This window comes from Protopterus annectens, chromosome 9.part0, assembly GCF_019279795.1.
Source record: "Protopterus annectens isolate FY-2018-M chromosome 9.part0, PAN1.0, whole genome shotgun sequence".
NCBI lineage: Eukaryota > Metazoa > Chordata > Ceratodontiformes > Protopteridae > Protopterus > Protopterus annectens.
In genome coordinates, this window is record NC_056743.1 from 629,024,395 (window position 1) to 629,096,483 (window position 72,089).

Below are 72,089 nucleotides of genomic sequence, written 5' to 3' on the forward strand. Positions count from 1 at the left end.
CGGGATGCAAGGTATAATCCGAATGACAGTGTCCAAACCGTGGCAGTGTTGAGTCCACACACTTTTGAGATACCATTGTAGCTTCCTCATATGCAGTTTGGCATTGGGAAGTACTAGAATGCAAGATGCCATGAACCCCAAGGCTTGAAGGACTGTCCTTGCAGTCAGCCTGGACATTACTGATAACTGCTGGAAGTATAGATGAAGAGTTCTTTGTTTGTCCGGGGTCAGAAATGCCATCTGAGAAGCTGTATTCAGTCTCACACCCAGAAAGCACATGTCCTGAGAGGGCACTAGACTGGACTTTATTTCGTTCACAGAATACCCTAGGCACCTTAAAACTGCCATTACATACTGGAGATGTTGTAGTAACTTGTCTTTGTTTTGAGCAAGAATCAGGCAATCGTCCAGATAAGGATAAATTTGTATTCCTCTCTGTCTGAAAAAAACAATTACAGGAGCCAGAACTTTTGTGAATACTCTGGGTGCAGTAGATAAACCAAAGGGCAATGCAGAGAACTGATAATGAGAAGTACCAGCCCGAAATCTCAGGAATCTCCTGCAGCTGGGCCTGATAGGGATGTGAAGATAGGCCTCTTTGAGATCCAGGGTTACCGTCCAGTGATCTTCGCCCAGCATAGGCAGAAGTTGTTGTAATGTTAACATCTTGAACTTTGGAATGTCTAGGTAGGTATTGAGAATGGACAAATCCAGAATTGGCCTCCAAGTGTTCCCTTTCTTTGGCACTAGAAATAGACGGGAATAAAAACCTAGGCCTACTTCTGACGGAGGGACCACCTGAATTGCCCCCATCTGTAAAAGTAAAGAAATTTGCTCCTGAGCCTCCATCCTTTGCTGAGGAGGCACATCCGGCATGCCTTTGAAAGGAGGAAAAGTGTGAAAATAAAACTTGTACCTGTGATTTATTATATCCAACACCCATTTGTCCTGGGTGACCAAATGCCAGTTTTGTTTGAAAAGTCCCAACTTTCCTCCTAGAGGAGCTGCCAGTAGAGAAGGGTCTGGCAGCAGAAGATACAGGTCATTGGGTCTGTTTACGAAAAGGCTGACCCCTGCCCTCACCAGAAGACTGTGCAGGAGAACTCCAAGTCCTAGGTCTGAAAGAACCCTGAGCGTGAGCTCTGCCTCTACCACGCCTAGACCTGCCCTAAGACTGATAATCCGAAGAAGGAAAAGACCATCCTCTAGCAGGCCAATTCCTACTAAACTTAGGGGGCTGCAACTGCATAAAATCTTTGACCGTCTGCATAGACTTAGCCTTATCTTCCATCTTTTTCAAAACCGATTCCACAGAAGGACCAAAAAGTACTACAGATTGAAGAGGAGCATCCAAAATCCGAGCCTTAACATGCTCTGACAAATTTTGATCCTTAAGCCAGGCATGTCTACGAATAACTGAACCTGTAGCAGCCACCCTGGATGCAGCCTGAAGAGCATCGAAACCACACTGCAAAGAATGCTTGCCAACTTGATCTGATGCATGAACCAACTCCTGGAGCTCCTTACACTCTATACCCTCAGATAAAGCATCCACCTTAGATTTCAATTGACCTAACAAAAAATTCTGATACTTCAGCATATGAAATTGGCAATTCAAAGCCCTCATAGCTAACGTAGAGGAGGTGTACACTTTTTTCCCCCATCTATCTAAAGCTCTAGAATCTTTATCCAAAGGAACTGGATTCTTAGCCACAGAAGCCCTAATACCCTTCGGACCTTGAGTAATAGTTTCCGGATCAGCTCTAGGACTCTTGTACAAATACTTATGTGCTTCTGGAACTCTATAATATCTGTCTGGCTTAACAGGGGCAGGAGGTAAAGAATCAGGATTAAGGGAAGATTCAGAAAAAACATCCTGAACAACTTCTAAGACAGGAGGAATAGCCAAGGGCCTATGCTGTGGCAGAAACAAAAATTCCCTGAGCCGTTTCGGAGAATCCGAAAAATCCTGATCTTCCCACTTGAAATGCTCCCTCATGGAATGTAAAGTCTCAGAAAAAGAAAAATCCTCTGGAGGAGAAGCAGAAGGACAGGAGTCCTCTGCATCCGAATCTAAATAAGAAGGGAATTCCTGAAATTCTTCAGCTGAGGAATCAGAGTAGTCTGAGGAATGATCCATCCCCTCTAAATCTGCCTCCACCCTAGGCCTCTTCTCTGGGGGGGGCATAGAACCCCTGATCAAAGTAATCAAGTCCTCAGCCATTTTTAACATATGCTTTTTAGGAACAGGGGCTGGAGAGCTAGAACTATGACCAGGGCCAACATGACAAGGTTTGGCCTTAGCATGGGCTTTAGCCACTGAAGTAGAAGACCTAATAACCTTCTGTAAAGATGGAACTACAGACACCTGAGAAGCACCTTCAGCCGGGCCTAACTCCTGAAAGGCCAACTCCTGTAAAAGTAAAGGTTCCCCATGGGATTCAGCCGAACCCTCGGCAGGATCCACAGATTCAACCGGAGGCTCCGTAGAACCGGCGTTACAGCGGACGACTCATCCGGTTTAGACTTCAAAGATCTATCTTTACGCTTTTTAGCGGTAGCGTCGGAGGATCCAACTGCATGTTATAGTTACACCTTTTACTGAAAACAAGCCTGGCACAGTCTAATCTCCGTTTAATGGTGCGCTTGTTAAATCTAGCACAAAAGCGACACCCGACCATATCGTGCTCAGGCCCTAAGCAAGGAATACAGAAAGAATGAAAATCCTTATGAGGTATCTGTTTCCCACAAGAAATGCAATTATTAACTTTTTCTGACATCCGGATAACTGAGGCAAGAAAAGACAAAGATTTCCCCAACGGGGTACTTAGCCCAACTTGGTCTTCGGTCTGAAACTCGATAAATGAAAATTTCAGAACGCCGAATGGCACTTGCAAACGCTGCTTCTGCTTCGGACCACGCGGCAAGAAAGACTGAGGATATGGCGTCGGTCATGCACTTATGTACTACGACGTACTGACGTCAGCTCTAGGCGACAATGACCGACGCCAGCCCAGCTCTTTGGTATTCGGGCTGATCGAGGACAGCGGACTACCCACAGGTTATGACTGCAGCAATGTGAAACGAAGAACATCCATTCCTCCAGCACGTCCCACCCATCGCTGTGGCGAGGTCTATATCTCCAGAGCGTGTGGCTCCCTGGGATCTGTTTTTTTTTTTAGGTGGAGCATGTCCACCAACTCTGGGCCGGACACGGCCATGCATATCAGGCAGAGACCACCTCCGAGCAAGCGGCACGCAACCGAGTCGGCCCGCATAGGGCATCTGCCCGAGGCCAGTAATCCTCCCGGCGAGGCACCCCTGCGGCCCCCCCAGCCACCGCAAGTGTCTTGCAAGGCACATCCCAAATGGGGCACTGCATTCCATGATGGGTCTAATGAGTGATGAGTAGAGAGGCACAATTACCTCCCTTGTTCTAGATGTGAACCCCTTTGTGACCAGGTGGGCCACATAGAAAGATCCTCCAACCACTCCGGCAATATGACTATCAAAGGAGAGACCACCATCCACTTGGGTCCCCAGATCTCCCATTACATTTTCTGTATCCAGGGGACCACCACCCATGTGGCAGTTCACGGACACTTTTTTTTTTCCAAAGGGGATGACCATGCAACCCCTGGCATTTAGCCCGTGGCCACGATCTCGACACCAGGCATTCGTCCCAGCAAGACCCATCTGAAGGGCGTCTGTATCAGCCGGAGAATCAATCATGGTCCCTAGTCTGCAGTCGTCTGTGAACCTGGTCAGCCACAGTCCTCCCATGCCTGCCCACACCCCCGAGAAGTACATACCGAACAGGAGGGGTCCCAGGACCGAGCACCGGGGGACGCCACCTGCAACTGGCCTAGAGTCGGACGTAGAGCCCGCAACTCTCACAATGCGGGTCCTATCCATGAGCCAGTCCGCAATCCATCTCATGACGTAGGGGCCCACGCTCAAGCCAGCAAGCCCGTCCACAACACCAGAATGGGGAACGGTGCCGAAATCCCCCGCGAAGTCCAGGCAGGCTGCGTGGACCCCCCCCCATCCAATGCCTTGGCAACCGTCTCAAAGAAGTCCACCAGGTTTAAGAGGCATGATCTGCTCCCAACAAAACCAAACTGGGCAGGGTCCAAGGTCTGGAGGCCCCCAACGTCTCCGCCAACGAGCTTCACGATGATGCGCTCCACAGCCCCGCAGACCAGGCCAGTCAGGCCCACAGGGCGACAGCTCCCGGGGTCCGCCGCGGCTCCACCCCCGTGGAGCGGGACAACTGTTGCCATGCGCCACTCCACGGGCACGCAGCCCGTAGAGAGGCCAAGCCTGAACAGCATGTCCAGGCGAGGGGCCAGTTAACCCTGGAGCTCCTGCAAGACACTGCCTGGGACCATGTCCGGTCCCACCAAAGCTGTGCTCCTGGCCTTGAATAGGGCTGTTCCAACCTGTGCATCAGTGACTGACGGGGCCCCACATTCCTCTGGTATGCTCATGGGCCCTTAAGGGGGTGAGAGGGGGGTGAAGTTTGCACTAAACCAGTCCGCCAGAATGTCTGCAATATCAATCGGCTCAGTGCATCCTGTGCCACTCCGCACCAACTCAGAGCAGATCCGAGATTCTCCACCTAGGTTCTTGACATAGCCAAAGAATGCCCTGTGGCCATCCCTGGAGTCATTGGCAATTTCTCCTTCGAAACTAGCCCTGGACAACTCAATGAGGGATTGCAGCTTCTTGCCGACACTGATCATGGATGTCCTTCCCTCCTGGGAATCCACTCCCTTCTGTACCAACTTCCTCCCTCCGCTGCACAGCCCGTCCACGGCAGGGGTCCACCAGACTGGCCTCCCCCTCCCGGAGGAGTGAGTCTTGGCTTTACCTGGGATAGCACGATCCATGCATTCCTGCAGATGCTCATAGAGTGCCTTTGTAAAGGTTTCAGCAGCTTGGACAGCATCGTCCTTTAGCATGGGGGCTGTGAACCTTTCCACCTCGGTCTTAAGTAACGTGAAGTTTGCTTGTGAAAAGTTTTTCATGGTGGTTTCCTTGATTGGGGGGGGAGGGGGAATTGTGGATATCCAGAGTGATTAGTCTATGGTCTGATCCAACCAGAGAGGGGTTGACCTCCGCCGTGGAACACTGCTCGCCCACGCCAGCGATGACCAGGTCCAACACGCTGTTCCCTCTGGTGAGGGTGCCGACCAGTTGATCCAGGGCATCCAAATCCACAAATTCTAGGAAGCACTGGGCAAGGGAGCCAGCACCCGAGCAGCTCTCCCAGTCCATGCCTGGGCAATTGAAATCACCTAGTACCAAGGTGTTTGGCAGGGCCTTCATATTTCCCAGCTTCTCCAGAAACGCAGAACGGGGGGTCCCGGGCCACAGTGGGTGATCCGCAACAAGCCAAAACCTGGACTGCAGTTTTGCCCATTTTCAGTTGCACATGGACGATCTCTGATGCACTGCGCTGCGCCACCAACCTGGAGGTGTGGGCATCCCCGACGAACATGGATACACCCTCGCACCTCGGTCCTGGCTCTGTGGCCGAAAGGCATGGCATGAGCTACAGCCTAGCAGTGCTGAGGCGCTCCCAGGAGCCCCAAACCAGGCCTCCACCACCGCACAGATGTCGATGTTCTCTACACTGAGAAGCGCCCCGAGTGCGTGCACCCTGAGGTCTAGACTTCTGGCGTTGAGCAGCACCACCCTCAGCCTTCGGCCACCCATGCCACTTATGGTGGTGGGCCTGTCTCCTGAGCCCCACCCAAAAAAGCACCATGGGGGCAGCAAGAGCCCTGGCCAGCACCTGAAAGTCCAAGGGTGACAGGTGCAAGCAATCTCCAGTGAAGCAACGCAGCCCATCGAGCATGTCATCCCAGGTGGACAGACACCGGACCCCCCCCCCCCGAATGACACCAGAAACCCAACCAATCGTTGAAACCGATCACTCTTTCTCCATACTGTGGTACCACCCCCGGTGAGGATAGGATGCTACTCAGTGTCAGGGCCACACCGGCCCGGGCCACACGACCAGAGAGCCCCTACATGTCTTTCCCCATGCAGTCCAGGGAGGCACATCCCAGGTCACCCACACCAACATGGACAACGACAGAGCTGCACCTGCACTTGTTCTGGAGTGACCCGAGTGCCCGTGTCACGCGTCGGATCCCGGCACCCGACAGGCAGCCAACTGCAACCCTCTCCTTGCCCAGCCTAGCTAGTGGGACAACAGTATGCCTGACCATAGAGTCGCTCATTACTAGTGTGTTAGGTATGTTATTTTGCGTTAAGGGCTGTGATTGCATGGCACACTGATTATGTGAAGCATGTGTCCCATGGCCAGCGATGGGGTGCGGAGGCCGCCCGGATGTCCGCCCAGGAGGTCTCCGTTGCCCTTGCAGACCTCCACCTAGAGCCTCCGAGTATGTTTTCATGTGTGTTATTTGCCGGTGCTGGTCCACAGATGTTCAAATGTTCACTGCTGCTGTAGCCTCAGCTATATGGTTTATATCCTGCCAATGACATAACAGCCGGACAACTTCAAAAGTTTTAGAGCACCTTCCATGTGCCAAAACTGTCAAGCAGCTTGAGCGTAAGCAGAGACAGGAAGTCAGAGCACTTAGAGGACTATGCTAGGAAGAACAAAAAATAAATGTCCACACCTTGACATAAAAAAACACACCAAAAACAAGGGGGGTGGAGGGAGGGAGTGGCCACTGCAGCAGAGATCATTTGAATATCTGCTCTACTGTTCTATGTTCATCATATTGATCACTGCTGCAGCAGCCTTAGCTATTTAGTTAGATTACCATAGCAAACCACATTTTGGGAGGTGGAAGGAGAAGTGTCCAGGAACCCCTCGAGAACTGTCCTAGTTAAGTCTGATATGGACCTAGACAATGAATCAATCTTATAGTGCTTTGTAAAAGTATGTACAGGGGACTAAGTAGCAGCTTCTAGAATATTTCTAGAATCCAACCCTTTCTAAAAAGCCACAGATGAAGCCAAGCCCTGGTAGAGTGGGTCTTGACCCTGCCTAGAACAGATTTATTATGGTCAGTATAACAAAAGGTAACAAGTCTTAGATGCCATTTGGAAATAGTCAGTTTTGACACAGGTTGTTCCTCCTTACTTTTGTAAGAAGTAAAAGAAATTCATCTGAAGATCTTAATACTTGACCACTTCTGTCAAGACAGTACCAGAGTTGTTTGTGGACATCCAAGGTATGGAGTATACTCTCTCCCTTGTCTTTAGATTCAATAAAGAACATGTGGAGGTGGATAGTTTGGCTTAAAGTAAACTTGGCTACCACTTTTAGGCATAAAAGGATTAGTCCTCAAAGAAACCCTGTTCCTATGGAAAATGAGATAGGGTTGACTCACTATAAAAGCGTGCTACTCAGAAACTCTTTTTGCAAAGACCACAAAATGTCTTCCATGTTAAGAACCTTAAGTCAGCCAGATTAGCTGGTTCATATGGAGCAAGTGTTAGCTTCTCTAACACAAAATTAAGATTCCAAAGAGGGATCACCAGTCTACTTGGAGGCCTCTCATGCAAAATCCCTTTCAAGAACATTTTGACATGAGACTGCCTTGAAAGAGGAGGATCCATGGACAGACATGCTGAAATGGCCAATAAATTAACCCTGATAGAGGAATAAGAAAGTCCATAGTAACTCACACAAATATTGTAAAACCAGAGAAAACCTAGCCCTGAATAAGTGCTGGTTATGTTGTTGGTACCAACTAGAAAAACCTTTCCATTAGCTAACATATGGTTTTCTAGTAGCAGGCTTTCTTGCCTCTGTTAGTACCTGCTGCACATCCTCAGTAAACAGGTACCTAAAAGGACTTAAGATTCTATCATCCAGGCAGTTAACTGAAGATGATTGACATCAGAGTGCATCAAACCACACCTGATCTTGTGTGAATAGATACAGTCTGTAAGGAAGCTTGTGATAATTGCTACCTGGCAATTTCTGAAAGAAGGGAGGACCACAGTTACTTAAGTCAAAAGGGGTTCACTACAATGATTAGGGGGTTTCCTTCTGAATCTTCAGAAGTACGCTGAATATTAGCGGAAAGGGTGAAAAAGCATACAGGAACACTCCTATCCAAAGCAAAGAAAATACATCTGTCTTCCAGGCCTTCTTGTGTAGAGTCCTGAAACAAAATTTTGCCTCCTGATAGTTCAAAGAGGAGGCAAACAGGTCTACTTGAGGAACTCCCCACAGGTGGATCAAATCATGGATGACCCATGATCTCATTTTCTTTTGTGAGGGGACTGCCCTGGTCCTGCTCAGCTTGTCTACCACAAAATTTTGCTCTGACAGAATGTAGGATGCCTGTAGAATGAAACTATGCCGTGAAGCTATACCCCAAGCTACCATGGCTAGTCTGCAAAGGGGATAAGCCTTGGTTACCCCCTGCTTGTTGATGAAACCACTTAAAGAGGTCCTGGGGACCAAAGATGTTTAGGAAGTTGAGTGACTTGATCAGGGAAGAATCTCCTAGGTATTTATGTGCTTGCATCTGTCCTTGGTGTCCCACACCCCCTGCACTTTTATCCCTCCTGAAATTGCTCTCCAAGCAAAGTCCAAAGTGTTTGTAGTGACTGACTGCTTTATAGCACAGAGGGAGAAGGAGAAGGGGAGACCTGGATTCAAGTATATATGTTGTCCCCACCAAAAAATCTTTTTTCTGACAAAAACTAGCACTGGGATTTAAAAAGATAATGGGCGTTGATGCTGGGACCAAAGCAATTTCAGATACCACTGTATCTTTCTCATGTGGAGTCTTACTAGAGGTATCATGAGAATCTGAGTAAAAACCAAAACTGAAAACCAAAATCCAAAAGGGAAGTAGAAACGAACCAAGCATAGACCAAAAATTGCACGGACTGTTTATTGTAGTAAGCGCTTTCGGTCAAGGTAATCCCCCAACCTTCATCAGACATACACAAAATGACAACCAAAATGCCTTCTTTAAATATATGCCTTGATTAGACTATACATTCTTGTTGATTGAATAATTGGTTGATTGTGCTTAAACCATCAAACTATGTATATGCTGTGTGACATGAATACATACAAGAAGGCTACAGTTTTTCCCAACATAAACAACATTATGAATATAAATATTATACATATAAATAAATATTTGTATGAGATACATATAAAATATGATTTGGCTATAGATTATTATAAAAATGTTGATTCACAATAAAATCACATGATATTTAATTTAAAATGTTGAATTGGTTGAAAATAATGGTTATTTATCAACCCTAAACAATAATATTGTGTTTTACTACAATATTAATATTCATTTGTAATAACATTTGAGCGCAATTTAACAGTTATCAACTTATTGTCAATGAGAAATAATAAAACAGTAAATTGCAGCATGTCTCATCATAAACAATGCAACAAATTAAGACCAAATAAAACCAAAACAAAATTGACACTCGCCAATAAACGTCATGGCTATAACAATATTATTACATTAATTCTGTTATAATATGTTTATTTATTAATTATTACTATGCATAGCCAGCTACACTAGCATCATCTCATTAATGCCTTTAATTTTAGTATGCTTTTTATTTTGTTGTGAATCAACATTTTTATAATAATCTATAGCCAAATCATATTTTATATGTATCTCATACAAATATTTATTTATATGTATAATATTTATATTCATAATGTTGTTTATGTTGGGAAAAACTGTAGCCTTCTTGTATGTATTCATGTCACACAGCATATACATAGTTTGATGGTTTAAGCACAATCAACCAATTATTCAATCAACAAGAATGTATAGTCTAATCAAGGCATATATTTAAAGAAGGCATTTTGTGTATGTCTGATGAAGGTTGGGGATTACCAAAGCAATTTCAGATACCACTGTATCTTTCTCATGTGGAGTCTTACTAGAGGTATCATGAGAATCACAAATGCCATGAGATCCAAAATTCTGAGGTATTCCTCAAAGTGACCATAGTCTGAATGGAAAACCTTAGAAGCAGATCTGAATAAATATCTATCTTTTCTTATGGAATAAAAGCTCTTTGAACTGAGGTGTCTAGTTGACATTCCGGGAACACAATCTTGTGTGAGGGAGTCAAGAAAGACTTTTGAATGTTCTCTTGGAATCGCAGCTTCTGTAAGAGCTCTCTCATCCTAGACAGAAATTTGTGATACTTTGAAAAAGACTCAGCACAGATAAGCAAGTCATTTAAATACAGAAAATGTGGACACCCTGTAGCCACAATTAGATATAACTGGAGCTAGACAGTTTGTAAACACTCTTGGTTCACTGGATAGTCCAAAGGATAAGGCAGAGAACTGATGATGTGATCCAGACACACAAACCCTTAAGAAAAGTCTGACATCTGGATGAACAGTGATGTGAAGAAGAGGTGGAAAACATAAAGTGATCGAGGAAAGAGGAATGACTCCCTGGAAAGGATAAATTTCCTCCCACTGTCATCTGTAACATTGATGAATGATTTGCAGAACCTATTCATCTGACACAATCAGTTACAAAGAGAAAAAAGGAGATTCAATCTATCTGGATGAAGAAATGGGCCATGGTGGGAGGGGATAACAAAATCTCTTAAATAGTCATTTGAACCCACCAGACTATTCTTGGTTTTGGGAAGTACGAAACTTGTCTTTGGAACCTCCTTCCCATTTGTTCTAAAATGACTGCTTTTCTGTATTTCTTGGGCCTGTTTAATCAGTTTTTGCCAAAATTGAACGAGAAGATAGAAAATCCCTTGGAGAATTTGAAAAAGGAGGGCTAAAAAAATCTCAGAGATTCCTTGGATCAACTTGTCCCTTTCATTTTTGATCCCCTCTACAGTAGAGAGGCCAAATACTAAATATCTATCCAAGGGAGAATTTAAAAACTTATTTTTAACATCATCTAAGAGGTTCCGAGAATGCAACCATGCAAACATCCTCAATATAGTACCAGTGGGCATAGTCCTGGAAGAAGTATCAGCAGGGTCATACACACACAGAAAACAACGAGTAGTGACCTGTGCAACAGAAAAAAACATCCTCATTTAAAGCAGATGGTTCCTCATAAGAAGAAACTACAGATAAAACTCATCCTTTCACAATTTGTCAGAAGAAACTCTAATGTATGAGCCTGACAATTCAAAAATTTGAAAATCAGAGTTGCAGAAGTATACACCCTTCCCCCATACATACATACCAATAATGTTCCCATCCTTATCAGAAAGAGTAGGATTGGAATTAGCTAAGTGCTTAGTAACAGTGGGACTGACTAAAGCTATAGCTGCTGGGTCAGGTTTGGGAATAGTGTATAAAATTTAAAAGACTGAGGCACTTTATATTCCCTGTCTGCCTTTTAGGGTCATCTGGCTATCAGGAAAACTGCAGGCAGTAATGCACACATCTTCTAAAGTCGACAGAATACGAGGAATGGGTGTGGATTCTGGAAAATCCACCTGTAATAACTATTTTCTGAGGAACTGGGAAACCTTAGTGATCTACTGAAAACACTAGCACATTCTAGCAATAGTCTCAAAGAAAGATAAACCTGACAGAACCAGAGGAATGGGTGTGGGTTCTGGAAAATCTATCTGTAACAACTAATAGTATTTTCTGAGGGACTGGGAAACCTTAGTGTTCTACTGAAAATAGTGGCACATTCTAGCAATAGTCTTAGAGAAAGAGAAACCCTATCACAGAGAATCTGACAAGACACTGAGCTCTCCTCAGAGTATGAATCAGAAATCCGAGGGGAGAAAAAATATTATATATCCCTCCATCTTCCTGTTCAGATACAGAATCTTGAATCTCTTCAGGAAAAGAGGAGTCCCTCCTTCCATTACCAGTAACTACTTTACAAGATGGAGGTATAGCCTGAATTAAACCATAAGCCGGACCCATAAAACTACTCCTATCTAAAGTAGTTTGAGGAGGAGTAGATACATGCTCGGGTTTCTGGTTTTTTTTTTTGTTACAGGAAAATGAGGCAAACTGTGTTAGGTCAGCTCAAGCTACTTGACAGTTTCGGTGCATGGAAGGTGCCCTCAAGCTTTGGAAGCTTTCCATCTGTTATATCCTTGGCAGGATATAAACCATATAGCTAATGCTACTGCAGCAGTGCTCAAAGCTGAGGATTGGTCCCCCTGTTGTAGAAGGAAGTAGTAGTCCACAAAAATCACAAAAACTGATAGGCCAAATAAGAGCCATGAAGATGACAGAGTAGACTATTGAGGATAACAAAAAAATTATGTATTGTTACTATTATGCAAGAAGCCCAGAATTTCCATACAGAAGATATATAAAAAGATTAAGAGAGAAATTATAGAAAGGAAAAATACTTGCAGAAAAAACTGTCAGAAGCTTCAAATAAAAGTTTGTGTTCATTAATACAACATATCTATGAAAAACATATAGATCGAGAAGCCTTGGTCCATTTGGAAAAAGAAGCGACTAAGGAAGTGAGAAAATATAAAGAACAAAATCTAGAGATTTTTGAAAGGTATTGTCGCCTCACAGCAAGAGGTTCTCCCGTTCGATTCTCGGCTGGAGCGCCTTCTGTGTGGAGCCTGCATGTCCTCCCCGTGGTCGAGTGATGTTAAAGACATGCAGGTACGTGTGAGCGTGAATGGGTGTGATTTCTTTGAAGGTTGGGTGTCGGGCTGGCAACTTGGCACCGTAAAATCTACTGCCAATCATTAGCGGACCGGAGTTCCGCTGAGGCGACCCCTAACCGGGAAAAGCCGAAAGAGTGGATGGATGGGTGGATGGATGGATGGATGGATGGATGGATGGATGGATGGATGGATGAAAAAGAAATACTGACATGGGAAAGAAAGAGAGATCTGATATGATGCAATATCTTTGCGAAGGAAAAAGCCAAATTAATCAAGACAAAAAAGCAGCCCCCAAGATATTCAAAGAGAAATACAGGCAAAGGCATCCAGATATGGCAAATTTCACAATACAAAAAATAAGAGCACAGAGCAGAATATTAGTAAAACAGAAGTTAAAAAAATAGAAACTGAATATATGGAATAACTGCAAAGTAAAAGATTTAGTGTAGAAAGTCTAACACGTTATATCACAGCATGATGGAACAATGAGTCCAGTCCCCCAAATAAGGAGAAACAGGAGGAGTAGAAGACATCTGAAGAAGAACTATGGACATGGGAAAGAAAAAGAGACTTAATATGGCACAAAATTTATGTAAAGGAGAAAGCAAAACTAATCAATACAAAAAGAGCAGCACTGAAGATATTTGAAGAGAAACACAGGCAAAGGAATCCAGGTATGGAAATTTTTACAATACAAAAACTAAGAAAACAGAGAGGAAAAGAAGAAAAGAGGATTGCTAATGGAGAAGTTAAAGAAATAGAAACTGAGGATATGGATTACTTATGAAATTAATCTAACCCTGATAACATCACAGCAACATTGTGTAATGGATCCCCAAATTAAGGAGATACCAGTGAAGCGGGAAAAAGAAGTTATGTACTTACCATAACATTCCATGTGTTCATAGGTTCAAAAGTAGGTACTAGGCTATTGGCCCTAGGACCTATATAAGCCTAGCCAAAAAGTACCCTGGCTTTCGCCACCCAAGAAAATTATTTTCCTGTGCCCCTGTCGAGCAGAGCCACAGAGGTGATCCCCGGGGAGAATTTCCTATTTCCCATCCAATCATCACTCTTGAAGAGTGCTAATGAGGAGCTTTGTTTGATATAGATAGGTAGTTTGTTGCAGAGTATGGGACAAGAATCTATCCCTCCAGCATGTTCTGTTTATTGTGGTGACAATGTTTATGTCCCAAGAGTGTGTAGCTTGGAGGGACTGGGATTTCTTTAAGTGGAGCATGTCCGACAGCTCTGGGTTTGACATAGCTTTGTATGTTAGGCAGAGATCACCACTGAGTAGGCGATATGCGATGGAGTAAAGCTGGAGTTTTTTGAGACAGTCTGCGTAGGGCATCTGTTTGAGGCTAGTAATCCTCTTTGTGAAGTACTTCTGTGGCCTTTCCAGTTGTTGTAGATGTCTTGTGAGGTACATACCAAAAGGGGCGTTGTACTCTATAATGGGTCTAATGAGTGACGAGTAGAAGGAAACAATGACCTCTTTTTTCCTGGATGAGAAACCTTTTGTGATGAGGTGTGCCACGTAGAAGGATTTCCTGACTACTGTGGCAATGTGATTATCAAAGGAGAGATTACTGTCCACCTGTATCCCATGATTTCTTATCACACTTTCAGTGTTAAGTAGACTACCACCTCTGTGGTAGCTCATGGGTACAGAGTTTTTATCAAAGGGGATGACAATGCACGTTTGGCATTGAGCTTGAGGCCATGGCTTTGACACCAGGTATTGTCTCCATGAGGCCCTTTTGCAGGATGTCCATATCGTTAGGAGTTTCGATTATGGCTCTTAGTTTGCAGTCATCTGCGAACTTCATTAGCCAAAGACATTCTATGTTAGCCTGTACTTCAGAAATGTAGTTACCAAACAGGAGAGGACCTAGGACTGAACCCTGTGGTACTCCACTTGTCGCTGGTCTGAAGTCGGATTTGGAGTCTGCTACTTTTACAGTTTGGGTTCTGTCAGTGAGCCAGTTGGCAACCCATCTTGTGATATAGGGATTTATACCTAGTTTAGTGAATTTATCTATAATTCCAGAGTGGGGGATGGTGTCAAAAGCCTTATCAAGATAGGCTGTGTGAACCACCTTACCCTCATCTATGGCTTTGGTGACTGCTTCAAAGAAGTCTTTCAGGTTTAGGAGACATGATCTGCCTTTTACAAACCCGAACTGGGTGGGGTCCAGAGTTTGGAGATTACCAATGTCTTTGGGTACTTTTCCGTTATCGGGGCAACATCGATAACATTAGAAGATACATGTCAGCAAAGTTGACATTGCATTTGAAAGAAAAAAACAGATTTAATGAGGAACAGACAGAAAATTTGGGCAGTTGAGAGGTATGTGCTGAAGTGCAGTACACACGGTTAAAAGAAAGGAAAATAATGAAACAGGTAATGAGTACAAGTGAAAATATTTTTCAGTGCATTCAGAATGTGTTTATTGGGCAAGTCCGACTTGCGCAGAAAAGTGACAGCTTCTCAGTGGAGACTCGGGGAGAAAAGGCACATAAATAGTTAATTAGAAATGTATAAGTGCTTATGGGAGTACCTGCCTAAGGACAGCAGACCCAAATGAAGCTCTGTCCCTAGAGGCCTTGTCTACCTTGTAGTGAGATATAAATGTATGTGGCTTTGACCAGGTGGCAGCTGCACAAACAGAATCAACAGGTAATCTGGTCAAAAAGGCTACAGAAGTAGAAACCATTCTGGTAGAATGAGCTTTGACTTTGTCATGTAATGCAATGCCTGCTTCATGGTAAATAAAGGATATACAATCAGAAAGCCATTTAGACAAGGTAGATTTGGATACCGGTGTACCTTTTCTAGAATTCGAGAAGGAGACAAACAGTTGATCAGCCCCTCTGTGTTCTTTTGTCCTGTCCAAATAGAAATGAAGTTGTCTATGGACATCAAGTTTGTGAAGCATGCATTCCAATTGATTTAAGTGATTGGGAAAGAAATCAGGTAGGTTAATCATTTGATTAAGTGTGAATTCAGAACAAATTTTTGTTAAGAATGACGGATTCATTCTGAGGGAAACCCTATCTTTGTGAAATATCAAGTACAGTTGCTTAATAGAAAGGGCTTGTAGCTCCGAAATTCTGCGTGCTGATGTAATGGCTACCAAGAAAATGGTCTTCCAAGAAAGATATTTCAGCTCACAAGAAGAGGCAGGTTCAAAGGGCAGGAGAATAATCTTGGACAGGACTAGGTTCAAATTCCATGGAGCAGTAGGAGAGCTGATTGGTGGTTTTAAGTGCATCGTACCCCTCAAAAAAGCCTTAGCCAACTTTTTAGACAATACCATTTTCAGATTCGCCTATATGAAAATTAGAAATAGCAGCCAGTTGCACTCATATGGTTGCTGCTGCATCTCCTTCATTGAACAGTTTTGTCAGAAATTCCAAGATATCCGAAATGGAAGTTAGAAAAGGATCAATGTTATTTTGCTGGGCCAGATGGAAAATCTTTTCCACTTACAGAGATAAAGTTTCCTGGTTGAAGATCTATGTGAAGACAAGAGAATATGTTGAGCCTCTTCTGATAAATTTTGGAACCTGTTTTTTCTGGGAAATGGATCAGCCAAGCTGTCAGTTTGATGGACTGGAGAGAAGGGTGAAGAGCTCCTGATGAGTGGGTCAACAGATCCCGCACTGGGTCCAGGATCCAAGGCTCCTCCAGTAGATGAGGCTTCAGAAAGGGGAACCAAATTTGACAAGGCCAACATGGGGCTATTAAGATAAGTGTTCTGCTCAGAAAACCGTCTTTCTGTAAAACATTGGGAATCAGGGGAAAAGGAGGGAAAGCATAAAGGAGTCCTGGAGGCCAATCGTGAACGAGTGCATCCCTCAGGGGTTGTCCCTGTTGAGGGATCAGGGCAAAGTAGTTGCTGCACTTGGTGTTTGTGGGGGTTGCAAAAAGAGGTCACAACAAGGCTGGACCCATCTGTGGAAAATCATTTATGCTACTTCGTTCTTGAGACACCACTCATGAGGCAACAAAATTGCTCTGCTGAGTCTGTCCGCTATCACGTTGGATTTCCCCGGGATGTGTGTTGCTATCAGAAAGTGCTGGGCGGACTCTGCCCATTTCCATAACCTTAGAGCCTCTCAATATAGGGGATAAGATCTGATTCCGCCTTGTTTGTTTATATACAAGACTACAGACATGTTGTCTGACTGGATAGCATTAGTGCCTAGAGGAAGAGAGTCTTGAAAGGACTGCAATGCTAACAGAACCACTCTCATCTCTAGGATGTTTATGTGCAAATGAGCCTCGTGAACCTGCCATGTACCTTGGGCTGTCCATCCCTGATAATGCCCCCCACCTGATCAAGGAGGCTTCCGTGGTCACTGTTGCCAATGGAGCCGGGAGGACAAATGGGCGTCCCATAATCACCGTCTCGGATGTTAGCCACCACCAAAGATCGTCCTTGCAAGAGTTAGTTATCAGAACTGGGTGATTCACTGGTAAGTCCTGAAATGTCCACTTAGTGTGAATAGTAGCCACTGAAGAATGTGCATGTGAGATCTCGCAAGGGGTATTGCAATAATTGCTGCTGCCATAGTGCCGAGCAACTTGCAAATCTGTGATGCTGGTGCTTTGTGTTTTGAAAAGAGATCCACAATTTGTTGCCGTAGGGTAAGCACTCTTTCTGGAGGGAGCTTTAGGGACATGCTGACCATGTCTAAGTCTGTTCTTATAAACACTGTATGCTGCGATGGCAATAAAGTAGACTTTTCTGAATTTATCGTAATGCCCAGTTGGAAACATAGATCCAAGGCAGTGTCCCTTGCCAAATAAGTTGATGCCTGGTGGGAGCAGTGAGGAGCCAGTCATCCAAATATGGAAACACCCGGATTCCTAAATGTCTCAAGTGAGTCATGACCACTGCCATGCATTTGGTGAACACTCTGGGGGCTGTAGTGAGACCAAAGGGCAGGGCCCAAAAATGGAAGTGACTGGCTCCCAGCCTGAAGCGCAGATGATCCCTGGATGGACTGGCCATTTTGATATGGTAGTATGTATCCTGGAGATCTATAGAGCACATCCAATTGTCTCTCCCTAGGAACGGGAGTATGGACTGAAGCGTGACCATCTGGAACTTCGTCTTTACCACATATTTGTTGAGTCTGCTGAGGACCAAAATAGGTCTCCAGTCCCCTGTCTTCTTTGGCACCAAAAAGAATCCTGAGTAAGTTCCGGATCCTAGCTGGTCTGCTGGGACTGGATGGATGACTCTTTTTTGTAATAGTTTTTGGACCTCTATAGATGCCACATCCCATAGACTGGGTGGAATGTCTGGGATTCCTTTTGTTGGCCTGGGCTGTGAAAGAAAGTGGATGAAATATCCTCCGGATATAACGTTTTGTACAGATCAATCTTCTGAGATTTTTAGCCAGGTGCCTAGGTACAAAGATAAACGTCCCTCGACTGCCACCAGAGCAGGACAGTCAGGCCTCCTTTCAGGAGCGCTGATAGGGCTTCCCAAGGAACTGATCCCTGTCACTCTGGTTCTGCGGACCCCCTCTGCTGTGTGGGCATCGTCTTCCACCATTGCCCCCTCCTCTGCTCCTGGAGGAGGCTTCACCTTGTGAGTTCAGAAAGGCTCCTTGGGTCTTACGGAACCACATTTTCCCTCCCCATTGACCTTTAGGATAAGGTCTAGTAGGGGTAGAGAAATGGACTCCTATGGCAGACAGAGTCTTTCCATCTTGTTCACATCTAATGAAGGTCTCTTTAACTTTTGCTCCAAACAAGGAAGAACCATCAGAAGGGGCATTCACAAATGACGACTTAAAAGATTCCGCAAAAAAACATAAGCGCATCCAGGAATGTCTCCGCAGAGCAATTCCTGTACCCCCTGCCCTACTCATTCCATTAGCTGCATAACATAGGAGGTGCATGGAAGAGTTTATGACAGAATTGGGGGTAGCAAGCTGTGACGTCACTTTGTCCACCACTGAATCAGCTAATGCACCCTGGAGAGTATCTCCAAGCTCTTTCAGGAGATCTCTCTGAAGCCTTGTGAAGTGGGTTAGGTAGTTCAATGACCAAAGGGCAAAGGTCGTAGAACTGAACATGCGCTTACCATATCTGTCCATGATCCTAGATTCTCTATTAGGAGGATGGACAGATGTAGAGGTCTCCGACATCTCTTTCTTTGTGGCTGCCGCTACCAACATGGCATCAACAGGTATGGGTTTGGATAAGAAGGACAAGGATTATCTTGAGGAGCTGAAATGTATTTGTTGGGCCTCCTAGGGACAGGCTCCATAGAATCCGGTGACTCCCACCCCCTTCGAGACAAAAGATCCATCAACTCATCGAAGGGCGGAGACACCCAAGAGGTGGACGGCCGAGACCCGAAAGATTCAGGAGCACAGATTCATCCTCAGTGGGGTTCAGGGTCTGCCAGTCACCCTTCTGCTTAAGGATCTCAAGGATATCCCCAAAAGAGATATCCTCAGAGGGGGACTTTGGGGACCTTTCCGATTCCTCCAATCAGTGTCATATGTGATGGATTCCTGGGGGTAATCTAAATGTTTCCTCTTACATACCTCTTCCAAGGGGCCTACTCAGTGGGAACTTCTGGTAAGGCCACAGAAGAGCAGGGTTCCTTCAAAGGAGCACCCTGAGGCTCCGGGTCCCTACGCCTATGGTGGATCTGTAGTAAAGGAGAATATTCCGGCGCTTTCTGGGTTGTGGCAGTCCGGGGGGGACAAAACCCTCCTCATGGCATCGAAGGTACCACGGCTCCAATGCAAGGAAGCACCCGGGTCCAAAGACACCTCCCGCACCAGAACCGCCGGCTCCGAGCCAGAGGTAGGAGCCAAACTCATCCGCGCTGAAACCCCAAGGGGGAAGAGTTGGGATATATTGGCTTGACTCCCCCCCCCCCCCCCTGGAACCGACAGGAGAGTGTTGGCTCCCAGATTCCACCACAAGAGCAGAGGAAATCAGGGCTGTCGGTACTAACAGGTCCGAAGTGAGTGTCAGCACCGACGGTTCCACAAATGACTGAATAGCCTCCTCCAGCTCCGATTTCTCAATTCAAGTCAGAGAAAGAGCAGAAACTACAGGAGAGGATTTTGTCGGTTCCAAAGCTGCTTGAGTCAAAGCAGACATAATTTTAGCTAGGATCCTGTAAAAGTCTCAGTACCACATGATGCACGTCCGAATCAGACAGTCTGGAAGCCCGAGAAGAAACTACCGACAGAGCCAGTGAACCCAAAATCGGGGATCTCAAGGTAGGAGATACCGGTTCCAAGACTGGGGACCGGCTCCTACCAACTACCTGTACAGTTGATTCTGATGTCAATGGAGCTGAGACAGGAGCTTTCTTGGATACTTTCGGAACCGAAGAGCCCTTCGGATCCAAACTTGTTGAAGAAGCTGGAGAAGAAGGTTTTGATTTTCCTGGAGCAGAATCCAAGTCTGATTGAAAAGCAGAAAATCAAGCCACGCCCCACTAATTTCCATTTTCTTTCAGCCAAAACCCTAGTGCTGAATCCATGGTAAATGGAGCAAACTTCCTGGAGATGGACCTCTCCCAAGCAATATACACAGATGGAGTGGCCATCAGTTATAGACATCTTCTGGTTGCATTTAGGGCATCTCTTAAACCCTGATTTAGCCTTCTCAGACATAATGATAATAATACAGTACAACTTCAGTAATGAAAAACAACAATCTACTGTTAGCAAAAAGAAACCAAGCCTAACAGGCTGGGAGTACAAAAATGCAGAGCTTAACTGTAGCAGCAATCACAGAATAAGCCTAACAGGCTAAAGATAACTAAATGAAAACAGCCTAAAATGGCTAAGAGCCTAACCGGCTAACAAAAACTGTAGCAACTGCAAAAAGCCTAACTCGGCTTGAAGGACAGGGCAATATAAGCCAAAGTGGCTGAAAAAAACACCTAAATCAAAAAGGGCCAACGCCAAACAATGAGAACAGAATGTTTTATAAAATAAAATGAAGGGAATACGAAATGGATAATATACCCCAAACACAAGCTTATATAAATTCTGAACAATTGGAATGTTAAATTTTTGGAAATTTTATCACAAAAAGAACTTATTTTCTCAAATGTCCTGAGCTGTAGAGAAACGCATGATCAATTGCAGCGGCAAACTAGATCTGGAGAAAGTAGTGGTGCATTGTGGGACAGGGCTTCGGCCTCGAGCTGTTACAGACCTCGAGCTTTGCAAATCATTCGACTCAGAGACGAAGATCTGCTCCAAACCCATCAGTAAGAATGAAGGCGAGATTGAACAACTTCACATCAGCCCTTTCGGTACTTTTCCGTAAATACACCACATCAATCGAGTCACATTAAATGAACAAACCTTTCTCTCTTCTATAAATCGAGTGCAAAGTCAAAAAATAATCAGAGGTAAATACACTATATCAGGAACACTTCCAAAATACTGGCAGGATTCCTTTGAAAAACTGACGGCATGAAAGGAGTTGCATTAATATGTATTTTCTGTGAAAAATTGTAAAATATACGCGTTAGCAGAAATAATACGAACTTTTATGTAATATGGAGATGTGATAAACTGATACTAGTATAGGATAAAGTGCAGGAAATTATCAGTTGGGCCCAAAGGCATAGTACATACTTCTCATTGCAAATGTTGCCCAGATAACGGAAAAGTACCTGTCTTTGTTTATAAGTTCCATGATGATATGTTCCATGGCCTTGCAGACCAAGCTTGTTAGGCTAATGGGGCGGTAGTTCCCAGGGTCCATGCTGGGTCCCCCTTTGTGGAGTGGGATAACTGTCACTGTGTGCCATTCAGTGGGCATAAAGCCTGAGGTGAGGCTATGATTGAACATGGTGCTTAGGTGGGGTGCCAGTTTATTCTGTAGTTCGTGTAGAATGCAGCCTGGGATGTTGTTAGGTCCCATGGATGCTGTGTTCTTGGCTTTGGAGAGTGTGGTTTTTACCTGTGCAGCTGTGATTACAGGAACTTTGCATTCTTCCAGTATAGAGATGAGCCCTTTAGGGGGTGAGAGGGGGGTACAGTTAGCACTGAACCTATCTGCCAGGATGTTGGCAATATCAGTTGGTTCTGTATATTTAGTGCCATTGTGCTGTAACTCAGAGCAGATCTGAGTGTTGCCATTGAGATTCTTGACATAACTATAGAATGCTTTGTGGTTGTCTTTAGAATCAGTGGCAATTTTGTTTTCGTAACTAGCTTTGGAGAATTTTATGAGGGATCTCAGCTTCTTACTGAGGCTGACCAGGGAGTTCCTCCAATCATGGGATTCTACTCTTTTTTTTAACAGTTTCTTTCTTCTGTTGTATTGTTTGTTTATGGTAGGGGACCACCAGATTGGCTTCCTTTTCTTGGAGGATAGCATCTTGTTTCTGTTAGGGATAGCACAATCCATGCACTCATGTAAGTGCTTATAAAGTGCATTTGTGTAGGATTCAGCAGTTGTACCTCTACTGTCCATCTGCATGCATGTCGTGAAGTTTGCCACTTCTGTCTTCAGAAGCGTAAAGTTGGCTTTGGAGAAATTTTTTATGGTGGTTTCCCTAATAGGGGGTGGGGGCGGGATGTGGATGTCTAAGGTGATTAGCTTGTGGTCGGATCTGACCAATGAGGAATTGACCTCTGGAGTGGAACACCGGTCGCCAATGTTGGTAATGACCAGGTCTAGGATACTGCTGCCCCTGGTGGGGGTGTGTGGATAAGTTGATCCAAGGCGTTGGAATTTATGAATTCCAGAAAACGTTGAGCAAAAGAGTTGGTACATGAGTAGTTTTCCCAGTTAATGGTGGGGTAGTTGAAATCACCCATTATTAGGGTGTTGGGTTGTACCCTAATATTTTCCAGTGTATCAAGAAATGAGGAGTGAGAATCCTGGGGCATGGTGGGGGATCTGTAGCAAGTTACAATTTGGATTGTGGTCTTGCCCAGAGTTAGTTGCACTTGAATAATCTCGGCTGCATTATGCTGAGCAACTAGCCTGGAGTTGTGGATATCCTTAATGAATATGTACACGCCTCTGCCTTTAGTGTTTCAGTCCAGGTTAGGTGGCTGAAAGGTGAGGTATGAATTATAGCCTGGTAATGCAGGGGTGCTCTCTGGAGCCTTGAACCAGGTCTCTGTCACTGCACAGATGTCAATGTTCTTCATTTTAAGGAGTGCCTCGAGTGAATGCATTTTGAGGTTTAGACTTCTAGCATTGAGTAGCATTACCCTCAGATTTTGCTTGTTTGTACCTTTTAAGGTAGCGAATTTGTCATTTGAACCTTGCCTAAAAAAGGCACTATGGGGGTGACAAGAGCCTTAGCCAGTATCCAGAATCCCAAGGGCGACAGGTGCAGTCCATTTCTGGCAAAGCATCGTGGTCTGTCGATCATGCCATCCCAGGCAGACAGATACTGGATCCCCTTAGAATGATACCAGAAGCTTAGCCAATTGTTGAAGTCCATCATTTTGTCCTTGTACTGTGGTATCATTCTAAGTGATGGCAGGATGCTACTCAGGGCTAGGGTCATACCTGCCTGGGCTACAAGATCGGAGAGCTCCTCCATGTCTCTTGTCGTCCATGTCTGCCTTTATTCTCACATATGGGCCAGATCCAATCCATCGTATTCATCTCGGCCTTATACAAAAAATTGTGGCCTTCAACTAAGCTCTCAGGCACCCTTCCCTTCCCAGAATGCACCTCTCCATTACCTCAGACCTTGTTTGCCAAAAAGAACCATAAACAGTATATATGAACAAAACTAATGGTAAGAACTATGTTACTGAAACCCATGTTCTGAAGCCAATGAGTCCATGAAGAAAGGAATTTTTATTACCCGTTCTCCTAGAAGACTAGGATGGGGGTTGGTGGAAGGGTTGTGAGAATAAAAGTGGAGATGGACAACACACATGGAACATTATAGTAAGCACATAACTTCTTTATGTGATGTTGCCAATCTCAACTTTATTCTTACGTATGAGTCAGTGTCCCTAGCAACTTGAATCCTGGGTGGCTCATGGGAGAATATTCCTCAGTACCAAAGATCCAAAGGAAGCTCTACTCCTGGAGACCAAATCTAGTTTGTAATGAGTAATAAGTGTATGGGGGGTTGACCACGTTGCTGCTGCACAAATATTGTCCATAGATATTCTAGCTAGAAACGCTGAAGAAGTAGCAACAGCTCTAGTAGAATGGGCTCTCATAGGTTCATGTAGTTGTTTATTCTAGGAAGTATAAATAAAGATAATTCAGTCAGAAAGCCATTTAGATAAGGTAACCTTAGATACCGGTAAACCTTTCCTTGTCCCTGAAAATGAAATAAATAATTGTTTTGACTTTCTAAAATCTTTAGTTCTGTGCAAATAGAAATTCAATTGTCTGTGAACATCCAATAAATGTAGCATATACTCTCCTTTATTTTGGAAATTTGGGAAAAACACTGGTAGTTCGATTGATTGGTTTAGGTTATTGTCAGACACTACTTTTTGAAGAAAAGAAGGATTAGTGCGAAGAGAAACTCTATCCTTATGAAACACCAAATAAGGACGATTAGCAGATAAGGCCTGCAATTCGGATACTCTCCTTGCTGAAGTAATAGCCACCAGAAAAATTTTTTTTTTTGACAAAAAGTTTAGATCACAATTGGCTGAAGGCTCAAAAGGGGAATGAATGATATGAGATAGTACAAAATTTAGGGTCCCTATTAATTATTCAAACTTTTCAAAGTTTTAATGTCATATGGTTGACACCATATGATCGAACTTTGAAAAGTTTGAAGGTTAAAAGCAATGGCTCCGTATGGTGCAGAATGGGAAAATTTCCCTTTTCTGCACTGAAGTGCAATCTCGGAGTTGGTATATTTAAGTAGGGGTGTGTGGGGTGCAGGGGGCTTGCCCCCCTGCTCAGAGCTTTCAGGTAAGTTTTTTTTTTTTAATTTTTTATTATATTTTTGAAGTTTCAAACTTTGCTCATATGTTGTCGAACATATGAGATTTGAAGTTTTGAAACTTTGAATATATAATATAGACCCCAAAATTTAGATCCCAAGGAGGAGATGGACTTTTATAAGAAGGTCTTAACATCAAGGGTCCTTTTAAAAAGGTCTTACAAAGCTTGTGTGATATAATTGGAGAGCCATTTTCCCCTAGATGTAAATTGGAAACAGTGGCCAACTGAACCATTACAGTTGGTGCTGCAACACCTTCATTAAACAGCTTCACCAAAAATCCAAACAAAATGAAGGGGAGCAGTAAAAGGATTAGCATTATTCTCTGTAGCCCCCACAATAAACCTTTTCCATTTGTTTCTATAAAGTTTACGTGTGGAAATTTTATGAGAGGAAAGTAAAATATGTCTAGCTGGGGATGAAAGTAGAGGATGCCTGGCCATCACTGGAATTGGAGCAGTCATGCTGTCAGTTTGAGATTCTGTAAATTGAGATGAACTATTTTCTGCGAATGTGAGAGAGGATCTTGAACTGGGTCTAGTATCCATGATTCTTGCAGAAGATGAAGCCAAAGGAAAGAGAACCAATCAGCCAGGGCCAGTAAAGGGCAATGAGGATGATTTTTCTCTTTAACATGCTTGCTTTCTGCATCAATTTGGGAAACAGGGGTATTGGAGGATAAGCCTAAAGTAGTCCCGGGGCCAATCATGAACAAGTGCATCTGCTGGGGCCTCCCCCTGAGGGGGGATTAGGGCAAAGTAGCTGCTGCATTTGTTGTTTATTGGAGAAGCAAACAGGTCGCAGCAAGGCTGGCCCCATTTTTGGAAATTTTTTTCCGCAATTTCTTGTTTGAGACACCACTCATTAGGCATCAAAATTGCTTTGCTCAGCTTGTCTGCTATGACGCTGGGTTTCCCTAGAATGTGCATTGCTATCAGAAAGTGGTTGGAAATTATCACCCACTGCCAAACTCAGACAGATTCCTGACAAAGGGAGTAAGATCTGGTTCCACCTTATTTGCTGATATACCAGACCACTGACATGTTGTCTGACTGGACTGTTATTATTCCCAGAAGGAGAGAGTCTTGAAAGGCTTGCAATCCTAGGAGCACTGCTCTCATCTCTAGAACATTTATATGCAGATGGGCCTCATATGGAGACCAAGTGCCCTGAACTGTCATTCCCAGATAATGCCCCCCACACCCTATCTAGGAGCATCTGTGGTCACCATAGCTTGGTGCCAACTGGGTACAAATGAACAACATAGACTGACTTGACTGGAAGGGATCCACCACTGAAGATCCTTCTTGCATGGATCTGTAATCAAGATCTTGTGAGACATTGGACGTTCTAGAAAAGACCACTGGGTCAACAATAACCATTGTAGTATTCGCATGTGTAGGTTGGGCTAGTGGCACTAATACTACTGAAGCCACCATTGTTCCCAAGACCTGTAGTACTAATTTTGCAGATGTTCTTTTCTTGTGGATCAGTACTTTCACCTGTTTGCAGAATGACATTATTCTGTCAGAGGGAAGATTTGCTATCATTTTTCTTGTCTAGATGAACTCCTATGAAAACCAAATTTTGACAAGGTTCTAGAGCTGATTTTTCATAATTTATGGTGATTCCTAGATGTGAGCAAAGGTGTATGGTAGTTTCTCCTGCCTTTATGAGTTGATGCCTGGTCATGGCGGTTAGGAACCAGTCGTCTAAGTATGGAAACACACAGAATCCTAGATGCCTCAAGTGAGCCGCAACCACTGCCATGCATTTAGTGAACACTCTGGAGGCTGTATTGAGACCAAAGGGCAAGGCTCAAAATTGATAATGACTAGCTCCCAGCCTGAAGTGCAGATGTTTTCTGGACTGTCTGTCCATTTTTATGTGGTAGTATGCATCCTGAAGATCTATTGAGCACATTCATTGTCTTTTCTCAGAAAGGGAAAAATAGACAGTAAAGTGACCATTCAAAACTTTTAGTTATGTACTTACCATAACTTTAGATGTTTGGGATCCATCTCGCCTACATTCTGTACTGATGGCCTCGGCTCCAACTCGGCACGCTATACTATAGCACGAAGTCTCTTATTGGCTGAGCTATCCTACATCCCAGGATGCACCACCACTGCTTCCTCAGATCTTGTTTGTCCGCACACATGCACACATACATAGACTGTTGATATAACATTGCCAGGTGTTTCAAGATGAAACGGCTGAACTCGAACCGTCTGGTTTCTTCTGATCTCCAAGGCAGGGGGAAGGAGGGTGGGTTATTAGGAATGTAGGCGAGATGGATCCCAAATATCTAAAGTTATGGTAAGTACATAACTAAAAGATGTTATGTGATCCTATCTCGCCTACATTCTGTACTGATGGGACAGCGTCCCTAGCACCTGATTCCTGGGTGGCTCACTGGAAAACACTCCTGAGAACTGTGGAACCGAAGGAAGCTCACCCCCGAGATGCCACGTCCAATTTGTAATGAGAAATGAAGGTGTGAGGAGAAGACCACGTAGCCGCAGCACAAATCTCACTAATAGCAAGCTTAGAATGAAAAGCTGCCGAAGTAGCCATAGCCCTGGTAGAATGAGCTTTCACAGTAGATGTAAGCTCCTTATTAGAAATGAAGTAAGTATGACTGATACAGTCTCTGATCCACTTGGCAATAGTGACTTTCGTGACGGCTTTGCCCAATTTATTGTCCGAAAAGGACACAAACAACTGATCTGTTTTCCGTGTTTGGTGCGTCCTATCCAAATAGAAGCGCAATTGCCTATGAACATCTAAGGTGTGAAAGATGTATTCTGCTCTATCTGAGTACTTTGGGAAGAAAACTGGAAGTTCCAATGACTGTTGCAGACAAAAACTAGAACAAACCTTAGGAACAAAGGATGGATTCGGTCTGAGGGATACTCTATCCTTGTGAAAAAACAGGTATGGTGGTTTGACACATAAGGCTTGAAGTTCCGAAACTCTTCTGGCTGATGTAATTGCAACTAAGAAAGCAGTCTTCCAAGAAAGAAATTTCAAGTCACAAGTTGCTGCTGGTTCGAAGGGGAAAGAGGTCAAAGCACCTAACACAACATCAAGGTCCCACGGTGGAGCGGGATGAGATATCGGGGGCCGAAGCAGCCCAGCACCTTTCATGAAGGCTTTACACAACTTGTTGCTCATCAAAGGTGGTTCTATGCTCTCATGAAAATTGGAAATAGCTGCCAATTGAACCTTAATGGTAGAGACCGAAGAACCTTGATTGAACAGAGAAGCTAAAAACTTCAGAACTTCTGATACCGGGACAGTTATGGGATCTAATCCCCGGAGTTGGGCCCAAATAGCAAATCTCTTCCATTTGCTGTTATACATTTTCTTAGTAGAAGTTTTGTGGGCCGAGGACAAGATATGTATGACTTCCGAATCCAAAGCCTGGTTCCTGACTAAGGTCGGAAGAGGAGGAGCCAAGCTGTTGACCTCAACGAGTGGAGGGACTGATGATGCTGTCCCGACTGATGGGTCAAGAGGTCCGGAATTTGGTCCAAGAACCATGGACCGTCCAGTGCATATTTCCGAAGAAAGGGAAACCAGACTTGACGAGGCCAGTATGGGGCAACTAAAATCATCTTGCTCTCCAAGCAAATCGCCTTCTGGATCACCTTGAGAAGAAGGGGAACCGGTGGAAAGGCATATAGCAGGCCGGTGGGCCAAGCTTGGACTAGGGCGTCCTTGGAAATCTCCCCCGGAACTGGGGTGAGAGAGAAGAACTGTTGGCATTTCGTAATGAGGGGGGTTGCGAATAGGTCGCAACAAGGAGTTCCCCATCTTCTGAAAATCTGAGTTGCCACTCTGTCGTTCAGAGACCACTCGTGAGGGGAGAGAACAGTTCTGTTCAGTCTGTCGGCTATCACATTGGATCTCCCTGGAATGTGTGTTGCTACCAGTGAACATTTGGTTGCAATCGCCCAATCCCATACCTTCATGGCCTCTCTGCAAAGGGGGTAGGATCTGGTCCCTCCCTGTGCTTGTTCAGGTACCAGACTACTGACATGTTGTTGGACTGAATGGCAATCATGCCCTGGAGGAGGTAACTGTGTAGTGCTTGCAGTGATAGAAGCACCGCCCTCATTTCCAGTATGTTGATGTGGAGGAGACTCTCGTCTGAGTGCCACTTGCCTTGGACTGACCTGCCCAGGTAATGTCCCCCCCACCCCATCTGGGAGGCGTCCGTAGTCAATGTGGCCACTGGAGGTGGTGTAACGAAGGGTCGCCCCTGATCCAGATTGGAGGAAAGAAGCCACCAATGAAGGTCCTGTTTGCACGTCTCTGTGATCAGAATGAGGTGACTGAGAGGGAGATCCTGATAAGACCACTGGACTGACAGGAGCCACTGGAAAATCCTCATATGTAACCTTGCCAAGGGGACTAGGAGAACGGTGGCCGACATGGAACCTAACAGTTGTAGGACCATCCTGGCTGGGGCTCGGTGTTTGAGGAGCAAGGCTCGAACTTGAGACTGTAATGTTTCTATCCTCTCTGTAGGAAGATAGACCCGCATTTGCTTTGAGTCTATCTCTACTCCGATAAACCATATGCGCTGAGATGGCAGCAACACAGACTTTGCCCAATTGAAGGTGATTCCTAGGGAGTTGCCTAGAGATATAGTGGCTGCTAGGTTTTGTAAGAGTAGACGCCTGGAGATGGCAGTTAGGAGCCAGTCGTCTAGGTATGGAAACACCTGGAATCCTAGACTTCTCAGGTGAGCAGTCACCACCGCCAAACATTTGGTGAACACCCTGGGGGCTGTGGTGAGACCAAAGGGCAGTGCACGGAACTGGAAATGACTGCCTCCCAGGCTGAAGCGCAAGTGTCTCCTGGACGCCTGATCTATCAGGATGTGATAATAGGCATCCTTGAGATCTATGGAGCACATCCAAACACCTTTCTCCAGCAGCGGGAGAATGGATTGTAAGATGACCATCCGGAACTTGGACTTCTTGACAGATCGGTTTAGTTTGCTGAGATCCAAAATGGGCCTCAAGTCCCCGGTCTTTTTTGGCACCAAAAAGAATCTTGAGTAAGTCCCTAATCCGGTCTGGCCTTCGGGGACCGGTTGGATGACTCCTTTTTAAAGCAGCTTTGAGATTTCGATGGCTGCGAGATCCCGTTGACTGGGTGGTGGGTCCGGGATTTTCCGGGATGGTGGGGGGGGCTGAGAAAAGGGGATGGTGTAACCTCCGGCGATGATTCGGAGCACCCATCGGTCCTGAGTGATACTCTCCCAGGCCTTTAGGTGCTTCGAAAAACGACCCCCGACTGGCTCCGGAGCTGCACAGTCGGGCAATCCTTCAGGGATGCTGGAAGGTTGAAGAGCCACGAAAGGACTTGCGGTCTCCAGTGTTGCGGGGGCCTCCGCCACCTCTGAGACGGCGTCTTCCTGAAAAATTTCCACCTCCTCTGCCTCTAGAAGGGGGATCGCCCTGCTGTGAGGAGTAAGCCTTTTGAGATTTACGGAACCACATTTTCCCCCCTCTTCTAGCCTTGGGATAAGGCCTGAAGGGAGTGGAAAACCGTGCTCCTACGGCAGTCAAGGTCTTACCCTCTTGTTCACAGCGGGTCAAGGTGTCCTTTACCTTGGGTCCAAACAGAGAGGACCCATCGAAGGGAGCATCGGCAAAGGAAGACTTGAAGGCTTCCCCAAGTGACACAGGCGGAGCCAGGCTTGTCTCCGTAGAGCAACACCTGTTCCCGCCGCTCTACTCGCCCCCTCGGCTGCATACGAAATGAGCCTCATGGACGAGTTCGATAATGATGATAAGGTAGCCAGCTATGAGCTAACCGTCTGGACCAACTGCTCAGGTAGGTTACCAGAGAGGGTATCTGAAAGTTCCTTGACCAGATCCCTCTGAAGTCTGGTGAAGTGCGTCAGATAATTCAGAGACTTTAAAGTAAAGGCTGCTGAAGTAAGGGTGCACTTCCCGTACCGATCTATGCTCCTGGACTCTTTATTAGGAGGATGGATGGACGTAGACGCCTCTGCCACATCTTGTTGGGAAGCAGATGCCACCACCAGGGCATCTACAGCCACACCTTTGGAGAGAAAATCCTTTTCGGGGGGGGGCTGAAAGAAATTTATTGGGGCGAGCTGGCACCGGTTCCACAGAATCCGGGTGCTCCCACGCCCTTTGAGAGATCAAATCCAGAAGCTCATCGAAGGGCGGAGACACCCAGGAGGCGGAGGGCTGAGCCCCGAAGGCCTTGAGGAATACCAACTCCTCAGCAGAAGGGGGTTTGGACTGCCAGTCGCCTCGTTGCTTCAGGATTTCTAAGATGTCCGCAAAGGAGACATCATCCGAGGACGAATTGGGGGACCCCTCCGCATCATCGAGGTCAGTGTCCGAGGTGAGAGACTCGTCAGGGGAGTCGATGTGCTTCCTCTTGCACTGTCTCTTCCTTGGGGGTTCCTCCGAAGACGCTTCGGAAGGACCTCCAGGAAAGGGGGAACCCCCAACGGGGGTGACCTCAGGCCCCAGGGCTCCGCTGTCTTGAGACAGGGGGACAACAAAGGAACCAGTCTCCATGCCAAGGGAAGGTGCCGGAGAGACGGTGGAGGTAGCCATGGAAGATTTGGCCAAAGCACTCCTCATGGCCCTGAAGGCCGGACCCCCAGATTCCTGGGAAGGTCCGACCCCCGAGGCCACAACAGTAGACGGCACTCCCGCAGCCGACGCACCGAGAGGGAGGCTCGGAACCGAAAACATCGGTCCCGAACCGTCACCCCCGGGGCTGACCGAGGAGGTCCGTGTACCAAACTCCGACCCGAAGGGTGGGGTTGGAGTAAGGGTCGGAGCCGACCCGAAAACCTCCACCGGCTCCACCAGCACCGACTCCAATGGTGCCGAGGCTGTTGGAGGAGGAACCAAGACAACAGGGTGGGCAATCGGCTCCGGAGCTGACTGGGCTGGAGCCGAAACCAACTTTTGGAAGACTGGAGACTGAAACAGCCTTTGAAGTACCCTGTCTATGTCCGAATCTGACATTCTCGAAGACCGAGAAGAGATCGAACGAGTTCGAGTCGACTTCTCCACCAGTTCCGAAGGACTGGGGGACCGGCTCCGAATCGTCTCGATAAATATCGGTGCCGAGGGAGACTCCACAACCATAGCAATTTCCCTCGGAGCCGAAGTGGACTTCAGCGCCGAAGGGGAAGAGTCTGAGCGGGCAACTCTCATCGGCTCCAAGGTCAGTGGAGCCGATGAAGGTGACCCGCCTCTCGAAGCTCTAGCCGTCGGCTACGAAGTCAGAGGAGTCGAGGCTGGAGGCATCGAGGCAGACCGTTCCGCCCTCGGCTCCAAAGTCCGTGGAGCCGATGGAGAAGCCTGCCGAGATTTCTTTGTGGCCAGTTCCGACGGGCTGGTCGGAGCCGACGATTTCTTTTTCTTCGAAGGTGAAGAGGAAGAAGATAAAGCCTCCTCAAAAGTAGGTTTAATAAGCCCTTTTAAAATCAATTTGTTTTTCCTCTCTTGGAGGACCCGGGAGGAAAAAGCGTGACAAATGCTGCATGACTCCTGAAGATGTATAGGGCCTAAACAATACACACATAGAGAGTGATCGTCCATTATGGACATTTTGTAGCTGCATTTAGAGCACTTCTTGAACCCAGATGGTCTGTGCTCTTTCGACATATTGAATCCCAAACACTACAACCAAAAAAGGAAACTTTCTCAAAAAAACTGTCAAAGAAAGAAGCAAATAAGGACAAGATCCCTTTAATAGAAAACGGGATTACTTGCCCAACTATAACACTCAACAAGACTCACACTAAAAATATAACTCACGCGCGAGGGCAAGGCCCCTCTAACTAAAACGGGATCCTTTCCCTCAAATAAAAGACAAATTTACCACAAAACTTTGTCAAAAATCAGTCACACAACAACGATAGCTGTTAAAACAGCTTTTGGGTATGTTAATCAAAAATTTCTGACAGAAATCTGTTGAAGAAATAGACACTTAGCTCAGCCAAGTCCAAGACCACTTCTTTGCTGTAAAGCGGCAAACGAGATCTGGGGAAGCAGTGGTGGTGCATCCTGGGATGTAGGATAGCTCAGCCAATAAGAGACTTCGTGCTATAGTATAGCGTGCCGAGTCGGAGCCGAGGATCGGCTCCGAACCCATCAGTGCAGAATGTAGGCGAGATAGGATCACATAACATCTTGCTCTTTTTGATCGACTTGTTTAGGTTGCTGAAATCCAGAATGGATCTCCACATATAGTGCATGTATTATTTAACGGCATTTTCTTACCACACTCCTCACACCTTTAAGGGTTTAACAGGTTTTTGAGACATTTTCCACAGTTAACCACCAGCAATAAAAGTAAAAACAACTCAAAACTAGCAACACTAATCAATATAAGGAAGTCGCTAAAATGTTAGCAAACAACAACCACAAAAACCTAACATCTAAACTGTAGAAAAGAAATATATATAAGAAAAATAGAACTTTTTTTAGAGGAAAAAAGTCCTATTGAAAAAATGGACGTAAGATTTAAAAGGGGATGAGATGATGTTCTTTCTACTTACTGATAAAAATTCAGTAAAGTAGTAGGATAGGAGCCAAAGGTATTTCAAAATATGAATAATAATAAAAAAAATGGTAAACTTAGCCTGGAGCTCTGTGAATGACCACATCTTTTGCAGAGTGGCAAATGAGATCTGAGGTAATGGAGAGGTATATTCTGGGAAGGGTAGGGTGCCTGAGAGCTTGGTTGAAGGCCATGAGCTTTTGCACAAGGCCGAGATGGATCTGGTGGATCAGATCTGACCCTTAAGTGAGAATAAAGGTGAGACTGACATCACCACATCATCTGATCAATTGCCATATGAAGATACTTTGCAGCCTTCTGCAGGAAACCTGCACAAAAGTTCAGCTGGAGTTGCACAGCAAGGGAAGAATAGGAAACTGTGGCAACTCTGATGCAGTCAATGTTGTGGAGTGATAGGCCAGTGAGTTCCAATATGAAAGGACAACAGATACCTCAGGATGAAACTGAAGAGAATGTGGCACAGGAAGATGCTCTGGTACTTTCTGTGGAATGCACACAGGAAATGGAGAACACAGAATGTGTCTTCAGTTTATTAGAAAATTATCCAAGAGAAGAGTTTTTGACTGAATAAAGATGGACAGCCATATTAAGATCAGTGAAAGAAACAGAATACAGAAAGTCAATAAAACCCAAAACGTTAAAAATTTGATAAAACAAATGAACACAGCAATTAGGACTGTTCACAGAGATTCATAGGTTCACAGAAGGGTACAAGGCTAATGGCCCTAGGGCCTTTACAAGCCTAGCCACATAAAAACCCATACATCCCATGTGATGATGTGAGGTATTGCCAGCTATGCCAAAAGAAGTAGGGCAGTGAATGTGTAACATATGCTAGCAAAGCTAGCTGGAAAATTTTAAAGAATTATACGTCGTTTGTATATCAAACTGATTTGTACAGATGTTTGTGTTGAAAAATGTATTTGTAAAGCTGGTTGTGTTAAAAAATGTACCAACAATGTGCCCTGCTGGACAGAAAAATAAATATACATGTATTATTTAACTGTTTAAATGTATATGTTTTAACAGAGGATACTGGAAGAGAAGAAGTTAATCTCAAACTTTGAAAACAGTTTGAAATTAAATTACCTGGCTTAGGCCATAAAGTGTGTATCTTACAATTCTCAATGCATCCAGAGACAAAATGTCTGTACTAGGAAGCTTCCTGCACTGTCACTGAGGTGGACTAACTGCTGCTCTGCAAGGGTTTAGGTTTGAAATTATTTTATGACTTCCAGGACTTGCAGCAGATCTTAGCAAGGCTCTGTGTGTGTGTATTATTGACACATATGTGTGAAATCCTGACAGCTTCTAGCCAAGGGAGGGAAGGATGGGAAGCAGAAATCAGATGACCAGATGTACATGATGTCAGTCTGCAATCCATCACTAAAAATAATATTTAATACTAGGTGAGACTGATGTCACAGACCACTATGTTCTTGGAACCTGACAAGGAAGGAACCCTCATCTACTTCATCTTGCCTTACTCTAGTAAGTGACTAGGGAATAGTAATTCTTTAGATCAGTCAGGAAAAAATAGTGAGGTTAGTCAAGTACTGTTTTTCTGTACCTGTGTTAATCTATTTATTGGTGTTATTTTAATATTTCCTGTGATTGAAACTCTTGTGTTTAACATAAACAGATATTTAATATTTTCATGTTGTTTTATTATTTACTATTAAATATATTTAAAAGTTTATTTGTGTGGCTGGTCCTTTAGAGAATATTTTAACCTCTGAGAGTACTTATATCTATTGGTGACACTGTGGCAACTCCTGAAAGCCTGGCTGTTTGGTCAACATTACCATTTGTATTAATATTAATTTCACTCAGTATAACTGGGTACCCTTGTAAGAGCCTTAAAGTGGCTGGCTTTGGAGTGTCTGGTGGCAGTAACTACCTTATAGTCTGGGCAGTAGGGGACATAGCTAGTAAATCTGTGCATACTTTCCTGTGTGTGTGTGTGTGTGTGTGTGTGTGTGTGTGTGTGTGTGTGTGTGTGTGTGTGTGTGTGTGTGTGTCTGTGTGTGCCAGCTGCTTGGTGCAGGGGCACAAAGCACTGGTTTCACAGAGAAGGTGCTGTAGGACTTGGCTTGGGCACTCGGTTGAGGACACAGTCCTACAGCTGTGCCAGTGGGGAGTCTCACTGGGGATCTGGAGACAGATAGAGAGGACCCAGTCCCCAGACTGACTGTGTTCCCTGTTTGCTCTTAAGGGAAATTGTGCTTGATACAGAGACCTGCATCTGGAAATACTGGTTGTATCCATTTTTGTTCCAAGTAAACTTCCCTCTCCAGTGCCAGTGGTGAGGATTCAGGCTCCTTGATTACTGGCCCAGAGTGAGGATGTCACACCCTAACTGACCACAGTTAGATGGTCAATGTTAGCAAAGCAATTCTATGATCAGCATCAACTACCCATGTCCACGAGGGACATAGGTGCCATCCCCAGGGTGAATTTACGGTCACCCATCCAATTGTCAAGGTTGCTCTTATATAGGGTCATTGAATAGCTGTACTTCATGTAAAGTGGGAGCTTATTTCAGAGGAGTGGCAATTTGTGGGAGGTATATCTGTCTCTCCAACATGTTTTAATGGCACAGGCTAGGTTGAGATCCCTGGAGTGAGTAACTTTTGTCCCAATTGATTTCCTAATGTGCAGCATTTCCATTAGGGCAGAGTCAGAGACTGCTTTGTAGGCCAGGCATGGGTCACCTCTCAGCAGCCTGTATGATAAAGAGTACAGTGACAGGGGTTTCAGTCTTTTCATGTAAGTCATGTTTTGGACGGCCTGGATTCTTTTGGTTAGAACTTCTGCGATCTCTCCAGTTACTTAAGGTGTCTGGTGAGATACATACAGAAGGGAGCACTGTACTTAATTAGTGGTCTGATAAGGGGTGAGTACAGCAGAGTTATAACCTCCTTAGTCTTGGATGCAATGCCCTTAATTATGAGATGCGCAATGTAGAAGGCTTTCCTTATCACTATGAATACATGGTAATCAAAGTTTAGATTGCTATATATTCATGCGATATAACATAAATAAATAGAATACATTACTCTGCAGCTAAATTAATAACAGATAAAGTCTTACCACAAAAACACAGGGCAGTAAGGGAAAGGAAGGGGAGAGATCAAATGTCATCATGAAATATCAAATAGAGAAAATTATAAAACAATTAAGAGAAGAAATGTTACTATTAGAAATGTATAGAAGAGGAAACAGATTGACAAAAATACCCAGAAAGATAGACATGGTAAAAGCAATGCACAGTATCAGAACTGATCAGGATCTGTCGTGTACTATTGCAAATAATAAACTACAAATATCAGCACAGGCAGAAAAATGTAGAAGATATGCAGATAAATACATAGGAAAAGTACAAAATGAGCTAGTTATGGATGACCCCAAAAAATTTCTACAGAACTGGGAAACAAGGCAAAAGGAATTGAAACACTACCAAAAAAAGGAGAAATATGAAATTTCTTCTATGAAGAAGAAATTTGGATGGCGGAATGGTGCAGTGATTTGTTCTGTCACTTCACAGCAAGAGGTTCTCCGGTTCAGTTCTCGGCTGGGGTGCCATCTGTGCAGAGTCTGCATGCCCTCCCTGCATTCTTATGGGTTTCTTCCGGGTGCTCTGGTTTCCTCCCATGTTACAAAGACATGCTTCTGGAGCCTTTCTCCCTGTGCCTCTGCTGAAAATTGGATGGTTCCAGGTCAGCTTACCCAATAAACAAATGTTAAATAAAATAGATACTTTTGGAGAAATATCTATGAAGATCCTGTGGAACATAACAAAGATGCTGAATGGATAGAAGAAGTAAAATAAAGAATAACAAGGTCAAATGTATAGGATATGTATAGGATGGGTTGGGAGGGTGGCCTAATGGTTAAGGTATTTGCCTTACAAACACAGGGTGCAGGGTTTGAGTCTCACAAAGGATAATTAGCTAGGCTTAAAATGGCTCACAAATGCAGTTAGCCTAGTACTAATCTATGAACCTATAATCTATATGAAATGGGATGAAGTAATGGCCAGAGATATTGAAATAAATTTTTGAAAAGTTAATTGGAAATCCCCAGGCCCTGATGCAGTACCTAACTGCTGACTAAAAGTATTAACATCTTTGACTGAAGATTTAGCCACAAGTAAGAACTATTTATATGCGCACACCGAACAAACACTAACCTGGTTAACAACAGGAAAAACAATGTTCCTACTTAACAGCTAACCTGCAAGCTATCCTAAAAAACTATAGACCTATAACTTGCCTTCCGACGATGTATAAACTATGCAATGGAATTGATGCCAACAAAGTTTATAGTCATTTAGAAGAAAACTCAATCATGGCAATATAGAAAAAAGGTAACAAAAGAAAGGCATATGGAACAAACAATCATTTGTAATAATGGAGAACTGTAAAAAGGGGAAGAATCTAAATATGGCATGGCTAGACTACAAAAAAAGCATTTGACAGCATTCCACATTCATGGATAAAAGACAGCGTAAAAATGTATGTTACACCCTACACTGATCGATTACATTACAGCAGCCATGAAACAGTCGTAAACTACTTTGCAGTTAATTCATGATAAAGGCAAATTATTATTCCAGGGATAAAAATTCAAAGAGGGATATTCCAGGGTGATTCTTTGTCACTGCTGTTCTTTTGTCTTGCCCTTAACTCATTACGCTGTCTACATAACAGATTAGGTCATGGCTACAATTTGGCTTCCAGAAAACAACAAAGTTTAAAGACTTCTCAACTTCTTTTTGTGGAAGATTTAAAACTGTATAGCTCATCAGGTGAGGAACTGATACAATTGCAAGTGGTTAAAACTTTTTCAAACAATATAAGAATGTCATTTGGTCTTGATAAATGTGCAAAAGCAACCTTTAAAGCAGGAAAACTGCAGCACCAAGAAAACATCAACTTTGGACAGGAATGTGATATAAAACAACTTGAGCAAGAGGGAGTGTATAAATATTTGGATTTGGGAAATGATGAAGGATCAACAATAAAACATGAACAAATGTGAATAAAACTTGGTAAGGAATATTTTAGAAGACTAAAATTAATACTGAAAACAGTGCTGACTTTTAGGAACAAAGTCCAGGCTATAAACCAATTTGCTCTTCCTGTCTTAACTTACAGTTTTGGAGTGACTGACTGGCCCCAAAAGGTGTTGAATCATTTGAAGAGGAAAACAAGGAGGCTGCTTCATGCTTATCAAATGATTTATAAAAATCAGTGTATACCAAGACTATATATTCCCCGTTCTGAAAATCAGAATTGATTATATGTACAGATAGAATAATTGTGGAAAAATCTTGCCATAACCATAGATGTCCTTCTCTTCCATGTTGCAGTATTCTAGGTGTGGAATTTCCTGCCCTCAGGCGACTTGTACGTTGGCTCCTATACAAAAACTTCAGCTTGGCTGTTGCAGCGTGCGTGGGATGTTAGACGTAAAGCCATAAACCAGGGGCCTTAAATGTGACGTCTGCACGCACAATCCTCAGAACGTGAAGGCCAGCAGGTTCTGAAGAAGGCCCAGCAGGAGGAATGCCAGTGGGGACAGGTGTGTGACTTTTGTGTCCTTCAGTAGCATAGATAGGTCCAGGTAGTAGCTGGGAATAAAGGAGAATGAATTGGGGGTAATGGTGGGTGGGAAGGAATACTGCAACATGGAAGAGAAGGACATCTATGGTTAAGGTAAGAGTTTTACACAACTATTCTATGCCCTTCTATTCCTATGTTGCAGTATTCTAGTTGTGGGAGAGTACCACAGCTTAGATGTATGACAGGGTGGCAAATGCTGAAGAGGATTCTACAAAGCCCTGCAAGATTGCCCAGTTGAATCTTGTCCGTGCTCTAGAGACTTGGTAAAGTTTGTAATGTTTGGTGAAAGTGTGGATAGTAGACGATGTGGCTGCCTCCATAATGGATGCCATGTCCAGACCTTTTATGAAAGCCTTGGAGGCACCCACAGCCCTAGTGGAATGGGCCTTTACTCCCACTGTTTTTTTTCCCATTCTAGGAGTAACAGAGACAAATAGTTTTCCTGATCCAGCATGTGACGGTTTGTTTGGAGACTGCCTTGCCCAGGGCTCTGGGGTGGAAGGAGACAAAGAGTTGCTTAGATTTCCTAATGGATTTGGTTTTGTCAAGGTAGAATGTTAGTTTCCTGTGCACATCCAAGGAGTGCAGTATCCTCTCCCCTTCATTAGTGGGAGAGGGAAAGAAAGTGGGTAGATGGATAGATTGGTTTAGAGATAGGTCATTGACCACCTTGGGCATAAAGGAGGGATTAGTTTGCAGGGTGACTCTGTCTTTGTGGAAGTTGGTGTAGGGGGGGCACCCCATTAAGGCCTGCTACTCTGAAACCCTTCTGACTGAAGTGATAGCCACCAGAAGGACAGTTTTCCATGTACACATCTGTAGGGAAGAAGTCCCAGCCGGTTTGAAAGGGTGCTGGGTAAGTTTTTCCAGGATGTAGTTAAGTTCCCAGGGCAAAGGGATAGGTTTCTTTGGTGGTCTCATGTGTAAGACCACTTTAAGGAAGAGGTTTACGTTGAGCCTGGCTAGCAAAGGGGGATCAAGGGCAAGCAGGCTGATATAGCAAAAAGGTGTACTTTCACTGAAGAATAGGAAAGTCCGGTTTTAATCAATTGACACACATAAGTGAGAATAAGGGGGGCATCAGCAGAGCAAGGGTTCCTTCTTGTCCAGACACCACTTTGTAAATCTTTCCCATTTAGCTAGGTAAGATTTTCTGGTGGCAGGTTTCCTTTTCTCCCTCAGGACTAAAAGCACATCCTCTGAGTAGTGGTGTCTGAAGGGGAACAAAAGTTTATCACCCACAGAGTCAGGGATAACATCCGCAAGTGTGGGTGGAGGAGAGTTCCTTTGTCTTGTGTCAGTAGGTCCACCTTGTAGGGTAACTTGTAGTGATTGCCCTTGGCTAGATTGTGAAGTAGGGGGAACCAGTGCTGCCTTGGCCAGTAGGGAGTCACTAACAAGATTTTTGGTTTGTCCTTCTGGATTTTCAGGAGGACTTTCTGAATCATTGGGAAGGGAGGGAAGGCATAAAGAAACTTCCCCTCCCAAGAGATGTTGAAAGCATTCACTCTCCATGCTAGAGGGGAGTAGGTCTTTGAGCAGAAGGTCTGCAGCTGCCTGTTCTTGGGGGAAGCAAACAGGTCTATTTGTGGAGTAACCCACCAGTGGACTATGTCTAGGAAGATCTTCCTGTCCAGCATCCATTCGTGCTATGGAGAGAAAGTCCTGCTTAGGAGAGCTGCTTGCTTGTTGTCCTGTGAGGGGATGTAGCTCATCTGCAGGACCAAGGTGAAGTGAGAGGCTAGGTCCCATATCAGCAGGGTCAGCCTGCACAGCTGATAGGCCTTTGTTCCTCCATTTGTTGAGGTACCACATAACAGTGGTATTGTCGGTCATTATCAGAAGCACCCCTAGTACAAGAAGGGGAATAAAGGTGACACTGATGTGCTTGGCCTGTAGAGAAAGGTGCCACTTTTTTTGAACCCTGTAGGATGCTAGTATTACCTCCCAATCTGAATATGAGGCATCTGTATGCACTGATTGGGTTGGGGGGGAGTGGGAGTCCTGGGTTTAGTTGGACTTGCTGGGCCCACCAGCTGATTTCTGTATTTAGACAGGGAAGGAGGGGAAATAACATGTTCTAAGTGATGTAGGTGTTGGGAAAAAATGTTTTTGAGGTACCACTGTAGCTTGCGCATGTGTATTCTGGACAGTGGTAGCATGGGGATCGTTGCTGCCATTAAGCCCAGGAGACGAAGAAATTCCCTTGCCGTCACCTTCTGGGAGTGTAGGATTTCCTTGAAGTGGGAAGGCAGGAATAGAACCTTGTCCTGTAGGAGAAAGGCCTTCATTTTGTCCGTTCTGATTCTGCAGCCTAGGAAAATCCTGCCCTGGTCTGGGTTCAAGGAGGACTTTGGGAGGTTGATGGTGAACCCTAGATTTTGCAGAAGGGACATGGTGAAGTGCATATGTCTTGAGAGGGTATCTTTGGACTCTGCTAGTATTAGGATGTCATCCAGATATGGGTAAATCTGGATTCCCTGAGTTCTGCAGAAGGCAATGGCTGGGGCTAGGCACTTTGTAAACACTCGGGGGGGGGGGGGGGCAGTGGATAAACCAAAGGGCAAGGCAGTAAATTGGAAATGAGAGGAAGGGCCAGAGAAATGCAGAAATTATCTGTGGGATATCTTGATGGGTATGTGTACGTAGGCTTCTTTTAGGTCCAGGGTGCCCATAAAGGCCTTGGCTGGAATAAGTGGCAGCAGAGTGGGAAGTGATAGCATTTTGAAAGAGGGTACCTGAAGGTGTAGATTTAGAAAGGAATGATCTAACATGAGTCTCCAGGGGACATCTTTTTGGGGACCAGGAAGAGACGGTAGTAGAATCCCTTTCCTTCCTGTCCTGAGGGGACAGGTTCTATGGTGCCTAGCTTTAGCAGGTCTGACAAAACTTGTGGCAGGAGATGAATTTGTTTTTTAGGGGGAAATGGAATACCTTTCCTGGATGTTTTTTCTTTCCAGGATAGGAAGTACCCTTTTTGGATAATGGATAGGATTGCCAGAAGGGGAGACAGTGGGGAAGGCATGCAGAAGGTGGTAGATGGGCAAGGCAGTCACACATTATTGGGACCTCCTCTGTCCTGAAAGGATTGTCTGGACTGAGGAGGTGGTGCAGTAGGTCTGGATGTGGTAGGTCTTCTTGCCCCACTTCTAGATTTGGAAGAGGAAGCAGCTGTCTGATGAGGGTTACGCCTTACAAAAGTGGTTTTAGCAGGGTAGTTCCTGTAATACTTGGGAATGGGGGACACCAGCAGATGTTTGATGTCCTGTAATTCTTTACTTTTTTCCTGCAGATTCCTGAAGAGGTCTGCAGATGGTTTTCCAAAAAGGAAATTGTGATCCAGGGTGAGCATCCAAGATCTTGGACTTGAAGTCTTCTGGTAGATTCTGGAGTCTCAGCCAGGAGTATCTCCTGAGGACAGAAGCAGATGCTGCAGAGAGGGCAGATGCATCAGCAGCAGCATAGCTGCATCTGATGGAGTGCCTGGCTACTTGCTGGGCCAAGGATAGTTTGGAGGTAATGTCAGCCTTAATGGGACTGTCAGGAATAGAAGCCAGCATGGAGGAGGCTTGAGACACTAAGTCTAGAGCATACTTAGTCATGTGGGTCTGATAATTTATGGCTCTGAAAGCCAAAGTGAAGGATGTGTACACCTTCTTTCCCATCCTATCCATATATTTGCTATCTTTATCTGTGGGTAGGAGGGAGGCAGAAGGCAGCAGTCTAGACTGTTTATCAGGAGCTGTGGCAATCACAGCTGGGTCCACCAAGGGTGGTTTAACTAGGAATTTTTGCTTCTCTGGCACTTTACAGAAGTGGTCAGGGTGCTTAGGGGCTGATGGCTGGGAGTCTGGGGCCTTAGAAGCTGAATTAAAGGCATCCAAGTAAGCAGGTAGACTCAGAGGGATAGCCAAAGGGGAGGGGGATTCTACTTGAAGCAGCTCAAAGTACCTGTTTTGGGTGTCAGTCATTTGGGAAGTATCCCATTTGAAGTAATCTTTCATCTTGGTGATGGTCTCACCAAAGGTAATATCCTCAGGGCGAGAATCCCCTTCACAGATTCCTCATCAGGAGAATAATACTCCTGGGGAGAAGCAATCTGAGATGTATATGAAATAGAGGTCTAGGGCTCAGTAAAGTCAGTAAAGGCAGAGTAGTGGGGGTTGAGGCTGAAGGCCTAAGAGCCATAAAGGCCTGCATGAGAGAGGAGGTGAAGGACTGCCAATCTGGTAGGACATCTGCAGAGGTGGAAGTATGCTTGATTTTCTGCTTCTTTTTGGCTGGGGTGGAAGTAGGGATCGGCCTGGAGTCAGATTTTGAGTTCAACATTTCCGAAGTCTGGATTCTGATAGGAGGTACCACAGAAACTGGTTCCCCCTCAACATCGATGGTAGTCGGAGTCTGGGTAAGCTCCAAGGACATGCCAGTTGTTAGTTGTGCAACGGCTTCCTCAAAGGACGTCGTCGAAGTCAACCGATCCGCTGGGCATCCTCACCTCTTAGATCAGCAGTTGGTGAGGTGTTGGGTAGCGAAGTGGCAGGCAAGGAAGGCCTAGGAATCTTGGCCTTTTTGTGCGGATGTTCTATGCTGCCTCCAATGCGGGATCCATTATAAGGACTAACCGTTTAAGGTGCTGGTTTTCTAGGTAGAGGTTTAAAGCTGCCAAACAGCTGCGTAGGGTCTTCAGCACAAATGATTGACAAATTGAGCAGGGGGAATGGTCGTGTTCCCGGCTTAAGCAAAAAACACACCTATCATGGGCGTCTTTATGGGATATCTGGTGCCCGCATTGGCACTTTCCTTTTTTACCTGACATCAGCTAAAGACTACAACAACCAAGCCTAAGCAATAACAATTGGAAAAACAAGAAAAAACAGAAACCCAACGGGTTACTTAGCTTTACTGATGCGACGTCTGTGAAGGAGCGATCGTACGATGCGTAAGTCGTCTGTGGCTGAAAAGTTCTGAGGATTGTGTGTGCAGACGTCACATTTAAGGCCCCTGGTTTATGGCCTTATGTCTGACATCCCACGCACGCTGCAACAGCCAAGCTGAAACTTTTGTATAGCAGCCGACGTACGAGTCGCCTGAGGGCAGGAAATCCCACAACTAGAATACTGCAACATAGCAATAGAAGGACATCTGCAGTTGTAGGGCTGCATACATATCTGTTGACCTCACAAGACCCAAACATACTGAAAGTTTTAAAACACGAGGAGAATAAGTCTAGGATGACTCCCCTACTTAGTTTAGCAGAAGCATATTGGTGGAAAGCGGGAATGGAAATCAAACCAGAAATAGCTAAAAATCAGGCAGCAACTGAATGTGCCCTAAAACAAAAAAAAGACTATAAAGTGAAGGATCAGATGAGGAGGCAAGAAATGTGGAAAATGCTTAAATATAGCTGCAAGTACAGAAAACTCTTGGAACAACCTTAAGCTGATCAGGAATGAATGCAGGAATGGTTAAAGAGAGGTGAATTTAAACCAAAAGACGAAAGGTTAATATTGATGAGCCAAGATAATGGAACACGTACACATTTGTTTAAAAAGTCCATTGAACATGTGGGAAAAACAGACAAATGTAGGTTTTGTAAAACAGAAGTGGAAACAGTTGCACATCTTGTCGCTGTTTGTGATATACTAATGGCAGAAGGACTGTATACTGAAAGGCATAATAATGTGGAAGACCGTTGCATTGGGGACTATCAAATATTATAATATTGAAGTAGCTGAGAAGAACTGAAAACATGAGCCACAAAGCATTATAAAAAGTGAGGAAGTTTATATCACATGGGATCACTCATTACCAACAGTTCAAAAATAGATGTGAGAAAATCAGACATAGTAGTCCATGAAAAGTAGCAATGATCAATGAAATTGCTACACCCAGTGAATACTGTGTCTTACGTACAGAGAGACACAAAGTCATAAAATACCAGGATTTACAATCAGAAATGAGGGTAATGTGGAAGAAGGATACCCAGCCTGTTCCAACAGTAGTAAGAGGAATGGGTCTTATAAAAAAAGAATTTACAATCGCACTTGGATATGTTACTGATACATGTAACTCTATGAATTGCAGAAGGAGTCAGTTCTGGGTACAGTGGAGGTGCTACGAAGAGCACTTCTAGCTAACATCAAAGATTGAAACAATACTAATTTTATCAAATGTAATCATACTTTGACTTAGGAATGGGGTCAGTTACCGTCATGGTATAAAAAAACAAAAAAAGACTTGGAGAAATTAAACAAAAGAAAACATCCACATGAATATGTCTGTTCACTGGTCCCCATAAAGATAATAAAAGGATCTGCCAGAAGAACAATATCAAACACCCACAAATTTCTTGATCTGACAGCCAGCATCCCTCATGGAAGTAAGGCTGCAAATTAAGTGATGATATGTTATACAGACATTCCAAAAGAAGAAAAAAGTCTGTGGAAGGAAACCAGAGGTCATTGTACCTTAGACAGTCAATATCAACCATGCACTATTAAGGAAGGGATCAAGAAGAAAGTTATGATTAGTTATACAGGATCCCCACCCCCACCTTACGAAACAGCACAGTCACCTGAGAGAATCAAATTAGGTTTGAGCAACCACTTCGCCATGAAAGGGTTGCACCAAGACTGACAGCTATTCTTCACAGATCCCACAACTATATCTTACAGGAAACTGGGACACTAGTTTTGACCACCTTGTCTCAGGGGCACCAAAAGCTGTAAATGGTCAAACTTTCATAGAAAGTATTAATAATGAAGAGAATCCTTCCTCAAGCTGCATCACTGGACATGACAGCCATGACGGAAACTTGAAGAATCCTGTACTGTTTCTAAGAATGTCCTAATGGCATCTGGACACTGATTTTAGATAACCCGTCCATATTAACCAAGGCAGACATTTGTAGTTTGTGCTGTACTAGTAAGCTCATTGACAGACCTGGCCAAAGAACTAAAGACAAAACAGCCTGTAGTGGAAGAAAGAATAATGTAGCACCAAACCACTGCTAGCTAGGGAACTTGTGAACAATGAGTAGACAGATAAAGCAGCTCAAGGATGGGTAGTAGAAGTGTATCCACTAATGGCTTGTTCAGCACCCAAGTAGCTCTCTAGAAACCTCTAGATTCAGCTTTAACCTACTCCATTTGGGAAAGAATAAAAGGAATCTAGATACCTTCCATTCCAAATGTATCTTGTTTGTCTGAAACTAGAGATAATTAAAAGTTCAAAAAAGTAAGGGGATACAACTCCCCAACACTGGGCTCCTTGTCCTAAAGACTTACTAACAGCTGGTGCTGAGCAAAGTTGCCAGGCAAGCAGTGTTCATTAGATATCTGTAATGCTACTGTGCAACCACCAAAGGCCATCATGATTCAAAAAGAGAAGCACTATTCATTTATGATCCAGGAGACTATAAAGGAAGGATACAACAACCATGTGTAGAGTTGACAAGGAACAACCTCTCCCACCACTGACAACCACAGCAGTAAGAACTCTGTAACCACTGAAGAGAAAATGAAAACATTCCCTGTAGACCAGCTGTAGTGACTTGAAGGAAAAATTAGGGACTGACGTGGACTTTATCATCCCAGCCTCCCAGAAAGTGCAGCCGAAGGCATGATTAAGCGCACGCACTAAGGCAAGATTATATCTAGTTAAGTGTAATCTGTGATATGATACCCACCAGTATCAAACCAGTAGGTAAGACCAGGACCTATGAGGGCCACATTCAAGTCACAGCTCAAGTACTTCCTGCTTGCAAAAATGTAAATGCAAAGATTTTAGGGATACTGGTTAAACCAGAATCTAACTGTCATGAGACATCCATGATGCCAACCTAAATTACTCAGTAAACTAACAGTGTAACAAAGCACATAAAACATTGTAAATACACCTTGTATGCAAACTTGTCTATACCACTATTTGGTTATTTATACTTTCACAAGCCTATGCAAATATGTGGCTGATCATGTATGCTTTTGGGCTACACTGACATAATTTTACTTACGGCTGCACAGAACTTTGAAATATTGATACAAAAAAATCCTAATCTATGTAACTGTGGGTAGAATACATTACTTCTTTGCATTCACTTATGACCCTTAGATTGTAGATATAAAGGGCTCTGAGGCAAGCCAACCTACCCAGATAACAAATGAATGAATAAAGCGCTCACCCACTGGTCTGAGTAGTAGCTTCATGCATCCTAGAATAAGTGACAACTATCTGAAAGAGGAGAAAGACAAGACCCATGGACTTGGGTAGCAGAATAAAATGTAGCATGTCCACCCTGCACTATTTATGGCTTATGAGCCAGAGCTATCACTGCAATGACCAGCACACAAGAGGTTAAAGGGGGGAGTGGAAGCCAAGCTGAAAATCAAATTTTGAAAAAGCAAAAGTAATAACAGGAGATGGGGTGGAGGTTGAGTGGGACAAGAACACATACTTCAAGAGCCCTGCACTGAAGAAGTCTGACCTAGGGGCCACTTCAGAAACCCACTGGAAGTGGCTGGTCTCTGGCCCGGAGAGCAAACCACACTGAGCCATAATACTGCTCAAAAAAGGCCCACCACTCACTTGAGCTGACCAGTCCAGATGACAATACAGTTGAGTAAGTAAACTTATCAATAATGGTAGATATTTAAATGATCACTGCTGCAGTAGCCTAGGCTATATATGTTATATCCTGGATAAGATATAACAGCTGACTAGCTTTCAAAGCTTCAGGGCATCTTCCATATACCCAAACAGGTAAACAGCATGAGCTAAGCAGACTAAAAGGACAGGTTTGGGCACCAAGACCTTAACACCTCTCATACCAACTGAGAGAGAGAGGAAGGCTAAGCCATGAGCAGACATTATTTAGAAAAGAAAAAAAAATACACATTCACTTTCTGGCATTTAAAAAAAAGTGTGTGTGTGTGTGGGGGGGTCTCCTACATCTGGAGAATGAACCAGGTATATAGTTTTGTATAAGTATGCAAAGAGGACAAAATTGGTGCTTGTAGAATACTTTCAGTTCAACACTTCCCAAAAACCAAAGAAGCAAATGCCCAGAGCCTTGACCCTGCCTGGAATAGTTTTGTTGTGGTGGGAATAACAAAAGGTAATAGCCTAACACAACCAGTTGGAAAGAAGTCTGTTTTGACACTGGATGTCCCTTACCTCCACAAGCAATAAGCAACTCATCAGAAGTTCTGAAAGGTTTTCTCCTGTCAAGATAGTACCAGAGTTGACTGTAGACCTCCAAGGTATGAAGTATCCTTTCCCCTAAATAAAGCTAGAAGATAGAGTGATGTAAAGTAAGTTCAGATACTACTTTATGCAAAAAAAAAAAAAAAGATTAGATCTCAAAGAAACCCTGTCACTGTGGAAAATGAGCAGGTTTACATCAAAAGAGCCTGCAACTTGGGTACTGTTCTTGCTAAGATCAGAGCAATCAGTAAAAGAGTTCTCAATGTTAAGAATCTCAAATCAGGCAATTAAGCTGGCTTAAATGGAGCATTAGCTTCAATAAAACAAAATTAAAATATTAAGGTGGAGCCACACATTTTCTGTGAGGCTTCTTACATAGCACCCCTTTCAAAAACATTTTGACATGAGATTGCATTTAGATAAGGGTTTCATGTACAGACATGTTGAAATGGCTGACAAATGAACCTTGATGGATAATTAAAATAGGCCATAGGATAGTACCTCACACAAATACTGTAAAATAAGAGAAGCACTAGTCCTGGATGAGTGCTGGTTGTTTTGTTGGCACAAACTAGAAAAACGTTTTCATTTTTTATACATGATTTTATAGTAGCAGGCTTTCTTTCCTCCACTGGTACCTTCTGCAAGTCATCAGAAATCAGGTACCTAAAAGGTATGAAGATCCTATTATCCATACAGTCAGTTATAGTTGGTTGGGGTGAGGTTGTATCAAACACCAATTATCTTGTGTGAGTGAACCCAGTCTGTAAAGAAGCTTGTGGTAATTGCCCCTGGCCATTTCCAAAAGAAGGAAGAACCTATGCTGCCTAGGGAGAACCTATGCTGCCTAGGCTAGAAGGGATTCACCATAATAATCTTTGAATAGTTCTTCAGTATCTTCAAAAGTACAGAAACCAATGGAAAGAGTGGAAAAGCATACAGGAACATTCCTACCCAAGAAAAAAAATAGGTATCTGTCTGACCTTTTTACATTGAGTTCAGGAACAGAATTTTGCCAATTAATTGTTTAGAAATTAAGCAAAAAGGTCTACCTGAGGAATTCCCCACAGATGAAATCTTGTAAGAACCCCACACACCCACATTCAGTTTCCATTCATATGTGTCTTCCCAGGTCCTGCTCAGCTTGTTTGCCACACAATTTTTCACTGACAGAATTTAAGGTGCCTGAAGACTGAGGTTGGACTTCAAAGCTATACTTGAAAAGTTCCCAGGGACCACAGATGATTCAGACAGTTCAAAGCCTTTATAAGAGCTGGCATCACTTATGTTTGTTTATATTGGCCTCATTTTTTTGTCCCAAAGACCCCGCACTTTTATACCTACTGACACAACCCCACAAAGTCTGATATTTCTGTTGTGACTGACTTCTTTGGTGAAGGAGGGGAGAATGGCAGACCTGCATTTTGACAGATTTGATGTCTCCACCAAATGATTTCTCTTTTCACAAATCCCAAGATGGGATTTAACTAATATTCGGTGTTGATATTGGGATCAAAGATTTCAGATTCGATTGTATCTTTCTCATGTGGTGTCTTTGAAGAGGTATGAAAATCATGAAACCCATGAGACACAAAATTCTAAGGTATTTTCTCACTATGACAGAAGTCTGGGTGGAAAACCCCTGGAATATATGTTCAATCTAGATCTTTTTCCTATGGAAAAAGCTCTTTGCACCAAGGTGTCTCTCCAGCACCCCTGATGCACAATCCTGTGCAACAAAGTAAAAACAGACTTTTGAATGTTCTTTATGAAGCCTTGTTTGTAGAGGATCTCTTACCCAAGTGAAAAATTTCTGACATATAGGAAATGCCTGAAATCTGGATGAACAGGCATGTGAATATATGCATCTTTTAAATTTCAGATTACTTGAAAACTCAATAGGAAAAGGGGGAAACAGGTTAACGGAGTGAACATTTTGAACTTGGGCACTATAGCAAAGTGATTCAGGAAAGAAAGATCCAGAACTCGTTTCCAGGAGTTTTCTTTGTTTGGTACCAAAACATTCTTGAGTAAAATCCCTTCCCTAACCAGGGAGGAGGAACGGCTTCTCTTACTTCTTGAGACACCATATAATACAACACAGGAGGATACAGAAGGATTTGGTCTGGTAGAGGGGGAGGAATCTCCTGGAAAGGAGGAATTTCCTACCCACTGCCATCTGTATTCTAGATGAATCACATTCAGAACCCATCTGTCTGAAAAATATGTTGCCAAAGACAGAACTAGAGGTTTAGGCTTTCTGGTAGGGATAAGGGACTCCCAAGGTTGGGGGGGGGGGTGACAAGGTCATTTATATAGTCATTCTGACTTTTTAGTCTTTTTGGGGGGGGGGTCCTGCCTTTTTTTTTTTTGGAATGTCACTGCCATCGCTTTTAAAAAGTCTGCTTACCAGTATTCTGCTGAGTCTGTTTATTTTCTTACTAAAATTAGACAAAGGAGTGGAGAATAATTTGGAGAATTTAAAGTGGGGGGGGTACAAATATTTTAAGATCCCCTGAATCAGATCATTTCTCATCACACTTTTTGATGAGCTCTGCAGCAAAGGGTCCAAAAATCTAATCTCTACCCAAAGGAGAACTTAAAAGTTCATTTGGCAACTTCTGGGAGGTTCTGAGAATGCAGCTAAGCAAATCCCCTTAAAACATTACCAGTTGCAGTAACTCTTATAGAGCATAAACACATTTCAAACAATGAATAGTGACCTGAGAAATAGAAGAAACTTAACTATGTACAGCAGACTTTCTCCCAAGAGGTAAGGGAAGCCAAAACTTGCACAATGAGTGGACTCTCAACAGCTGCAGTGGATGTGGCTAACCCCCAGTCTATGGTGGATATATGAACAACTAAAACACGCTTAGTTGTTCAGCAAAATCCAAAAAACACACGAAAGTCACCACACGTCAAGATTTAATGAAGCTTTCAGGTCTACACCCTTCCTCAGCATATAAAAAATACATCCATTCATTACTTTTAAATAGAGGATTAATTCTATCACATGATTAAGCCAGCCAAAATACTTAAAGGAACATGAACAATTAACCTATCCTAAACATTAGTTAAAATCTAACTTTTATAAGCATTCATTGAAAACATTCATTAAAAAGATTGTTATAAATACTAAACATTTACATATACAGTATAAAATATAAAAATGTAAACAATATATAAACATATAGGAAGTAACAGAGCCACAAACATTCAAAGATATTGTTTTTGCCTATTTATCAAAATTGGTTTTATACTAACAGCACTATTAAGACCAGGTGGTTTATCTGCTTGTAAGCGAACTATCCATTCATATTCCCTTGTTTGTAGATAGTTATCTAGATCACCTCCCCTTGGTCCTAGAGTTAACACACAAATAACTCTAAATTTAAAAGTTATTAGGGAACAGTAATTTCTTTAGATCAGTCAGGAACATCTAGCAAGATTAGTTTATTACTGTTTTTCTATATTTTCTGAGGCTGTCCATTAGTATTATTTTTTAATATTTTCTGTGATTTGCACTCTGTGGTTTACTGTAAATATATATTCAATATTTTCATGTTCTTTTATTATTTATTATTAAATATATTTAAAACTTTTATTGTGGCCGGTCATTTTTGACAGTATTTAACCTTTAAGAGTACTTATATTTATTTGGTGACACTGTGTGGGCCACTCCTGAAGGCCTAGCTGTCTCACTGAACTACTACCATTTGTATAGGTATTAATATTACATAGTATAATTGGACAAGCTTTGTTAAGGGCCTTAGAGTAGCTGATTCTGGAGTGTCTGGTGGCAGTGATAACTTATACTCTGGGCAGAAAGGGGCACAGCAGATAAATCTGTGCCCGCCTTTCCCAGGTGTGTGTGTGTGTGTGTGTGTGTGTGTGTGTGTGTGTGTGTGTGTGTGTGTGTGTGTGTGTGTGTGAAAAAATCAAATCTGACAGAGTGTGTGTGTGTGAGCTACTTGGAGGCACTGGTTTCACAGAGAGGCTGCTGGAGGACTTAGCCTGGACACTCAGCTGAGACTTAACCCTGTAGCTGTGCTAGCAGGGAGCCTTATTGGGACTCTGGAGGGAGACAGATAAAGAAATTCAGACCCCAGGTTGTCTGCGTTTCCTATGAGAAACTGTACTTGGTGCACAGCTGCATCTGGAAATAGTATGTGTATCTATTTCTTTCAAAGTGAACAGTCTCCCACCAGTGTCAGTGGTGAGGATTGAGGCTCCTTAATCACTGGCCCAGAGAGGGGATGTCACACAGCCACATGCTCAATGAATGTCCTAAGCCCATGAGCATAAGGGTACATAAACAGATGTATTCTATGAATTTATGGAAGGTTTTGGCTTTTGTACTCTGGCCAGACATTCAGGTTATTTGACAAGATAACCCAACTATCTGGAACACTGCAACAGCAAGCAAAGGAAGGACATGTATTTTTTCCTAGTTTAAAAGTACTTGTTTGTCACAAAACATTAACTTAAACAAATTTAAAAGGGAACTTATCTGCCCAACCTTAGATCCTCAAAAGTCTGCTTAGTAGCACTCTTCTTAGTATCAGGAAAGCTCCAAAGGGTTTAAAACCCAAACTTGTCCTTTTAGTCAGATCACCTTCAGTTAACTGCTTGAATGAGTAGAAAGTGCCCATAAGCTTTGTAAGATGGACATATGTTATATCCTATACAGAAGATAACTCTTACTGCTTAGGCTACTGCAGCATAATCAATATGAGGAACATCAAAAGTGTACAGACTCTATTACTAATATGCCTGTACTGCTAAACACAGGACAAGCACAGAAACCAAATGGAAAAAACCCAGAATACACTTCAGTATGCTATCTGAGACTAGCCAGTCCAGATAGATGACCATAACTTCAGTCTCTGGAGGTGTGAGGAAAGGGATAACAGCCTTCATTCTCCTGAGGTAGACACCTTACAACAGAAGAACGGTGGAACATGTAATGAGTTCCTGGTTACTCAGTAATCCTGAGAATTTGGGTTAATTACAGGTTATTCATTACTGGGACACAACAGGTTGATATCCCTATGGGGACAACCACCCCACACTGACAAATAAGACCAAGATCAAGTTCCTCTTCTGGAAGGGCTGCAGGAAAGGCTACCTTCAAACTCCAGTCTGTCTGTGCAAAAACTGAGCAAAAGAAAATACACCAGCTTGGTGGCATTGAGAGGATTTCTCCACACAAGCACAGCCATCTGAGTAGCAGTGAATCTTAACAATGCATTGGGGTCTGTCCTAAAGAAAGCAGAGTAACTTCCATAAGTCTCTCACAGCAAAAGAACCCCTTAATGCAAAAGAAGCAGACACCAGCTAAACACTGAAATCTGAGTCTGGTACTTTATAGGGTAATTAAGTGACTGATCCCCCTGCCTTTACCCAGTCAGTAATGATGTCAACCCATGTAGAAGCCAGTTCAGGGTCCAGCTTCAGGCCAGAGACTAGCAAGTCTGCACAAGATGTGCCAGTGTCAGACGTAGTGGTAAGAGACAAAACTGGCAGGTGCAGTAGGGATTGTGAACAATAGTGAACACTACCAGATTGAGAGTAGGGGATTCCAAACAATTTGAGCAAAGATACCAGTGTATGGCACCTGTAAAGTAGAACCCAAGGACTAAGAAATGCAGTTCAACCCAGATGGGGAAGAAGCACTACTAAAAGGATTAAGCAACATCAAGGGGCTGAAAAGGAAGAGGCAACCTGCTGTCAATATGCTTATTTTAAAACGGGAAAATTCCTCCAAAGTCCGTAGAGGAAAAACTGAGGAAACCAGGGCTTGATTAGAAGGGAAAAATCTCACATGTCAAAGGAGGAGAAATTATCTACACTGAATAGCCCCTTCCACCCAAGCTAACTTTAGAAATTTCTTTAAAACAGACTACCCACTCCTTAACGATACATTGACAAGCATCAAATCCCCACCAAACCCTGATAACTCCACAGAAGATGCAGAAATGTAGATCACCACACTATACCAGGATGCAAACAGTTGCACAGAAGCAGCTGTACCCCAGAGGAATAAATGCAGGGCAAACTCACATGGTGGAACCATCATATCAAAAAGCTTTATAAAGGAATTTTAAACAAAAGTAAGTAGAGTATTTCCCAGAATGTTAGAGAATACCACCAAAAAACTCAGAAGCTTAATAAAACCTGCCAAACCAAGTCTGAGGCTAAAATAGCTACCCAAGTCAAAGACAATCAAAAGGCATATTTTTAGATGTCCTTCTTTATCACTGTTGCAGTATCCAAAACAGATGGGATTTCCTGCCGATGACAGCCCAACACTTGGCCAGTATATAAAAGCCTAATGATCGCCGCACAGAATGTACAGCATAAAAAGGACATACAGACGCAGCTACCCATAAGTTCTTTGTCACCAGTGTGAATGCTACTTTTGCGAGTTGGTCTGAGTGCTTTGTTGCTGCACTGCGTACTTCACACCAGATAAGTGCCACGTTGGGGTTATTTTTTTTTCACTTTCTTGGTCTTGTATTTTATTTTGCTACTTAAAGTTCATGTCATCCAAGAAGGGAAAACATCAGTGTGGGAGATAGATTCCCCATAAGGATCATCATGAGCAGTGTCTGTTTTGTTTGGATGTGCCTGACAACCATACCTCTTGGAGTATCTGTAAGGCATTGTGTCTTAAGACACTCAGAAGTCATTTGTCTTCCCTGGCCATTAATCTTGAAAACCAACGGTTTAAACAGTTAGCGTAGGGTACAATGGCAGAATCCTTTAACCCTGAGATACTCCCGCAAGGTAAGAAGAAGGCCAAGAAGTCTTGGCTGGATTCCTTAGCTGTCCAGCATCCACCAGATGTCCCTCTAGAAGCAGGTAATATCTCTGTAGGTCATTTGGCATCTACATTGGATCTCTCTGCCGTGAGCACGTCATAGGCTGGCATGGATCCGTCCTTCCAAACGTCCTCTGAGGGTTTGCAGGCATCTGCTCCAGACACTGAGGGGGAACCATGGTTGATTATCTCAAAGGGTCTTAGATAGATTCCACAGATATTAGTCAGGGAGGAGGTTCTAGGCCCTATTATCGAATCTCATCAAGGGTCAGAATCTCCAGTATTTGTTAGGGCTGATGTCCTTTCCAAGAAAAGACAAAAACAGAAGCATGTTTCTGTTTATCCTAAGGATCGTCAAAGGGCATGGGGAAAAGTTTACTCAGGGCTTGTTTTCTGTCTTGAGAGCCCTAAAGTCTCCTCAAGGGTTTTCGGTACTTGTTCTTCTTTGGACTGATATCCTTTCTAAATGGCTTAGGGGACCAAATTCCTCGGATGAGGATTTAGTGTCTGCTAAGGTATCTTTGTCCAATTCATCACAAATGCCTTCACGTTTGGCTTATAGTTCTGATGAAGAGGAGTCTGTTAGCCCTAAGTCTCCTTTTGAGGAATTGTCCTTTGGAGGCACAATTGCGAGGATAATGACTTTAAGAGGGATTCTTCTCAACTGTCTGATATTCAGAGAAGATATTATGAGTTGCTTCAGATGGATACTCCTAAACCATCGGCAGTTGCTCCTGAGTTGGTTGCCCTGTTAGATACTTTCATTGCTGCTTCTAAGTAACATGCTCCTTAGAAATCTGACATGTTTAAGTCTCTTCAAGACAAATGGCAAAGTGTTGCAGGACCTTATACATATTTTTGTCTCTTCTGTCCCTAAGTTCCAGAGAAAGTATCTTTCTAGATCTGCTTTTGTTAAGAGGCAGCCCCTCCATGCCTCCAAGGGCAGGAAGAGTGGGAGGCGGGCCCCCTCTGCTAAGGCTTCTTGGATTTCTGTGGCCCAGAAGCCTTCTATATCTGATAACCTTGCTTCTCTTTGACAATTCACCTCCCCTTCTTTCAGACCAGGGGTTCCTTTGTCCCTTCAACTTTCCCTTTGTCTTCCAATTTGGCATCTTATCACTTCAGACTCTTGGGTTCTTTCTATCATCTGTCAGGGTTACTTCATGGCATGGAAATCTCTCCCTCCATTTTCTGGGATTCCGCAACCTCCTCTAGAGCAACTTCCTCATTTCCTGGAGGTTCTAGGGTCCACGGTGAACCAAGGAACCATTTAACCTGTCCTCCCTTCCCAAGTGAGAAAATGTTTTTGTTCCTGGTTCCTCGAAAGGAGGACACTTGGAGACCTATTCTGGATCTCTCCCAGCTCAACACCTTTTGCAAAGTTCCTTCTTTTCATATGCTTACTCTTCAAATCCTGTTTTCTGTTTCTTGTTCTGATGAAGTCAACTGACGAAAGCGCTTAACTTATTTTATGTCTGTCTATCAATAAAGTGTGGTTTGAGGTTGAAGGATATTGTCTACGTGGTGTTTTCGTTTGGATTTTGGTTGGAGCTTCACCTTGGCACTATTTGGTTGAGTTCTGTTTTCTGTTTTGTTACCTCAGGCTTTTCTGGTGTCCTTTGATCTGAAAGATGCAAACCATCATACCCTATTCACTCTCTTTTCAGAACATTTTTACATTTCTCTGAGTCTTCCTTTCATTTTCAGTTCTCTGCTTTGTCTTTTAGCCTCTCTACTGCCCCAAGGGTATTCACAATATGCGTAGCTCCTGTGATTACTGCATTCTGCAGGTCCAAGGCATTCAGATTTTTCCTTATCTAGATGACCTGCTGCTTCAGCAGCATTCTCCCAGTCACCTGTTAAAGTATCTGAAGTTCACCATCTCTCTTCTTTAAAGTCTAGAGTTTACTTTCAATTTCCAAAAGTCCACCCTGAATTCCTCTCAGGATCATGTGTATCTGGGTTACAGGATGCAGACAGCGCCAATGCTGGCCTGTCTTTCACCTCCAAAAGTTTTGTCATTGACAGCCTTTTTTCAGTCTCTTCTTTCTTCTGAATGCTATGACAGCCAGAGAGTTTCTTCAGGTCCTGGAAATCATGGCCTCTTCTATTCCAGTGTTTCCTCTTGCCAGACTGCTTATGTGGAAGCTTCAGTGGTACCTTAACTGCAGCATAGTCACCCTCTGGATTTCACTGTACCTCTCCTTCCCTGTCTAAAGAAGGAATTTGAATGGTGGATTCAACAGTTTACTCTCAACCCTAGGCATGCCCTTTCAGCTTCCAGTCCCTTCTTAAGAACTGTTCACCAATGCCTCAGACAAGGGGTGGGGGGTTTCGTTTAGTCACCTGAAAGTTTAGTGTCTCTAGCCTTCCCATCAGCAGTCAGACCATATCAACATCAAAGAGATGAGAGCTATGATTCTGGTTCATCAAGAGTTTCATCCCATGTTCTCTCCAGGCCCATTGAAGGTGTACACAGACAACACTATAGTGATGTGGAATGTCAACAAGCAGGGAGGCATGAAATCTTAGCTTCTCCTCTTTAGGATGGCTCTTCAGGCTTGGAAGGCGGCTCTCAGTTATCAGTTAACTCTTCAGGCAGCACGTCCAAAACACAGGCTCACAAATAGATGCTTCACAGAGACATGTTTCTGGACATTGTCCATCAGTAGGGTATTCTTCAGGTAGATTCTTTTGCCTCCCCTTTGAACAAGTACCTTCCTTTCTTCTGTTCAAGAGTGCCATGCCATCTGGCATGAAAGACAGACACCCTTTCTTTTCCTTGTAAGAGGATGTTTCTTTATGCTTTCCTCCCTCATTCTCTACTTCCAAGAGTCCTGCAGAAGATTCAGCTGGACTCCCTGAAAGTTTTGCTAGTGTCTGCCTTTTGGCCAAGACAGCACTGGTTCCCCTTCTTAATGCATATGGCCATGGGCAATCACCACAAGTTACCTCACTGGTTGGATCTCCTCACACAGGACAAGGAGTCTCTCATCCATCCTCACTTGTCCACTCTTTAACTGATACTGTGGGTGACAGGGTTTTGATCCCCTTCAAGCACCTCTTTTCTGAGGATGTGCTCAGAGTTTTACAGGAGGCAAGGAAACCCTCTACCAGGAAATCTTACATGTCCAAATGGAAGACATTTTCTGTCTGGTTCCATGCATGTAGCCAGGACCCTCTTTCAGTGGGGGACTTTCTGGTTCTCTCTTATTTATTTACTATTTATTTTACATTTGTTTACTGGGAAAGTCCAACTAGAAACAGGTGCTTTTTCAGCGGAGACCTGGGAAGAAAAGCTCCGACATATAGTGCAGTAGTACAAAACAGTATCGAAAAATTACAAAAAAAAAATAAAAGAATTACAAAAAATATATACATTCTACGAAATACAGAAATACTAAAATACAAGAACTTGACATCACATGCATGGTTGACAAACTACAGAAGAACATTTACAAGATAGACATACTTTTATGATTGCTAAAATTTAGAGGAACATTACAACTTACACATTACATAATGTTAATGTGCACATTTTAAACTGTAGTCAGCTATATACAGTGCCAAAGAGAGAAATATGACATGTATGAGGTGTGGCTCTTGAGATTATAACAAAACCAGAACTAGCCAGGACAGGTGCAAGAGCATAGCCAAGATTCATTTGTGTGACTTGTTCCATTCTGGCCTGCCCTATTCCTCTGTGATGGCCCATTTGCCAGCTATTTCTGCTTGTCTAACCTTGAATCCACCTTTGACTTCTTTTGAGGTCAAACCATTTCTTAATGACGTCCTACATATTAGGCCTCCAAGGAAACCTATTCCTCTTCCTTAGGACCTTAATTTTGTTTTGGAAAAATTGACTCAGGCTCCTTTTGAGCCGGCAAATTCTGCTTCTTTGCAACTTTGTATCCAGAACTCTTACTTCCGCTTGGAGGGATTCTAAGCTCCAGGCCATTATAGCCACTCCTCCTTTTTTGATTTTTTTCACAAAGACAGGGTGCTCCTTCTTACTAATCCTTCTTTTATGCCTAAGGTAGTAAATAAGTTGCCTTTAAATCAGTCAGTTTAACTCCCTTTCTTTTTCCCTTCTCCTCAGTTTGCTAGTGAGAGGATCATGCATACCTTGGACTTGCACAGACAGCTCAGGTACTATTTGGATAAAACTAAGGCCATTCATAAGTCTGCTCAGTTTTTTGTTTCCTTTTATCCTTGGACACTGGATTGGCTTTTTCTAAGCAAACCATCTCCTTCTGCATATCTAAGGCCATTTCCCTTTGTTATTCTTTTCATGGCAAACCTCTGTCTACTTCTGTTACAGCTCATTCCACTAGGGCTGTTGCCTCTTCTGGTGCCTTCTTCAAGGGGTTGGACACCAATTCCATCCCTGAAGCTGCTACTTGGTCTTCGGTGCATACCTTTACTAAGCATTATAAGTTGGGTATAGTTTCTAGGGCAGAGCAGGATTTGCTGAAACCATTTTATGTGGGTTTGTTGAGGGCTATTCTCAGCCTTACACCTCCAATTTTCTTGAGCTTTTTGTACTGTCCCTTCTCTTTTGGATACTGCACCAATGATATAAAAGAACATAGTACAGTTGTGTAAAATCTTACCATAAGAGTACATGTCCTCGTCACTGTTGCAGTATTCACTCCCTCCCTCCAATCCCCTTTTGTTTGTTCTGGGTTTGGCTTTAGATTTCCTTCTTGGTCAGGGCTCCCCTTTTTCCTCTGCATTTTTTCCTTTTGGACGTACATGGACTCCTTTCTCCTGTGAAGATTGTTCTCTTCTGGGGCAATTCAATTCTGGGTAGTTGCTTCTGTACGTCCCTTTTATGCACTACACTCTGTGTAGGGAGCATAAGTATGACTTACGATGCATACAAGATCCTTAGGCTTTTATATAATGGCCATGCCTTGGGTTCCCCTGGGCAGGACATCCCTTCTATTTCGGATACTGCAACAGTGAACAGAAAGGCATCTACTGTCATGATAAGATTTTACACAAATGTACTTTATATTCATAATCTCAAAAGCACAATGCAGCAATGCTCTGGCCAGACTGTGAACAATGCTACCTACATTGAGAGTGAAGCTATAGCTAACCTACTTGCAGATAAATTTAGCTCTAACTTTACCCATCTTTTACCCGTCTGTCCCTCAAAATATACCTGAAACTGGCTCGCCTCAGTCAATCGCAGAAGACCAAGTCCCAAAAGTGCTATTAAAAACTAAAAATACTGCATTATTGGGCCCTGAAAATATCCCAGAATTCATCTTAAACAGCACAAAGAATGATTTAGCCACATCCATAAAACTACTGTTCAATCTCAGTTTCCATACAGGTTTTGTACCAAGCAAATGGAGAACAGTTACAGTCATTCCCCTATATAAGAGAGGACCTTCCACAGACCCAGGCAATTACAGACCCTTAAGTCTGACCAGTCTCATATGCAAAACCATGGAAAGACTTCTTATGGAATTAATCAGGACATAGGAACCTCCAAACACTAGACCCATCTCAGTATGGATTAGTCAAAGGATGGTCATGCTAATCCAACCAGGTGGATTTTTTTTGAAAAGTTCATCAGAGCAATGGACGAAGGCAAAATGGTACACACCACATACTTCAACCTGGCCAAAGCTTTTGAAACAAATCTCCACTCAGACATAGCAGAAAAGCTAAATAAACTGGGAATAAACCCAATATGTCAACCGCTGGATTGCCAAATGACTCACAGATAGGACATAGATAATCAAAATAGGGGAAGGTATCTCCACAAAGAGGCCAGTCACTTGTGGAATTGCCCAGGTTCTCTGCTGGGAGCTCTCCTGTGTGACATCAACTTTTCTGAAGTTAAGTCCTTAGGGAAGAAAAAAACATGTAAGGAAGGATACCCAGAAGGAAGACATTCAAAAAAGTTTACATCAGAAGAAAAATGTGAAAGATTACTCTGTGACATATTTATGACACAAGAAATACACAAAACCACAAAGACAGGAACCCTACTAGAAATGAAAAACTCACAGGAGTTGTTAAGACCTAATTATACAATAGATGATGGGAGGTAATCTTTTGTGGCCTGAAAAGGAAATCTGCCCAGTTCAGCATATACAGAACAGAGTTCTGGTGATTAAAGAAGAATGATATATCCTTAAATTCTGGAATACTGTGCACATGCTTGTCTGCTGAGACCTCTCGAATAGCTTTATGAGGAGCTTTTACACCATTTCTTGCTTGCACTTATAGACAAGATAGCATTTTCTGCCAGAGCTGATGAGCATTTCTTTCTGAACTTGGAAGGGATTAGGTTTGAAAATCTACTAACCTTCCTTTGAAAATCTTGCATCACTTGGAAAGGTATGGGAAGAAACACCCCCACCCACATGCAGCAGAAAGAAACGTCAGGAGTAGTGTGAACCCCTCTTAGAGGAATCATGACTCCTTTGAGACCACTGCAATCCAAGCAGTGATGGGAGTAATATATTACAATATGTAATATATTACTGTAATATATTACAGATTCTATTAACTAGTAATATAACTAGTTATTTCTTCAAAATACTAACTAATACTAATATATTACTTTTTTCAGTAACTAGTAACTTAAATGTGAGTTATTTTTGTGTAAAGCAGTGCTTTTCAACCTGGGTAATATCACCCTCTAAAGAGCGAAGGAACACTTCTGGGGCTCTGGATAGGATGGATAGCAATCAGATGTTAGGAGGTAATAGAGACTATGAATGGGCAATTTAGATAAAAAATTACAACATAATGTTGGCACAACTCATAGCACGTAGCATTCATAACAGATCATTAGAATTAGTCTGGAGAAAAATTTGCTTCATTTTTTAGCACTGCAAGGAGGTGAAAGGTAATGATGACCAGATTCCGGCCCTGCCCTGGTACTGTGGGTCTCTCATCCACTAAAACACCCCCTAACACTGGGGCAATTCTAGCCTGCTAGAGATCATATCCTTACCTTGCCGTATAATAAACGGCATTGGTTCTCCATACTGCCGTCAAATGGAATCAAGCTCGCCACTCATCGGTTTAACACCTGACGCCCCAACCCACTGCATCAAGCAGAACTCTTTGGGTGGATCTATGATCAACCAACTTTTGTCTTGACAATTTTTTGTTATGTTCTATTTTAAATTCTTTTCGGGTTTCCATTTTTAGTTGCTGAAAACAGGCAAAATGTGATAGGTAGAAGGCATTCCGGGATCTTGTCTGGCCCCACTGATGCAGTGTTCTTGGCCTTAGAGAGAGCATTAAAGACCTGTTCCCTTCTGATAGCAGGGGGAGTTATATTTGATGGTATTTCCTAAGGGAAGGTTGAGGGGGAGAGAAGGGTAAAGTTGGAGCTGAATTTATTAGCCATATATATTTATAAGCCATATATATTTATTAGCTATAGGTTTGCTATATCTTCTGACTCAGTATAGGTGGCTCCATTTGCAATGAGTTCTGCAAACAATTGTGTATTGCCTTTGAGGCTGCGGACATAACTATAAAATGCCTTGAGGTAGTTCTTTGCATGGGAGGCCAAATTTACCTCAAATGTGGCTTTGGTAGACTCTATTTGTCCTCTGCGAAGTTTGTTTAGTTTGATGAGAGTGCTTTTATCCTACTGGGTGCTGCACCTCTTAATGTTTGCCATGATTTTCTTCCTTCTGTTATACATCCTATTGATTTTGTGATTCCATCAGGGTGGCTTGTTTTTTGAGTTAGTTCTGTACTTCTTTCTGGTGGGTACAGCTGCCTCTATGCAGCTATTAACATGCTTGTACAGGGTTTCTGTGAAGAGTTCTGCATAGGCAGCATTGTTTTCAGGGTTTATGGGGGCTTGAAATTTTGCCAGGTTATCACTTAATTGCAGAAGGTTAGCCTTAAAGTAGTTCCTGAATATTCCAGGTTTTATTTTTACTTCAAAGGAGACCATTTTGTGGTCTGACCTTACCATGGAAGACATTACAGTAGGGTGTGTGCAGCACTCTCCCATATTAGTGAGAACCAGATCCAGTATGATTGCACCCCTGGTTAGTGAATTGATTATCTGGTTCAGGGAGTTTGTGTTTATAAAATCAAGGAATCTCTGTGCCTGTACATTTAGTGCCACACAGGATTCCCAGTTAATAGTGTGGTGAATATGGTACTGGGTTGGATGGTGAGTTTTTCTAATAAGTTTAAATACATGTTATGGTTTTCCTGGGTTATAGAGGGGCACTTGTAGCTTGCAAGGAAGTAATATTGCATTTTGCCTATGGTGATTTGAACATGGAGCAGCTCAAGTGCATTGTCCTGTTTGACCAGCCTTGAGGTATATTTATTTTTGATGTAAATAGAGACACCTCCACCTTTATTCCCTGCCAGTGAAGTAGCTGTCCTAAATGTGTGGAAGGCATTATAACCTAGCACTGTTGGTGTGCTCTCTGTGGCTTTAAACCATGTCTCAGTGACCTCACAGACATCAGAATTCTTTAGGGTGGAGAGAACTTCTAGGGAGTGGAGTTTTTTGTTTAGACTCCTAGCACTGAGTCGTAATACCTTCAGATTTTCTAGGTTTTGATTTGCTATGTCGGAAGTACTTTCAGTTTGGCATTGGCTAAAAAAGGCAAGGCACTATGGGGAAGACAATGTTTTAGCTAATATTTGAAAGCCAAGATGGGAGAGGTGCAGACCATCCTTGGCAAAGCAGCGTGGTCTGTTGACCATCTCCTTCCAAGCTGACAAATATTGCACCCCTTTAGAGTGACACCAGAAATTAAGCCAATTATTAAAGTTAATCATCTTTTGTTCGTATTGTGACATCATCCTTGGAGAAGGTTAAATGTTGATCAGTGCTAGGTTCAGTACCAGCCTGAGACACATATTCAGAGAACTCCATGATGTCTCTCTTCATATAGTCTAGGAAGGTATGTTTCAGGTCATTTACTCCCACATGGACTATGACTGAGTCATGCTGGTACTTGTAGTTCAGTGACCTGAGTGCATGTGTAATGTGGCTGATCCTAGTTCCTGATAAGCAACTGACTGTGACTTTCTCCTTACTCAGCCTGGCGAGAGGTACATCACTGTGTATCACGATGGAGTCTCCAATGACCAGAATGTTGGAATGTGTGGTGACTTGCCTTATGGGCTTAGAGGTAGAGGCTCTATGAGCTGTGGCTCTATGTGTTGATGTGTGGGTGTTGTTTTGAAAGAGTGCATTTGGGGTGCTGAGAGTATTTGTTATCTGTACTTCGTCTACGAGGTTTTTGTGGTTTAGGAAGGTTACACTTAAGTGCCTCAGTATATATGGGTCTATATGTCTGCTTTGAATTGTGTGTGATGGGTGCAGCATGTGCACTACTGACAACCTTATTGACAATTTGAGTACTTTTATGTGAGAGCTTTGCTTTCAGTGACATTGTGTAAATACATCTCTCACATACCATATCAGTTTGTTTGAGAATTAACTGATTGTCAGCAAACATGAGGCAATTTCTAGATTGTCTCAGGATGCCCATATCCACCAAGCTGGTAATGGAGATAGTGGGAAAGTTCATATACTGGCAACAGACCCTTTTTTATTGATTAGATACCTGGAGTGACAATAGAAAGCAGGAGTATTCAGTTTGCAACTCTGTGGACAGTGCCTGTCACTGCAAACTAGTTGTCCTGTGTGCAACTAGGTAATGGATAACTTTCAATCGTGCTTTTACAGGAAAAATGTCACTCAAGATGTCTGTGTCTGTACAGGGCACAGCCAAACACTTGAGGGGAAACTAATATGTAGACCCTGAAAATTTAAGGATGAAGTATTTAGGCAGATATTCTGAAGTTAGAAATAAATCAAGCAGTACTTACTGAAAATAAAGAATTAGATTGTCAAGAATGATGAAAAGAGGGGAGTCACATGAATGGCTACTGCCTGGCTACTACTAGTGGTGGTCTCACCACAGCTTCACTCTGCTGGAGTACAATGCTCTTTTGCTTCTTCTCTCACCAGAAGCAAAATGTTATTAAGAATCCCAAGATGAGAAGCAGGCCATGGCCTGTTTGGTGATCCACAGTATTGACCCAGATGATGCAAGGGTCTGTAGGCTAGTTGTAGTCATTTCCTGGTAGATGCCTTGAATAGCAACCAGACCAATCAGGAACATTACGCAAAGACACTCACTGTCCAGTCAGAAACAGTCAGGAATCAATGCACTCTGCTCCTTCTCTCACCAGGAGCAGAATACAAGTAAACATTCCAAGCTGTCACCTATGAAGCAGTTACAGTAGACTCCCTCTTATCTGGTCTCACTGGGACTGGACCTTAGGCTGGATAAATGAATGTCTGGTTAATCAGAAAATGCATACAAAATAGCATTTATAGGTTATAAATCAGCTAAAATAACAGGATTTGTGTTAGTATGCATTTTTTAAATGAATATGAAGTCTAAAACTCAAATGTCTGTCATTATTTAGCCAAAAGGAGGCAGAAGTGTTGTTCTTCTCTGTTGTCTTTAGCTAGGGCTACGGCAGAAATTTGATGGCTGGTTAAAGAGAAGGCCAGTTAAAGAGAGGCTGGATAAGAGGGAGTCTACTGTACTAGGCTTTGTGGTGATCAGCAGTCTCCAGGAAATAATGCCCCTGTGCTTCTTCTCTTACCAGGAAAAAACAAAAGCACTAATCCCAAGATAACTACTGAGAGATGGAATGTGGGCTCTCCAATAACTGGTGGTCTTGAAATAGATGTTTAAAGGTAAGATGAAAAAATGTGTTAATGTTATAAACACTGCAGTGTGCACTAAGCAGTTAGATATGAAAAGGTGGGTAATTAAAGTTTCAGCTAAGTGGAGAGCCATTAATTTTAAAAGAACAAGATAGATTGAAAGGGGGTTGGCACCTTTGTTTTCTGGCTCTATGGAATACAGTGGGATAGTCAATAAATTTAAATAGTTGAAGGGGTATGATTTCACAAAATAAGAATTTTATACTTACTCACAACAGCTAGTGAAAGGGGAGAGGGAAGGATATATGTGGTCAAATTAACATAAGGGGCAGGCAACTAGAAAGACAGTTGTGTTTAAGAACACAACAGCAACAGGGTGCGAGGGTGGAAAAAATTCTGTGTGACTCAAGAGATACAGCTGTGGTCTCTTGCCAAGTTTTAATATGCAATTAAAAGCAGAATACAAGTAAAACACAGAGTAAAGAAAACAAATCATGGTATACAAAATAGAAGAAGTCAATAAAGTAATACAAAATACAAGAAATCAAAAGCAAACTAATTTCTCTCACAGCAAGTTGTGTCAGAGTCTTTGGTGATCTTTTGCAGTAAAGCCCAGACAATATCCCAGGATGCCTTCTAAACAGCATGAAACATGACCTATCAGGGCCTCTGGAATTGCTATTTAACTATAGCCTCCAAACAGACTACATGCCTCATGAATGGAGAACAGCAACAGTCATCCTTCTGCACAAACGTGGGCCATCTACAGACCCTGGAAACTACAGATCCATAAGTCTCACTAGTCATATATGCAACTCCATGAAAAAAATTATCATGAAATGATCTATAGTGGTATAGTAAACCTCCAGTCACTGGATCTAACCCAGTTTGGTTTCGTTAAGGGCAGATCATGCCTACTCATGCCAGTGGACTTCTTTGAGAAGGTCACCAAAGCAATGGATGAGGGCAAAATGGTTCACATTGCCTACCTTGAACTGGCAAAGGCATTTGACACAATACCCCACTCGGGCATTGTTGACAAACTCAAGAGGTTAGGTAAAAACTCATATGACACCTGGTGGATAGCCAGCTGGCTCACAGACAGGACCCAGGAAGTTAGAACTGGGGAGTCCACCTCTACAAAGAGGCCAGTCACAAGTGAAGTCCCTCAGGGATCAGTCCTTGGACTTCCCCTTTTTGGCATTTAATTTTCTAAAGTCAAGGCCAATGTCAATGGCTTCTGGCTGACTAAATTTGCAGATGATTGCAAATTAGGAACTGTCATTGAATCCCACACTGACACAAATATTCTCCAGGAGGGGCTAACACAGACAAACAACTGGTGTCAGAGCCATGGACTAAAAGTAAATGCCAAGAAATGCAAAAAAGTATCCTTTGGGAAATCATCTACCCCTGGTAACTATCATATTGACAACACACCCCTTAGAGTTGACATGGTAGTAAGGGACTTATGAACACACATAGATAGAAATCTAGCCTTTGAAATGAAAACGTTTGAAGGACATCAAATTAGTAACCATGAAACAGTTCAATGTCCAGTAGAGTAGAACCAACACACCATAAGCTCAAAATGTATGTGTAAAACAGCGGTAACAAGGCAAAAAATACCTCCAACAGTTTATTTTGTTAAGCGCTTTCTTCCCCATAGAACGAGAATTTCAAACCTAAATAAACAAACAACGATATATCTTAAAAAACTTATAAAATGTAATTGTTTATTTAGGTTTGAAATGTATTTAAACCACAATGTTTTTCTTTAAGAAATTATTGTTTAATTGTTTAATTAATATTTTACTGCTGAATCAAGTGGTTTGTATTTTAACGGTTGGCCTGGAGGGGAAGTTTGTTCTGATGAAGTTCTCGTTCTATGGGGAAGAAAGCACTTAACAAAATAAACTGTTGGAGGTATTTTTTGCCTTGTTACTGCTGTTTTACACATACTTTTTGAGCTTATGGTGTGTTGGTTCTACTCTACTGGACATTGAACTGTTTTGTAGAAATCTAGCCTTTGACCATCGCATGTCTACAGTAGTGAGGAAATCATTCTATGTTGTGCAACTTATAAACAAAGGTATGGCATCTAAGTCCAAGGAAGTCATTGCTTCACTGCATTCAGCAGACCTATCATTGAGTACAATGCCCCCTTTGGTATGTACCTAACCAGGCATATCCAACAACTGGAACGTCCACAGTGGTTCCTCACTAAAAGAATTGAGGGTTTAAGTAAAATGTCCTATGCAGACCATCTCAAGGCACTATCCCTGTATTCTGTCTCCTACAGACTTTTGAGGGGAGAACTATGCCTGACATATAGGGCATTGTCAGATCCCCCCCCACTCTGATGGACCTCTTGCATATCCGCAAAACAAACAGCACCAGAATTACCCATTCTAAAGACTTAAACCTTGCCTGTGATGTAAATAGGACCTGCTGGAGAGACAGGTATGTATCTCAGAGATTACCCCATCTCTGGAACAGGCTCCCCATCCATGGGAAGCAGAGTTACTCCCTAACCCAATTCACGTGCAACTTGGACAATTGGATGGGGAACAGGAAATTCATCCCTGGTTTGGCACCTATGTCTCTAATTGACATAGGCAGCCTGTAAGTGTTTCATTTCTGTAGCCTTGCTTACACTTATCAAGGGTATCAGAACTTGTCAAAGATTTGCGATGCATAGCTAGGCTTAAAAAGGCCCCTGTGGTCGGTAGCCTAGTAGACACCTATGAACCTATAGGTCTTGTACTGCTGGCTATGTATGGTTTGGTTTAATTATTATTTGTGACTCTCTAGCTATAAAGACTAGTCTTCTTCTCCTCCTTTCGGCTGCTCCCACTAGGGGTCACCATGGCAGATCATTGGTCTGCAGAACTAGTGGCAGTAGAGTTTTCAGAAGGCAAACACATGCACACACTCACATAGGGCCAATTTAGAATATTCAATCCACTGCAGCATGTCATGGGAATGTTGGAGGAAACCAGAGCATCTATAATAAATGCATGCAAACACAGGAAGGACATGCAGACTGCACAGAAGGCACCCAAGCTGAGAATCGAACTGGAGAACTTCTTGCTGGGAGGTGACAATGCTAACCGCTGCACCATTGTGTCACCCTGTTATAAAGACTAGTCTGCTGCAGTTTTTCAACTGTTAAATGCTATTCATCATTTTTGTTACATTGTGTATACAACTTTAATAATACAATTACATGCATGTGCTTACTTGAGTGAGTAAATCTCAATATTATAACTGATAAACTATACTTATACAAAAGTAATGCATTACTTTAGTTAGTAAATAGAAGTTATGTTCTTACCATAACGTTCCATGTTAGTTGTCTTCTTCTCGCCTTCTTCTTGCTGGATGGGTTCGGAGCCGACCTCGGCTCCGACTCGGCCACTCTAAAAGCTCGAGAGTTGGTTCCACCGGCTCGAGGCTCCCCTTATATCCCACAATGCTAGGCGTGAGTTACCTCAGATCTCGTTTGTAAGCTAGGCCCAGCCTATAATAGTAGCAGAATAACTAGAAACAAAGTCCACCTCTATAAACAAGGGTGAAGAGAAGGGTGACCTACATCTTGATCTAGGAAATATGCACAGCAGAGCATATACCAAAGTAAAAAGGTGGTAGAAAGACAGGTCACAATCAAACTCCTCTAGGTCTGTCCAGGCCAGGGGGAAGGAGGGTGGGACGCAAGAAGAAGGCGAGAAGAAGACAACTAACATGGAACGTTATGGTAAGAACATAACTTCTATATGTTAAGTTGTCTATCTCGCCTTCATTCTTGCTGGATGGGACCGCGTCCCTAGCACCTTGTCCCGGGTGGCCTAACGGAACAGACTCTTGAGAACAGTGGAACCAAAGTTAGCTCTATGCCTAGAAGCTAAATCCAACTTATAATGAGAAACGAAAGTGTGAGGAGTAGCCCAAGTAGCCGCTGCACAAATGGTGTCAATAGGCAGTCTGTCTTGGAAGGCTATAGAAGTAGCCAAAGCTCTGGTGGAATGGGCTTTAGGTTTGATAGGCAGCTTTTGGTGTCTAATTTCATAAACAAGGGAAATCAGAGATGTTAGCCATCTAGATAATGATACCTTTGAAACTGAAAGTCCCTTTCTGCCTTCTGCATAGGAGACAAACAGCTGGTCAGATTTTCTGAATTGTTTGGTTCTATCCAAATAGTACCTTAACTGACCAACTCTAAAAGCTCGAGAGTTGGTTCCACCGGCTCGAGGCTCCCCTTATATCCCACAATGCTAGGCGTGAGTTACCTCAGATCTCGTTTGTAAGCTAGGCCCAGCCTATAATAGTAGCAGAATAACTAGAAACAAAGTCCACCTCTATAAACAAGGGTGAAGAGAAGGGTGACCTACATCTTGATCTAGGAAATATGCACAGCAGAGCATATACCAAAGTAAAAAGGTGGTAGAAAGACAGGTCACAATCAAACTCCTCTAGGTCTGTCCAGGCCAGGGAGAAGGAGGGTGGGACGCAAGAAGAAGGTGAGAAGAAGACAACTAACATGGAACGTTATGGTAAGAACATAACTTCTATATGTTAAGTTGTCTATCTCGCCTTCATTCTTGCTGGATGGGACCGCGTCCCTAGCACCTTGTCCCGGGTGGCCTAATGGAACAGACTCTTGAGAACAGTGGAACCAAAGTTAGCTCTATGCCTAGAAGCTAAATCCAACTTATAATGAGAAACGAAAGTGTGAGGAGTAGCCCAAGTAGCAGCTGCACAAATGGTGTCAATAGGCAGTCTGTCTTGGAAGGCTATAGAAGTAGCCAAAGCTCTGGTGGAATGGGCTTTAGGTTTGATAGGCAGCTTTTGGTGTCTAATTTCATAAACAAGGGAAATCAGAGATGTTAGCCATCTAGATAATGATACCTTTGAAACTGAAAGTCCCTTTCTGCCTTCTGCATAGGAGACAAACAGCTGGTCAGATTTTCTGAATTGTTTGGTTCTATCCAAATAGTACCTTAACTGACGATGAACATCTAGCCAATGCAATTTTTGTTCAGATCTATTGGAATATTCTGGAAAAAACACAGGGAGGTCAATGCTTTGATTTAGGTTAGACGCCGAGGCTATCTTAGGCAAAAAGGACGGGTTGGTTCGTAAAGATACCCTGTCCTTATGGAACAACAGATAAGGAGGTCGACAGCTGAGCACATGAAGTTCTGAAACTCTTCTAGCTGAAGTAATAGCTACCAGAAAGAGAGTCTTCCATGATAGCAATTTTAAAGAACAGGAGGCTGCAGGTTCGAAAGGGGGGAGAATCAAAGAACTAAGAACTAAATTTAGGTCCCAAGGAGGAGGAGGATTTCTTATAGGAGGTCTGAGTAGAAAAACTCCTTTCAAAAAGGCTTTGCAAAGCTTGTGGGACATTATGGCAGACTCTGAAATACCCACATGAAAGTTAGAAATAGCTGCCAGTTGAACTTTAAGAGTAGAAGGAGATGAACCTGCATGGAAGAGTTCAGCTAGAAAATCAAGGACCATTTGGATGGAAGCAGTGAAAGGATCTATGTCCCTTCCTTGAGCCCAATAGTGAAACGTTTCCACTTACTCAAATAAATCTTTCTAGTGGAAGATTTATGGGAAGCTATCAAAATATCTCGAACAGAGTGAGATATTTGAGGAAGCCTGGCTAAGGTTGGAATTGGAGGAACCAAGCCGTGAGGTTCAGAGAGGGAAGGGAGCGATGAAACTGACCCGACTGATGGATCAAAAGATCTGGAACTAGGTCCAGATGCCAAGGTCGCTCCAACAGAAAATGATGCAGAAAGGGGAACCAAACCTGTCGTGGCCAGTAAGGAGCAATGAGGATCAACGAGACCTTCTGAGCGATAGCTTTCTGTATCACTTGAGAGATTAGTGGGAAGGGAGGAAATGCATACAGAAGTCCCCGGGGCCAAACTTGGACTAGAGCGTCTCTGCTGGGCTGGCCTGGTAAAGGGAATAGGGTGAAATAATCTCTGCAATTGCTGTTTTGGGGAGTAGCAAAAAGGTTGCAGCAAGGCTGACCCCACTTGAGAAAAATTTCTCTCACAACAGAGTCTTTCAGAGACCACTCGTGAGGCATGAGGATAGCTCTGCTCAACTTGTCCGCGATTTGATTGGACTTCACGGGGATGTGCGTTGCTATCAGAAACCGCTGAGAAGAAATCGCCCATTGCCACAGTCTGAGTGCTTCTCGACACAGGGGGTAGGACCTGGTTCCGCCTTGTTTGTTGATATACCACAGTACAGACATATTGTCCGTCTGGATTGCTATCGTTCCCAAGGGAAGAGAGTCTTGAAGGGCTTGCAACGCTAAAAGCACTGCTCTCATCTCTAGAATATTTATGTGCAAGTGGCATTCTTCTGGTTGCCATGTGCCCTGGACAGTTCTGCCCTGATAATGCCCCCCCCCACCCGATCAGGGAGGCGTCCATTGTCAGTGTAGCAACCGGAGGGGGAGGAACAAAGGGTCTTCCCAATAAGAGCTGAGGGGAAGACATCCACCACAGAAGATGATTCCT